This window comes from Orbicella faveolata, unplaced genomic scaffold (assembly GCF_042242905.1).
Source record: "Orbicella faveolata isolate gen_17 unplaced genomic scaffold, um_ofav_v1 contig_1, whole genome shotgun sequence".
Classification (NCBI taxonomy): Eukaryota; Metazoa; Cnidaria; class Anthozoa; order Scleractinia; family Merulinidae; genus Orbicella; species Orbicella faveolata.
Window position 1 is genome coordinate 22016097 of NW_028301536.1, and position 66404 is coordinate 22082500.

Here is a 66404-nt window from a genome sequence, read left to right on the forward strand (position 1 = left end):
TAAGCGCTGCCAAGGGTAAATAAAGTAAACCTACGATACTTACGGTAATTACACTACTTACAAGATATATATATGTATTAGCTTACCCCGCATACAATGAAGTACTTACACCACTTACACTAGGTTCAGTACTGGTACTTTCAACACTTACATATCTTACAATGCTAACCCTACCGTTTTTAATCAAAATGCGTTAATATAATGGCTTAACAACCAGTCGAATATTCCTTTGTAATTGGTATATGAAGGTTGTTGGACCGGGAAAAGAACAACCAGATAACGTGGTTCCTATCAACGATAGATGAGTTATTTGTCGATGCCCAATGAAAGAGGCGTTAGGAAACGTTTTTGGACATTAACCCGAAATAAGTAGCGTATCTCTTTTGTGATAAACGACTTACAAACCCGAATATTCTACTCCGCAAGAAGCGTCTTTCCTTCAAGTGACAGCACTTACCGTAACTTTCTCTCGAGGTCTTGAGAGTCGAAAAGAATTGTAGAGTTACGTTAGGGTTGGCGAGATTGTTAATACTGAACCGGCTTGAGAATATATAAATACATGTAGGCAAAGGAGTTGACGTGGCTTTGTCCGAAACGGAAACAATTAAAAGATGTGCTTTAGAGTTAACAAATGTTGTCAAAATACTGACAACTCTGACAACCAGAAGTGTTAGGAAGTTTTAAGGGGCGCCATTTAAATCAAAGCTGGAAATTTCTCCTTCTCATCAGCTCCGTCGCCTACTCTAAAGGTTTTCAGGGGGGTATTTTAATTTATGTTTGAACACTGTCTGAAAAATCTTGGAAAGTTCTCCTTTCGACCGCTAGTGGGGAAGAAAATACGAAGATCAGAGTTGAAGACTTTCTGTTGGGTTGGCCCGGCCCAAGTATAATCGAAATTATATTCTACAGCGGGCAGGGTCCGCATGGGGTATTGGATTTTCGTTTATCAGTAAGTTTAGGCTTGGCTACCGGTAACAATTTGAGCATTTCTAGAATAACGGTTAATCTTGAAAGCTCTGTTAAAACTAAATGATAATTGAGAAATTTGAGTGACGGATAGTCAGGCTAGGGTCCTTATGAGTCCTTCGCATCAGTCAAGACAAAAGCTGAAACCATGAAAGTAACCTGCACATTTGCAAGTAAAATTTCACCCCGCAGTATCCAGGAAGATTTAAACTATCTCAGCTGGGAGCTATTGAGAGGTTTTCACTGTCAGTCAAAACATGGCAGTTCTGGGCGAACACTTAAATTATAAAGGATTTTGCCTAATTGACCGCAATAATTTTAATGTAACCTGCCTTCCTCCGATAAAGCCATATATATTCTGGAAAAGATTACGAGGCGACGAAGTGTACCCTTCCCTCTCTGTTTCTAATTTTGTAATTCAGTTCCAGACCTCCTTGTGTAGTTGCTCATTCAAGATTGCGTACCGGCATGTGGTACGAAGCTCGTAAATTCCTAGTAATTTCTTTTTCAAATATAAATTTCATTTTACTAGCTTACCTTACTGTTATGCGGCACTGCGTACAATACGTTGATTTAGACACTTGCTTTAATTGCGGCACTTGCAATACTTCCGTTACTTTCAATGCTTTACCTAATTACAATTCATACCTATGATACTCACGTTAATTACACTACTTACAGTATATATTTTTTTAATTAGCTTACCCTACATACAATAAAATACTTGCTCTAGGTACAATACTGACAGTGCGGATTATGACACTTTCAATACTTACATAACTTACTATGCTGACCCTACGCACACAACGTCTTGTGATCAAAATACTTTAATAATCCTCTGACAACTATATTCCTTTTTAGAACGTGCCATAGACAATAAAACCAATATCAGAATACAGGAAAACCGTTGTATATTCGACGGTATTACACCCAACCTCGTGTGTATACCGAGAAAATAAAAGTGACTTGTAGGATATTCCATGGTATACCACTCGAAAACGTTGAATAACTAGTATGTATTTACTATGAAGGTTGTCAGAGAGGGAATAGAACAACCAGGTAACGTGATTCAGTTACATGTTCCTATCAACAATAGCCGAGGTATTTGCCGATGCCTAATGAAAGAGGTCTTAGGAAACTACTTTGGACGTAAGCCTGAAATAACCAGTATACCACTTCGTGATAAACGTCTTACAAACGCGAATATTCTACACTGCAAATAGCGTCTTACTTCAATGCAATTACATTATAGTACTTACTGCGACTTTCTCTCGAAGTCTTGAGAATCCAGAAGAATGGTGGAGTGCGATTGTTAATACTGAAAGCCGGCGTGAGACTGATTATATGGATAGGTAAGGGCATTGACGTGGCTTTATCCCAAACGGAAACAATTCAAAACCGTTCTTTAGAGTTTAAAAATGTTGTCAAAACACTGACATTTTAATCAAAGCTGGAAACCTCTCCTTCTCTCCGACTCCTACTCTAAAAGCTGACAAGAGAGCTTGCCACTTGATTTTCAGTTAACAGTAAAAGCTCGCGAGAATCAGGCTTGGCCACTAGTTATAATTTGATTTGAGCATTTCTCTGGTATCATTCAATTCGCAAAACTCTGTTAAAACTAAATGACACACAAACATAGGTTATGGCCCTAACGAGTCTCTCCCATTAGTCAAGACAAAATGTAATCTATTTGCAGTTAAAATTACCCCCCTCCCCCACGCAGTATCCAGGGAGATTTTAATTTTCTCAGCTGAGAGCTTTTGAAAATGTCTCATTATCAAACAAAACTTTAAGAGTTTTGCCTAATTAACCGCAATTATAACCTGCCCTTTCAGGGGCCTAGGGTGAGCGTGTATTTTTCATGTGGAGTAAGCACCGAAGAGAAAGTTACTAGAACGCCGAAGGCGGAAGCCGTTAGCCGGGTTTAGGGGCATGCCTCGCAGGAAATTTTTAAGTTTTAGGGAAACGGAAACGCCATTTCCTCTTATCCTACGTTTTGAGGGAAAGGTTTCATAAATCAAAACATAGAAAAAACTTTGAGTATTCAGTAATTGCAGCAGCCCATGGGCTCCTGGTAATTACGTCAGCCCTTGCGATAGTTGATAGTAGGTTTAAAAGGAGAGACTAGAGCGCGTCAAACTATTCAATTATTAAAGACGTTTTTTGCCAATAAATGTATAAATATATATCTGGGGTGCTTACCATTTACAAAAACCGTCCGGTTGGAAATTTCAGGCATAAACATTAAACAATTAAATGCGACGTTGCGGGAGAGGGAATCGCTACAAAGTATGTCCACATCAGCTAGAGAGACTTAAGGACGGTGTCTACTTTTGTTAGTACGCACACTTTCTGCGCATCACTCGCGCAAGCCATGGTTTAGCTCCACGCGCGCGCTGGGGCTGACATTGACGCAATCAACTACGCTATCGTGTACACGACTAAAATGAAAGCAAAATTTTCCTACTGTGACCAAATCAAGTTTAATGAACCTGTACTTAAACCAGGAACACCAGAATAACAGCATATCGCTAACCACAAACTGTTTACGTCTTCCAGCTGAAAATCTAGCTATTATCTGTCGGAAATTATACTGAAATCCAACTGTAAACATGCACCTGCAGATGGCGTAGTGCGCGCGCAAAACAATTGCGAGATACGCAAATGTCTCACTTACTGGGGAGGCGACAGGAAAAAATGTAACGGGCACCGTAAAAGTTTTCAAAAAAGATCAATAACTATAAAAAACGCGTGGTTACCCCTATGTTTTATGTTATGAAATGGAAGTGGAAAGTCTATTCAACACGTGATTAGTTTCTGGTTGTGAGCAAAAGGTATTAAGACTGTATTTTAGCTGAACCAGAGGAAGGCTGTCAGATACGTTAAAAGCGCTTTTGCAACGATTTTGTTATTAAAAACATATCAAAAATGTTTTTTTTTTGTCACCATTTGCCATGTAGTTTAAAGATCTTTTAAATGTGTTTGCTTTTCTGTATGTAAAGGCGAATTCTATGGAAATCTGTGAAGAAATATCCTCTTTCCTTCTCTTTTCAGGAAAATGCTGATGTCTGCATTTTTGTTGAGATTCAAGGCTGAGTATCTCGAAAAAATGCGTGGCTACCCCCATTTTTCTTTGTGGATTCCAATAGCCCTTGCAAAGATCTACTTTTTCCGTGTGGTCCTTACCTGACGCAAAAACCTTTGTATTTAGTAGGCACCGTCCTTAAAAGAGCAGAAAAATAGCATCACCTCAAATCACAGCCCATAATTTCTGAAGCTTCCCAAATGGAATGGCGCGAACCATTTGATTTTCCAACTGGAATTTCCGGTTTTCCCATGTAAATGGTAAGTACCCTGGATTTCGCGAAGTACGTACCCACGTGCGTTTAGAGTAGAGACGTATCCATCTTCTGATGGGAATCTGGGAACGAAGACCTGTACCCTCCCCTCTCTGGTTCCATTTTTGTAAACTCAGTTCCAGACCTCCTTGTATAGTTGCTCATTCAAGATGGCGTACCGACATGTGGTTAGAAATCCGAGACTGCAAGCTCGAATATTCCTTTGTAATTGGTATATGAAGGTTGTTAGACCGGGAAAAGAACAACCAGATAACGTGGTTCAGTTACATGTTCCTATGGAGTAAGTAGAAAGACGTTTTTATCCTTTAAACTCTATTACTGACAGGTGTCGGAGAGACAAGCTGATTTCTGCAAATTTCTGCTCATAGCTTGAAAATGATTTTCTACAGTAATTCTACATTTTCTAATTTCTACATTAACTTATTCTGTAAGGAAATAATGTAACTACAGCTTTGCTAAGTATGTTAATCGAGAAATTATAAGTATGTTTATGTTTTATCCATAGTAAATGCCGTATAAATGCAAATCAAGAGACCAAATTATTGTTTGTGCACTAAGTACAACTGCTGACCATTGTTTTTCCCCTATTTCTAACAAAACAATGCATTACAGGATCACAGGGGTGGTCTCTTATCATCATGTTGTACTGCTGGTGTTACTTATTATAGAGTATTCTTGGCACTGTAGGATGCACCCCGGGGATGCACCCTGTGATACCTGAAAGAAGAACAAAATGTAATACTTTTAAGTTGAAGACTGTCAGGCTGGTGACAAACAACTGTTTCACAATACGTTGTGAGAAAGGGAATTGTTATAACCAATCAAGTTTCTTAATCAATTTAGTCTGTTCATTTTATGGAGACAGTCCATAAATAGATTAAAACTTTCCATGCTGTGGTAAAAAATGTGCATTTTTCACCATGGGTTGATCTAATGGTAGTGGGTGCTAATCACTTTCTCCTTTGGATATTCTTTAATACTCTTGAGTGTTCAGACATATTTCTGACAGCTTTATAATCCATTTTTGTCTGCTTCTCGATGGTCTCAAATATGATATGTTCCACTCTGTTTTCAAGTGACGTTGGTTTACATGAGGCAAGTGTAGAGCTCATTTAAAATTATCTCACAATCTTGGGCTATTGTAATATGGTTAGATACTAAAGAATTGGGTCATGCATAGCATGCATATATCAAGTTATGGATGCATGTAGGAAGTTTGGAGAGCATGAAAGAAGGGTAAGAGTTGCTCAGGGCGATAGCCGTGAGCAACTCTAGCTTCTTGAGTTCTCTCCAAACTTCCCAAGTGTATCCTTAACTCGATATACTACACACAGCTAAAAGCATGAGCCAATTCTTTTATAACATGATGACAACAACTTGGGTGCTAAAACATGTCATATTTGTGATTGACTACAAAGTTCTAACAATGCAAGGTGAAGGAAGACAAAGGTCATTAGGATCCCAATGTGCCACAGTCAGTTGAGCAATGGTTAAACGAAAATGCTTAATAATGGTTTCTAAAATTGTCAATGAAAAATTTGCTTCTTTGAATTAATTATAATGAAAATGTAGGCAAGCAAAGTCAAAAATACTCAATGAAAATGTGAACAAACAAAGTCAAAATACTCAAGTGTGGGTAAACATCTTAACTTGTCAAAGGCTCAAAGTAGAGTTTGGATTGTTCACAATAATCTTCACATTGTTGAAACTTAAACTAAAGGAACTTGCACTAAACTCGACAGAAATTTTGCAGGGAAATTGAAACTGCACACGTCATCTTATATACGCATAGATACAAAGAGGTTTTATTCGTGATGGCTCAATAGGAATTAGATAGGACTAGCACACACTTTGTTACAAAGTTCTCTAGGACCTAGCTAAACTGTAGGATTTGAACAATGGGGATGTCGACCTATCAAACTGAATAGAAGGTATGTCAGTCTTCATTAGTGCCAAGCCAAAAAAGGAAAAAAAGCAGACCTAGGAATCTAAATTTTTGACTAATGAGAATAATATATTGTCTTACTGTACATTTGGTTAGACTGTCTCTTTTGATGTGACATATAGCAATAAAAACAATAGTCTGGCATATTTCATTTATTTGTATTGTTTGCATTCTTGTTTTTGTCCTTTTGATTACCCCAAAGAGGTAAAAGGTATTTACATAGCAATAGTATGCACTGTTGTTAACAAAATGTAGCGCTAAATATGATTCTTAGTTTTACATCTCTAGTATTGATTGAGGGCCATCAACCAAACCTTCTGCCCCCTGCCCCCCCACCCCCCCCCCCCACTATCACCTTCACCTAACTTCTTCATACCAAGTGGCGCATAAGGCCTTCCCCCACTCTATCAATCCCAAAATATCACTCAAAAGAAACATGAAGTGCTATTTTTGTCTGATGAATTAATACCATGGAAACTCTAGTAAGCTCCCCCTTCTCTGTTTACCTCTCTAATACCCCAGTAAAGCCTCTCCCTTTTCATTTGGCATTTTTTAAGTTAGCCCCCCTAACTTCAAAATCAAAATATTTTTTTGTTCTAGACTTTGCAACAATGTTTATTTCATTCAGATACCACATGCAAAAAGTTGAAAGCCACTATGCTTACATGCTGTATGGTTGTTTAAGTCAAATCAGTAAAATGCTTTGTCACAGCAATTAATTACTTTTGTTTCTTGAAACAGCTTACATGTACGTAAGACCTATGATTAAATACAACAAGCCCTGCAAAAGATCACATTTCATATGTTGTTACATTCCAGCATGTCGAAATTGGACATTAAAAACTACCTTACCAGCATCTACAAGCTTGACATTGCCAAGGTTAACACCAGAATAGCCCATGGTAAGCTGAAGTTACTGTCTAGTTTAATGTTTCAATTTAGCACTGGATGACTCGGCTATTTCTGTTTTCATTCTTTCTTGGGAATCACTGTGGCTCTGATGAATTATCAAACCCAGGTACTGGTGGGGTTGCCATAGAAATGTAAACTCATCTGACCAAGTAATATCATTGGTGTAAAGTTAATTTATTGATTGATTGATTGATTGATTTATTACACCAAAGTGTTCCCACATGATATTGACTTACCGTTATTTAGGATAAATCATAACATTTGACCTGTAAAGCTTGAAAGCTGTTTTAGAAAGAAGAGATTGAAATCACTGCAGACGCTTGGTGCCCCCTTCCCCCCCCCCCCCCCCCCTCAACAAGAAATGCAAATAAATGATGTAAAAAGTAGGAGAGGCCAAGGCATTTTTTTACAGTTTTCTTTCGTGTTCAATAATGACAATTGACTGAAATGTCAAGTACAGAACAGAATTTTCATTAGATTATTTTAAAACAATTTGTCAATTGTGGCATAAAGCAACCAGAAAGTTTTTTTTTTTCTTTGACCTGCTGTTTTGTCCTTCAGGTAAAACAAAGTATGTTATGAAGAAAGACAAGCTTATGAAGAAAAAATTCCCAGATTATAAAGTGGCATATGTAACACTGGTATGTACAGTACTGGTATACATGTACCTTGGTTACTCCTCTGCAAACAAATCTAACAGTCAGTTCTAAAAATACTCAGTTATAACTTGTGTTCCTTCAGTTTGTTATATGCAAGCTCTTTGAGAGTGTTTTGCTCGATATACTGCAAGCCGACAAACCTGAATGTTAGGCTGGTAATGGAGATTTGAAGTTTGACACTTGTCACTTCACACTTCACACTTTTCTCTTGGAGCTCTGCTGCAGTTTAACCTTTGTCTTTTCACGTAGAAATGTTGTCATTCCTTCTCCAGGCTGCCGGTACCTTCAAGTTTCCCGATTTATTTCCAAATCAAGACGTAAAAGCGCAGGAATCTGCCCAAAAACAGGCAGATACCCCTCCAGAAGAACCCGAGCCACTTCGCTGGTTTTGACGGCAAGAGGCACTTCAAGAACTCATTCATGAGGTATCTTATCAGTCCTTGGCCAGCCCTGAATGGCATTGATCCGAAGAGAACGGAACCGTGTGATCGTCTTGCATCCAAGCTGTGGCCCAGTCTCTGCTCTGCTATTTGGGATCGAAAGGAGCTGGACTAGATGAACATTGGTCGGTGGAGTTTGGGGCTGGTCACTGACTACGAAGAGTGTAGACAAGAAAAAAAAAAGAAGCATTTTTTGGACGGAAACATTCTCCTCACATGTATATAAAAAAAACTACAGGGTGTATTTTATCTTGGTAAAACAATTTGCGGTACGGCAGGGTTTCACTTTCAAATAAAAATTTGTTTGATGTGTTTTAATGCCCGTTGGAAAAACAACGTAAACTTGACGAGTAAGAAATATACGAATGTATTTTTCTGCTCCTTTATAAGAAGTTTTTAGTTTACAATGTAGGTCGTAACCTCATTAAAACGTCTCTCGCTTACTTTTCTATCAACTTACATGTATGACTCAAGATCATACGCCCACCGGGGTGCGTAAAAATTATTGGCTATTTTATAGAAGCTGCAACAATGCAAGTGAATATATGAAAGATCATATATATGAACTGCGGAGAAAGATATAAAGACATGATTGATCATCGCATCGCGGGCTTTAATTTCACAGCTGCTTAAGTTGTGTATTTAACTGCGATGATCATTGATGTCTTCATAAGTTGCAACAATGTTCTTTAATTTTTCTCTGTCATAAATGGGTGGTTTCCCTTTCTTGCACAATGATCTTCTCATAGTCTACGTTACATGGTGTGTATGTGAACAATATTAGTTTGGTTTTTAGAATAATTGCATTTTGATTGGAAGCGAACTAAAATGCGGTAAAAGAAATTGTTGTATGTCTTGCTTGAGTCACGGGTGGCTGCAAGCAGCGTAATATCGAGGCTTGATAAACGAAAGTCTACATGTATGGGTTTACAATGTACTGAGTAAAATTATATTGCCCGTTTCTAAACACTAGATATTAACGAGTCGTAAAGCAAAGTCTGAGTTTGAGATTTGAGCTGAAGAAAAGCAGTTTGGAATTATTTAATCAGCCATTGGAGTATAATCCTGCCTTGGAGAGCTTATTTTTGGTGTTCGGACGAGAACCAGTGCTCCTTTGTAGCTGTCAGTAGCGCGACTCTCTCGCTTTGTTTTTCCCGGAATAAAATTTTTCCTTTGGAGTTTTCTTTCATAGATTTCTATACAAGTGTGCCGCAAATACAAAAAAGGTTTTGAATAACTACCCAAATGGTGCTCTGGGTTACTTTAATGTTGCCTTTTGTACCTGCCCCCTACAACGCAAAGGTACTCTGATCGCGTGCAGTACTTATTCACATTTAGAATATTGTTTTGAAAACATGCAGCATAAGCTGTGGAGATCTCGTGTTTTGATTCAATCCATTATCGAGATTTATTGAGAAGAATTGGTTACTCCCAGAAGTAACTAATTCTTACAGTTCCCAGCACCTTTCCGTAACACATTGGGCCAGAAGGTCGTTAGCTTTTGTTAATTGACGTACCGTAAAGAAAAATGTGGGTTTTTTTTTTTTTTTTAAGTATATTCGATTCTTTCAAGGAGAATCAAAGACAATATTCAAAAACGGCGAGGAGACTAACAGCTATGCGGAAGTACAGCTGGAAAACAAACTCTACGAGTTGTACATCTTCATAATATGTGAACATAGAAAAACAAACTCACTTTCCTGTATAAACTTGTTACAAATTTTGACAAATTATATAGTTTACTAAGAAATGCAAGTTAGATCTCTCGTGTTGCTTTAACATAACATTTCATGTACCGTTTATTTCGTTTGTTGGTGTATCATTCAAGTGGTTTTAATGAATCTTTCCCCGGGGCGTACTGTTCTAAATTACGTCCACTGAATGTAATTAAGCTGTTCGACATTTGAGTTGCTGAGTGACGGCGCTATTAGTCGGGTCGTTATATCCTTCGGTGCCACTTGTCTGCTTTGACATCCTCATAATTTTTTCATTCCTTGATCATGTAAAGCTTTTCCGACTCAAGATACACTCGTTATGTGCAGCCACAGCTCTCTTATGAGTTTTCCGTCTTGTTTTCATAACCGACTAGGCAGCGACAGTGACTGAAACAAAGCTCTTTTGTCACGCGATTGACCATTGAAGAACATCGGAAATAAGTGGCATCCAACTGCGAAAAAAACAAAAACGCGCGTTTCTGTGTTCGCCTGGAGTCTTTCTAGTTGTTTCCTGAGGCATTTTTCATTTGGCGCCATAACAAGTAAAGAATCTCTGCGCTCTCTGAATGCGGACTAAGCTTGGGAAGTTGAATGTTGTCGTCACTGAGAAAATACTGTCTAGCTGAAAAATAAATTCCTGGGAAGGACGAATTGTAATGTAGACAACAACTTAGAGCAAAACTGTTTTGCATTGTGTTCTTAAACTAGTCGCGCTTGTTTGAACTCACGAAAAGAAAAAAAAAAAGAAAAAAAAAAACTGAAATATCCTAGACATAAACATCATAACGTTGGTGACTCTTTGTGGTTTCAGTTTAATTTCACACATATGCACTTGGCGTAAAAAAAAGACATGTCGCCGTCTTATTTTACACGTTTTAAACTTAATTAAGTGAGTAAATATTTGAAGGGAGCTAAGTGCGGCTCGTGGCTTTGTTTATAATTTGGTTTTCTTATATTGGTCCGCCACGGTGGTCTGTTCGACTCGTGAAAAAAAGCGTTCATACTAGCGAAGGGGACGAGTTCCCAAATTAAAATGAATGTAATGATACAAGATAGAGCATGATTGAGTGAAGTTGGTTGTTATGTGAAACACGGAGAGTGTGCTTTTCTAGAACTTTTCCTGCGTGCAAATATCAGATGGTTTAGCAGGTATCGACCACATATTGGGCGAGTGAATCGGTCGCGAAGCGTGCCGCACGGACGGTGAAACTTTCCACTACCTGTAGTGTATTCACAATTTTTAACCATTCGCTCGCGATGTGAAACCATTACAGTGTATATCGCAGACAATGACTGACAGATGTTGATCCCCCAGATCACTCAAGTTTGTAATGGGCCCTTACATCAACTTTCACTATCAATTACGGGCGAAAGCCAAGCGCTTAGCACCGCGAAACCTTAAACAATGATTCTCTCTTCGATTCCGTAATTTAAAGGTCTTGTTTACACCTCGTGATTAACGCGACCAATCACGGCAGTGAAGAACAAAATCGTTGAATACAAGGATTAACATATGTTTTAATTGTTGCGTTTGACTTGTAACACGTGTGTTACGCTCGAGCTTTGTTCGAATCATGTTCAAGTATAGTTGGGTTTTGTGGCTTCTGTATTTGTTATTGTTTTGAATGTGCAGAGGTCACGTGTGTGGTACTGTTTAAGCCTTTTTCTTAGAGCGCGTGGCACAAAAGCAAACTTGTTCCGCGGTTCCGCCAAGGAAATTATGTCGTTGAATTAGTAACGAAGAGAGACGTTGAACTAAGGATACTTGAGTGGACCATTTGCGCGTCCTGAAAGATTCGGAATCAAATAGGGCACATACATTATGTGGGGTTTTAGAATTATCATTCTGTCGTCTACTCTAATTTTGCGCTAAAGAGAAAGTGATCTAGTAAAAAAAATAATAATAAATTTCTGGTGGAGTTTTGCCTTTGGCTTCCTGCTGACTTTAGTATATCAGCGAGTTTCACGTTACACTGGAAGGAATGTTTCCTCTTCAGTCAAAAGCTTTGCTATGTATAATACTGGAGAGAGCAAAACCGACAAATTTCGTTTTTTTTTTCGAAATGAAGTTCTTGGTGTAACTTGATACACTGCATCTTATTGCGTTTGCGACGGTTGTTTTTAAACCTTAATACTTTAAAGAAGGGGCAACAATTTACCGCGTCGCCGTGGGAAAATATATATAAAAAAATCTTTTTACATGATCATTTTTTTTGTGCCTTTTTTTCCCCCTTCTTTGGTCCATCGTTTCAAAATGATACCTCTATTACAGAGAGAAAAAACAGTAATTATCGAAACTCAAAAGAATAAAGTAAAGACTGTAACGAAAGCTGACTCGATCTGGTTTGGAGAAAGAGACAAAAAGGTATTCAAATCTCTAAGCTACGCTAGGAAGGAATTTTTTCTTTAAAAAAAGGAAAAAAAATTATCTACCTCGGCCGTTAATTAGAACGTTTAGAACAATAGTTCTGAACACGCGCGTTTAACTTATTTTTTTTGTCAATGTCTTAACGAATGAAAGGAGAAAATTCGTAGAACACTGAATTCCTTTCTCGGAATAGGGGAAATAAGATAACGTCTGAGTGTGTCTGGAGTATTCTATCTTATTTTGCTTTTGCTTGCTTGCTTATATTATTATCCATTGTGCAGAAGAGCTTTTAAAGCTACATCATAGCACGTATCTATTGGCAAAGTAGAATCGCATCTTCAAAGAGGCAGTGCAAATTTACGAAAAAAAAAATTACCAGAGTTGCGAGCATTGTTTGTGCTCAGTAGAAAGGACATTGCCCCACCAAACTGTAGTTGGCAAACGAAGGTTTTACTTTTAAATTGAACTTTTTAAATTTTTATTTGAGGCTTTGAAATAGTTTTTTTTTTTCGATTGTTTCCATCCATTCTGTCATGGCTATCATCTCTCGCTTCCCTCCATTGTGTGTAAATCCTTAGTTTTAGCAATCGTCCTCTGGCCGGTGCTGTGCCTGTTAAATCCTTTTGTGCAGATCTTATGTTCTCTTGTTTCTTTAATCTAATCATTGGTCTCCAATTCTTGTGTTCATTCTTGTTGGGCTTTGTTGTTTGACCTCATATTGTGCCCCTTTAATCATTGACACCATAAACATCCTGGTCGCTGGCTTTTAACGAAGGTCTCCGTCTTACCCGCGACGCGTTAACTCTCATAGCTATTTCTCCTAAAAATTGTCAGTGAATTAGCACGAAAAGCCGACAAAACACGCCAGGTAAATAAGTGAATTATCCACTCACAGGGAAGTGAATTATTCACGTAAAGTGCGGTATTGTGTCAAGTGATGATGACACGTGCGAGTGAATACAATGAAAGTCAGAGCAAATTCTTTTCAAGGCAAGTTTACTTTACACATTTCCGAACAAAATAAAATCTGTTCACTAGAACACTTCCCTAAACAAACACACGGACATATGGCTATATTTTGTAATAAAACGTTCATGTTCAACTGTCGAATTCGTGAAAATTAACTTATAGTCAAACACAACTATTGAGAATTACGAACAAACATTTCTTTGGTTTTTCTTCTTTCTTTTTGGCAATGAATAAAACATGTTTGAGGAAGTGTAGATTTCTTTAGTATTTTTACTATTCGCTCCATGAAATGAAACAAAGGCTGGAAAGGAACGAAAACAAAAAAATAATAATTATAATAAGAGTATGACATTTGCGCGCACGGAGGGTATGTGATGTTAATATTTCGTACGCGCAGTATGAAATTCTTGGAAGTCAATATGTAAAACAACCTTGAAAGTGAAACACCATAATAATTTATATTGACTATAGGCAGAGGTTAGCTTAGTTGGGTAAATAGCAGTCTGCGTTTTATTTAAATCTGAAGGTAAATATCTTGGTAAAAAAGGAAACGAAAAAGTCTTAATTAAACGAAACACAATTCTCAGTTTTTGAATGTAAAACCGCAAAATGATAAATTTATTGCGTCGAAGGAAAGTGAATCGACTGAAGTTGCACTTGATTTCATGCTTCGTGTTTTAGTGTTGTTACTTTTATCAATATACTGCGTTTTTCAGCCATTAAGAGGGAAAGTTGACCTTTTTCTGTTTCAGATCTTTCTTACAAGGAAAGCTTTACGTTTTGAAGATGACGGCTGGCGGCGCAAGTTAATAATTTAGAGCGACGAACTCGTGCGCAGTAAAGTATTTCATCACTACATTTCACAAGCATTCAATTTCTTCAAGCCGACTTTTGATTTTCAATCATTCAAACAAACCGCGACTTAATTGACATCTGTCAATCTACAAATGCTTAATGTGTTTCTTCGAGGCCTCGTTCTTCTAAATTACTAGAGCTAACAATGCTACGACTCAATTTTTATTTTTATAATTGCCACATTTTGACGATCCTGTTTGATGTGTTTTTCTCACGAGATAAGCCGCAAAAAGACAAATTATTTAAGTGCATATCTTGTAATTTTTGCGGGGGTAAGTGATTATGTCAAGACGCAGTTTTGTGGGAGGCGACTTTTTGCCAACGCCTCATTAACTGAATTTCTAGAACTTGACGATTGCGGGAATCTTAATCCATTCGATATGGAATGATAGAATCGCGTTTAATTTATTTCTTGCTTTTACGGAGCAGAATGTCTCAGCTTGCCTAATATTTTATTCCTGTTTCATGATAGGACGAGCTATATCATACCCCCGCAAGTCCCGCCCGAGGAAGCATATTTAGTTTTGACTGTAAACCGACCTTGATCTACCAAGTGACAACACAGTGTCCAAATCTACACTTCCATACCAAATATCACAAAACGAAGTCGACTTTCATCGCCTGCTCTTTGCATTTTGTTTCGTGCATATTTTTAAATTATTCATATTCCACTGGATTGAATAGAATTAAAGGAAATCGCTAAATCTTTTGTGCCTCATACTTATTTTATACTCCTGTAAATATATGCATTTGAAGATTACGTATATTGTTATGTTTGAATTATTGTTTTCAAGAAATGTTGTCTTCCTATATTTGAAGGACTGAGAAGTTGTACAAAAAAAAAAGAAAGGAAAATACGTTGTCGAACAACGAGGTAATGGGATCTACGCGAATCAATCTTTTCTTTTCATTTCTTAATGATCAAACCGCAGGTCGTGTTTAATCGCGAGATCTTTCCGAGAGATTGATCTACGAACACTTTCGAAATTGTGTCTTTAACGCTTCACGCATTAGCTTAAGAACAAAGAGCATGTCCTTATCTCAGTTTCCTGTGCAAAGCTGTGGAAGCCGATTGTTAACATCTTTCAAAAGTGGATTTTCATTTTAAACCGTTCCTAAGTGAAATTCTTCATTTTCAAAGTCTTTTTGCTCCAATAACATCAATTGGCGCGGGTACTCAAAACAACTAAGATAGCTATAAATTTCTGTAGAATTCTGTGGGTTATGTGCAATTAATTCATTTAGCTATTGGTGCCCGGTCTCCTGATGTTCTGGGACTCTCGCTCTAGCCTCGCTTCTGAATTTTTTACACTTGAGTTTTGATCGCTTGAGTATAAATTGGTGGAAGCCTCTTTTAAATGTTCGGCGCTTTTGCCGGCTGTGTGGCCGCTTAACTGAACCAACAACAAAAAGATCCCCAATCTGACATAAATGAAAATGTAGCGAAATCGCTTTTTTTTATGGAGCCCAGCCATGTTTATTTGGTCAAATTTCAAGTCAATATGTTCCTACACTCAAAACGTATGTTATTGAGTTTTGTTTTCTCGCAGACGTTCCTAATTAAGTTTGCCTGTCTTCTCCGGCTAAATTGTGTAGTTTTCATAACGCACTTAATGTTTCGTGCCAGAGACCCATTTCTGGCGCTTCTTTTCATCTGTGTTCGAAAACCGCGCGCCATAATCTCGTCGCAAATGGGCGAGGATTATTGAATCGGCAACGAAATGGACTCAATTGGAATAAATCGGAAGGGAGGAATTCCCCATTCTCTTCACTAATGCGTGTGAGATTCTTCTCTTTCAAAAAACCGAAAAACACCTGCCACCTCATTAGCATGAAGGAAACTTTCCGAAGCAATTAATTTTCCCCAAACAGAGGCGCGAAACTCTTCTGATGTACTTCCTGAATCTGAAAAAATACTTCACACCGCTTGGTCTAGGAAGGAGTTAATGACGAGCAATGAACCAACACAACAGAGAGGCGCGCTGTCTACGCTGGCCTCGTACATGTTGACGGACGCGCTAAAAAAAAAAACAGTGGATCAATCTCGAGAGTGTGACGCATGCGTGATAGCTTGGACTAGCAGGTTGAAAATATAAAGTTCGGTGATACGAGGAGATAAGATCTCATATTTTTAACTGCTTGTCTAAATAGTCCATGGAAGCACATCCGTTTCTATATTGAAACTTGCGGCGATGGTGAAATGGATTATTTGCATGAGTGGCACAGGACATACAAACGTGTACACAATGAAATTGTATTAGCGAGCCAATGGTATTGTTTGCCGAAGCGTAATTAGAGCCAGTGATAATTGTGACAGTGGTTTTGTGTGTGGCACGTGTCTCTTTCGATCGGAACACTCGGAAATTGACAACCCACGAGACCAAAACAAATTCTATGCGTAGAGGCTGAGTTGAAAGGGCAGCGGGAAATTATGCACAAACTTCTCGCTGCGCGAAATACTCAAAAATTTCACTTTCTTGACAAAGAGACGAACAACAAAAAATTTAAACTGAAGAATCGAGGGTTTTATTGCGCCGTATTCTAAAACTAGCGGTACCATCCAATCTTGATATAGGGGTAGCTTATTGCTTCCGACGTTTAAGTGAAGTATTTTAACCTCTCTTTTGACGAATTTCCAATTTACATGAATGCTTAATTTTTGTTCCGCAGATCGAGTACTGCTTAGAAATGTAAATGACCGGTTTCCTTTTGAGCGACTCAGTCGTTTTCAATAAATAATTAATTCTTTGTGGCAATAGTTGCTTCAACCCACGAAGAATATTTTCCCAGAGAAAGATAGAACGAAAACTGTTCTTATTTTAATAGATATTTTTATTCACGTTTTGCTGACCCATCAACGATTTTAATTTCTTTCAGTGTCTTCTTATCTCGTTGAAGGAAAATTTTTCTGAGAAGAAAAATAATTTACAGGCAGAATATAAGAGAATAAGATCAATTTGATTTATTTTACATATATATAGATATATATATATGTCTCTCTTTCTCTCTGTTTCTTTTTTTTTTCTACAAAATTCGCTGTTTCTTTCAAAAGGAAATAATTTATTCGGCAATCCAACAAGAAGCTAAGATAAGCGGGAAGTGTTTGACAGCTCATCTTGTCTGTAGATGTTAAATTGCGCTTGAAGGCCGCGTATAAATAATTATATTTTGAATTTTCGTCTTGACCATTTTGGGCTGTCTATTCTGTTTATTGAAGAACCAAATTTCTCCCTGGCGGCTGTTAGATAAGTCCGCGTCGCAAACATGAAATTGTTCTCGGATCCTTTTGCGGAAAACGTCTTTTCCCCATTTTCGTTTGCGTCCAATTTGGCTTCATCGCGCTTGTTGCCACTAGCTTGTGGCTCATTCAGTGAGTTTTTACCAGTTGTTTATGCTCATCTGGCGAAGCGTCTTTCGTCGCAAAATTTCGATCATGTTTGAGCGCTTTCCCGTCAGAACGATGTTGGCACGTTCGACGCCGTCCGCACTCTTGGCTGACCACAGGCGAAAACCGTCTTGCCAAATTCATTTTTGTACTCCTCTTCGGTTTTCTAAAGGACAAAAGACAGACAACAAGGTGGAGTTAGAGCTTGTAAGAAAATTATTCAAAACGAATCCAGTCAAAATGACTGGACGCGCTCTTATAAAATAAATTTTCATATACTACATGGGCGTTACCCAAGTAAAGGACATCTTCTCCAACACGATCAGATATATGTGCTTATTCGCTGCTATTTTACGTTGCTTTCTTGTGAGGAATTAAAAAATATGCCGAACAAACAGTGCAGTAACAGACTAACAAACCCATCTGGTTCGGGGCGGAAAGCTCTCCTTGCTTGAACTTCCTGAGTAGAGATGTCGCTCGTTTGTCAAGAGAAAAAATAGTTTAAAATACTGAATACACTCTGTATCCCCCGAAGAATTCGCGGTAAGTATTCAGAATAAGCTTAGCATATTACAGGTGTAAATATAAAAGGTACAAGATTTTAAAACTCTATCCATGAAATTGACTGATACAGAAACAAGTGCTAGGTGATTCGGTGCGATGCCAAATAATTTTAACGATGCCGAATCGAGGCGAATTACATCAGACGACGGCTAAGTTAAACTAACACCGCATCAACTGCTGACGAAATCTACGGTATCTTAGGCACAAAATCGCGCCTGAAAAGAAGCCATAGTCTGAAAATATGCGCTAAAGAACCTGTTGTATCCATTTTAACAACAGATCGTCGGCAAGCGCGCTTTTCAGATGCGATGCGAGCGGCGCGTTTGGCCGAGTTGTAGTACGCGTACGTAGAGTTGATCATTGACTGGCCTCAGTGATGCACTGATTGTAGTACTTACAAAGTCAGACGCGGTTATCCAACTCTGGGTTTGTGGACCAGCTGCTTCATGTTCAGCTTCCATTTGATGTTTATTGGCCATCGCTAGAACGTGTTGCAGGTGCCGAATGTAGTCGATTGCGCTACGCAGCGTTTTAACTTTGGACAATTTCTTGTTTTTAGGGTCCGTAGGCACGTGTTTTCGCAGCCGCATGAAACCGTCGTTGACCAGTTTAACGCGCTTTCGCTCCCTCGCGTTCCGTCGCGCTACCACGGCCGGTTCTTTTTGCTTGGCACTAGTAGCTGCTCTTCGTCGGCGGGTTTGGCCCAGTACAGGTGACAACAGCGATAGTTTAGCTGGGGGCCGCAAAACATCCGAACCACCTTCCTCAGTTCTTTGATGCGGATAGCAAATAGTCGTGGTTGGGATTGTAAAAGCTGAACTTTTTGGCATATCCTTCACAGACATTGTTTATGCCGGCTTCTCGCCCAATACAATGCAGTGTTGAGTCGAGCTAGCGCCGTGCGCACTTCAATTTATACTCGGGGATATTCTGACCTTGTGCCAGGCTCGCGCCGTATGTTTGTTGTGCTAATTCAGTCAAGCGCCCTGACACGCGCCATGTCAAACGGATTACTTTAATACCATTGGCTGGTGGCGCAAGACAATGACCAATGGCAGCGCGCGAAAGACACTCGAATGGTTTTCCGCGCGCCAAAGGCCGATTATGTTGTTATCTTTAGCGCACAGAGAGTTGAATATCATTTCCTTGATTATCGACCGTGGCCATATTCAATACATTGAATTTACAGCGGGGTATTACCACCTTGTTTTAACACCTCAGTGAAAATATTACCGACATTTGGACATGACCTGTATTCTCCCAGAATCAATTCGGCGAGGCGCAATTTTCTCCGATAATGGGTCTTCTATTATGTTCGTTATTAATTAATGCTTTTCAGAAATGACAAAGATATGACAGGACAAATAAAAATTGCTAGTACAAGAAGAAAAAAACACAAAAACTTTTTTCAGAACATGATGTGAAAATTGGACAGTGCGTCATGTAAATTACAGTCACCGAAAGTTATTTTGCCCCAAGGCGCCTTTAACTTTTCTCAGTTTAGGCCGAAAATTATCTTGGAGGGTTTTAACTCGCTATATCGGCGCCAATATTCGACGATTTCGAATTTTTGCCATTATGTTTTTGATCCGATGTTTTTTATTAACGAGCAAAGGAAAACACTCATTGATGAGAAGCAGTTTTCATTTACAGACCTTAGCTGAGAGATCAATTTTGCTCTGTATGAGTTTTCCAATTGTTGGCGCCATCTGCTGCCAAAGAAGGCAAGACACGTGCCCTCAATAATTCATACTAACTGGGTTCTGTTGGTCAAGAGGCTGTACTGCGCACGCGCCGTGCATAGATGAGTTACACCTGGCATACTAAGCAACGATTCTGGTGAAGTTATTGAGATCAAGGTCGTTTCTATCAAGCTACGCTTGAAATTCAATTAACTGAAACCGTGCTGCACAGGGGAAGCTCTCAAGATCTCACTCTCGGTTAATGTTAACGGGCATTCTGAAACTACGTTTTCTTCTCTTTTTGTTGGCGGGCTATGTTATTGACAATGGCCATTTATCGAGGAAAAAAACAAAACAATCTCTCTTTTATCCAGAATAATAGAAAAATTCGCCATGCTTAGTCATCAATAGACCGATTAATTATTGGTTTTGTTTCGCGCCTGTTTCGCTCTCATCCAGACAAGTGAATGTTTGGGTTTTGGTCCTGTTTTGCGTTTAAAGCTTAACAGAAAAACTCCGCCCAGGACTTAAGTTTGAGGTAACGCAGAGCACCACGTGACTTAGCTTGAATTTTATACGCTGCTTGGAGATCAAAACAGCTTGAGAAGGAAATAAAGGAAACAGTGTGTGATAAGGGTGTTTGGTTTATGATTTAACGCTCGATGTCTCACATTCGGGAAATAACCTCTTTTCAGGTGTCGCCGCACGCTTCACGAGAAGAGTCCCGGACCGCTATACTGAGCGTTATGTTGGTGTAAATGCCCTTAAGATACCTGTTGAGCACGTTTGATCTTGTACGATATTGAACGAGTTATTTGAAGAACCGGTTTTTCAAACCCCTTAAACCCCTCTCTGGACAAGTCCATTAAGATGCTATCGTGAAGTTAATTAGACAAGTACACAAATAAGGCAAGACGCCTATTTTGTCCTGATCTAAATTTTGCCCCAAATAATGAAAAGCGTTTTCGATTGTACCCTGTTTATATAAAGGGAAAATTAAAGTTGCTTTTGAATAATTCAGGGTTAATTTCAAACATTTAATATAGGAACATAGACCTGCCAACGCTCAAGTGGAATAATTTTCATGTCGGGCCCATCAGTTTTACCACTTCTTTAATAACTGAGGCCATAAAAAAAGTCTTAAGGACCAGTTGGGCGGTTTGCTTCAATAAAGGCTTCATTTTGACAATTTACATAACACGACCACCAGTCGTTATTGACGTTTACCTGCGTCGCAAAGTGTGTCAATGATTGTCATTGTGTTCAAATATCGGTCTTGCGAGGGTACCTCGAGAGTTTTCCATCTTTGTTTGATTGATAACAACAAGATCTGCGCAAAACGAAAACAAAAATGGTTACGTTCCTAACTTATTCCATTTTGCCATATGCTCGGTGTAATTTGCATTAGTTGTTTGTGGGTGAGTGTCGGTTGTCTTTTTCGCCCACGCTTTTACGTTTTTTTTTCGTTTAATGGCGTTTTTTTCCCTTTTACCTGCCCTGGTGATATATTGGTCATTTGCCCTTTAGTCTCTTTACGTTGGCGCTTGTGTCAATAGAACTCACTTAATATTTTATGCAGTCGTAAAGTGTAAAAGGAAGACTTTCTATTTTTCAGCTGTCAATTAACAAGATGCATCCAGAAAAAATTAATGATATGGACATATAGTGAACTTATTGCGGCAAAAACAGCTTGTGTTTCCTCGATTTTCTAGTTTGATAGTTATTAACGTGTAACACAGTTCATGCAAAGTTGGTGATCATTTTGAAAACCTGAAGGGAAATGTGTTGTTTAACTAAAGGAAAAAACTACTTGCACAGCAAAATTAGAATTTTCTTAATAGCACAATGTGGCTCAAATATCATTATTTGCTTTTTCCCCACCTGCTTAGAACCCCTCAGAATCCTAAGAGTGATCTAGATGTATTTTCGCATTACTGTATCAATACATTTTCAAGCTGGCTAGTGATAAGAATATATAAAATTATCAGCTAGAAAAATACTGACTTGTTTTTTTTGCCACATTCTCAGAACTGAAAAAAAAAATGTTCGGCAATTAGTAAAAAAACTGAGCTTATGTTTCGAGCTTTACTTAAAAAAAAAATCGATTTACTTCCATGAATATCATTGATTGTCTTAAAAGGGGAAAATGCTATCAAATGGTAAGTGTTTACAAACCTTAGTGGACATCATTTTCCGCCTTCTCAACTAGCCGAGGTCGATGTCTGGCTGCATAACTCTTTCACCTTAAAGAAATTTTGCATCCAAATCCCCATTACCGTACTCATACTTTTCCTACAATTTAACTGAATCTGTTTCAAAATCGAAACATTTTTGCCGATACCTTCAGAGTGTACCGTATGGTGCATTATGCCAATCACTGTGTTTGTGGCACTAAAATGGTCTTGAAAAGATCTAAATGGAAGTATTAAATTGTACCTAGCACCAATCACTCACTCACTCATTTTTTTCGCTCCTGTCAGTGGAACATGAGGCTACAACCTCGCGCCACTATGTGATGAGAATTCTACCTGAATTGAGCCTGACGCTGAGGTCCAGTGTATGGGACATGCTTTACGGTATATAGTCGGAGGAATATAACTTGCGACACCTTTAACATTGCAGTTCTGAGGAAGGTGGACAGAAGCCACCGAGATTCATAACAGAAAAAAAAAAGATTTCAAAGACCTTAAAGATGTCTATCATCGATTGCAACACTGGAAGTAGCATGGTTTTATATATTTAGTACCTTTGTATCTTTTTACGTCCCATTTGATAGCTATAACCTTGTTCAGTTTTGATAAATACCTTTCTACTGATTTATCATACAGTGGGCACCGGGTTATAATTTTTATCAATTTACGAAAACAGGAAAAGGGCCATTTGTGGTAGAATTGAACAGAATAAAAGGTAAATGAGAACTATAACATAACTACTGTACACCTGGGATTTGGGGGATGGTGGACAAGGAGCTAGAAGGCGGAAGTCAAGTGAGATGTTGTAAAACTTATCGACTAGAAGCTTCATTCGGGTTCCAGCTTTTTGTTATGGATCAAGGCCCTGTTAACTGAAGACGGACCTTGTTTGTTTGGTTTATGAAACATTTTCACTGCGGTGTGAGAACTAGCTATCCAAGATTCCAGTCAAACATTCTGCAACATTTTTTATTTTTAAACAGCTCACAGAGACGCCAATGAACGATGATTTTAACAGTCTCAGATATTTTTCGACCGTTTTTTAATTCGCCTGGTGGCTAACAGCTAACAGCCAATCAAAAGTCCACACTACAAATATCATTCACCTGTCAGGTTTTCAGACTTACTCTCATTTCCGATCCGTTCAACTCATCAAGTCCTAAACTCTGACTCGCGCGAGAAGGTAACGTTGTTAGTCAACAACCACGAAACTCCTCCCGGATGAATTGATTTTACCGGCATTGTTGTAGTCTCGAGCTCCTTTTCAGGTAAGGCTGATTAGTTGCACCTTCACACAGACTTGACCATATACATGTGTCGACAGTCACTACGCAGACCTATCGCAGCTCCTATCGTTCTTGCATTGTTTTAGAAGCCATCAAATGCGGGTTACGCCTTCAGGGGCCCGTTTCTGGAAGATCCCGAATAGTTTTCGCGGAAAGCCGTAGCAAAATCTCAAACCTTATGATTACATAGCTGTTTTATTTGAATATTCTTAAGACGACCAGAAGTTCCCTTCAGACAAGAAGTTTCAGGCGTATACACGTTTCTGTTTTAGATACAGATGAACTAAAAATGGCTTTGCAGGCCCGAAAAGTTTCCGGGGCTTTCGAGAAACAGGCCCCTCGACTCATGAGGCCATGAATTACTGTATAAGTGAAAGAGGAGTTTTTTTCTCCATTTCACCGCTTAGTTTACAGTGGAACTAGGATCGGCCCAATTTTTAGCGAGAAATTTTTCTGAATCATTACGGATTGCGTGTTCTCTCCAATCATTCGTGCTGCAACCCTTAAGTTTATCTTTGACTAATCATAAAGACACCGATAAGAGAGCCTGTTGACTCCCTTCAGGCTGCTTAAAACTAAAGGAAAGAAGGCATATTGATCGATAAGATCGGAGCCTATCAGCCTATTTCTTCTTTTGACTCAGTGCAGATATAGAAAGCGTGGGTCACCTGTGATAACCGATATTAACAGGGCGAAGTAATTTGCAGTTAATGGTGCTTTTAGCCATGCGTTTGCGTTAATTTGATACCTTGACATTGGAACAGAAGAGTGAAGTAGGGACCTGTTTTAGCCAAGCAACACACAAATTCTAAAGGCAAATATCAGTGATGACCTTTGAGACATCATTAAGTTGATTATGTGAAAAACACCTAAGTTCATCTGATTCTCCCCCTTGTATGTTGCTCGGCTCGTGGTAGTGTGCGTAGTGTGCGTACACAGGTGCTCGACGGGTCTTCCGACCAACAATCATATTGAAATCTCTATTCTAGCAGCTTGCGTTCTGAAACAATGAATGATATTGTTTTCAGTGTCAAATTAACAGTTGCCTGAAGAATTACGTGGTCTCGCTGACTAGTTATTTAGCTTTCATTATAAAATGCTGCTCTTTCAGTATAAGTACGCGTTGATGACCGTGTAATCGCACGTGTAGGGACGCCGTCTCTTAGCATCGCAGGAGAAAAAGAAACGGCCTTTAAAACCTCGTCAAATTTACTTCCTGTATTCTTAACCCTTTTTCAATGGTTTTTGTTCAAGATTATATTTATAGGAATTCCAGAATGACTTATATTGTCTTCAGTGTTAAGGCTAACAATTGTTTTAAAAGAATTATGGATAATTTCGCCCACCTAACCAGTTGTTTATTCGTGATTATGACCTGTTCTTACTTTCCAACACGTTTCAGGTACACAGCAATTACTGCCACGCTCATTGTCCCATAATCGCTCATCGAGACTCGTGTAACCTGCGGTTTTCTTGTGTATTTAGAGTTTTTTTTTTTTCATTTTCATCACAAGCCGCGAGTAATTTTCTCGAGATACCTACTTCACTTGTTTCAAAATTAAAAGTCGTTATTGGCTGTTAATGTTAATGTAAACGTAATTCAAGAAGAAATTCTGAATAGTTCAGGCTTCAGGAGCCGTTAACCCAATAAGTGAACTCGAAACTTGTTTGAACGTAAAGTTGTTTTGTAGTGAAGTTCTCACCTTAATCCGTTAATTGGCGTGCGTTGTCCGGTCCGGTCCATGTATTCTCTGTTTACGAAATCAACTCATTCAGTTAAACACACAGGTGACGAGAGAAAAGACCTGAAATAATCAGCTAGGCCTACCAACTTGATGTTCCTTCAAATTCTCAGAACTGCTCCAAAGAAATAATTCAGAGTTAGTAATAAGAATTAGTATTTTTAGTTGGATATTAATTTCATTCTCAGCGAGGCATGATTTAGCAATGCTACCGATTCATAGTAACACCTCTGGTTCAAGGCCACTGAAAAGTTTCTACGACAAATAAAAGATCACACTCTTTTCATTAATCTCCTCCATCCCGTTTTTAATTGCAGCTCCTTGTTAAGTGAGCGACGCGTTAATTAATTCTTGGTTACAACTTTAAGCTTGGCGTCTTTCAAAAGTTGTGCTTTAAAGTTAACACCGTAACTGACCTAAATACATGGCCTCCAGCGGTGACATCAAGTGGTAGGCTTAAAATAACCTCCAATCCTTTGTTGCTATAGTCAGAGAGTTCTTCTTTTTTTTCTTTTTACCATAATACCATGTTGTTGCATTGCTTGTGGCTTTTGTTAATAGACACCTATTGTAAATAACAGTGTTTTCCGTGTTGCCAAAATCATAATTTGTACTTTTCTTGAAGATTTCACCTCGCACTTCTTAGTAATCAATATTTTAAAGGTTTCTACACTTCTCGATGATTAACAGGAGGAAGCAGTTAACGATGGTACACGTGTCATCGCCGGCTAAATCCGGCGCAGGTTAATTACGTTTCATCGCATTTAAAGCGCAGTTCGATCGAGTTAACATCACCACACTTTGGTGTTGTTTTCATCACATCTCGTTCAGACTGGCCCACAGTCTCGTACCGTTCTCACCATAAGCGTACATCAGTTTGATATTTCTGCTCCAAGGTTAGTATTTGGCATGTTTACACGGGCATGCAATAATAGCTGAAGTGTTTGAAACAGACTCTCTCAGGTCCTCCTGCGGCCTTTTCTTTTCGCCCTATCCCTCATCAGCAGGGTATCGACCACGCCCCAAATTAAACGTGAAATTTCCTCGTTATTATCTCGTCTTCCACCACTTCCTCTACAACCGTCACAACGCAACCAGCTTAAGCTGCTTTGGTTTGTTTTCACCTTGTGATCTGCATTGTTACTGAATTACGTCCCTTACTCTGTAAAGAAACGATTTCGAAACACATGAAACAAGAACTATTAGTATTGGAAACCGACGTTTCGGGGCATCTTGCGCCATTATCAAGGTTACATAATTAAAGATAAATAGCGGTTTGTGATGAGGCTAAGTTGAAGCGAATTTGCATAAGAGAGTGCCAAGCTAATTACATGAATACTTTAGCACGAAGAGAATCAGACTGTACATTCAGTGCTGGGTTAAGATCTTGAATACAAAGCATTTCATTAACAAGGCAGTCAAATTTGTCCGTGAATTTCTTGATTACACTTAAGCGTGCTAAGAAATTGGTCGGAACAGCACTGTTATGTTCTTTGGAATAATGTTTGTAAATAGATGACGCCTTTTGACGGTGTCCCTCAACTCGTGTGTGAAGGTGGCCCTTTGTGTACCCAACATAACCTGCATTATGTAACCTTGATAATGGCGCAAGATGCACCGAAACGTCGGTTTCTATCACATATTTCTTGTTTCATGTACTCTGTAAAGCTTGTATTTATTTTTAATTTCGTTGCGTTATCTGCGGTGGACTGCCGAGATATATCACGCATGTTGATAACTTATCTTGACCGATTTTTGGTTTTATTGGCACGAGCCTATATCCTTGTGTGTTGATTGAACGTTTGACTCTCCCGTTTCAGTGGGCAGCAAAAATTAGCCGATTCCTTTGATTTTTCATTCTAAATGAGGAGTGCTGGGATTTAAGAGTTTTGGTATATGTGCGGAAAAAAATATGCTTACGTTATGCAACCAGGAAGCTTATTGAAAAGTGAGATCTACTCACTCAGTTTAACATTCTAAAAGCCTCCGACCAAAAGGGGTTTAAACACAAGATTGTCAATTTAGTGATTTCTTGGTATTACCAAATAATTTTTAGCCATGTTTCTCCGATTAACTAAGACGTGTTATCTACCTTCAGTACGAAACTAAACGTCCAGTTTCCTGGGTCACTTCGAAGTCTTGGTCGTCTTCTGTTTTCTGTTGTTCAAGTGAAAAATGTTCCTGAAAGCGAACTGACACCTAGATCTTCACTGTAGAGAAATGTAACTAACTATCCCTTGTTTGCAAGCTCTACCTGCCTCAACAAGTGTGTATGGGTTGTAACCTGAATAAACAAGAGAGATGAGAAACGTTTGTCGCTAAAATGGCAAAGAGAAGTTAAAAAATGCCACAAATTTCCCAAATTGGTGTTTCGCATTTAGACGTTTCATTTAGGTTTTGAGTGCATAGTTGCAATTTTGATAACGTTTAGTTGGACATAAAGCATTTTGGTTGCAATTAAAGAATTTTTTAAAGGGGGCTTAATTAGGGAGAGTGGGTGAAGAGAGAGGGTAGGAATTTGCTTGCTATGAAAAGAAGATAAAAAGGTTAAGACCTAACCGGAAGTAATGGGAACAAGCAAACGTTATATTATGCTGGATATTTGAATAACCATGCAGCTGTGTCGTTATCTAGTTTGAATGACGAAGGAAGTAAGGAGGTATATCATGTGGGGTTAAAATTTATAAAGTCAAAGTAACTGGCGGAAGATTGATGAGTCTGTAACAAAGGGAGGAGGATTTTGCTTCAATTTTAACGTTCTTTTCTTTCGTTTCTACCAAAGCAGTTCTTTTGTAAGGTGTTTCTTAGTTAATTGCATTGCTAAACTTTCCTTGTTCCCCACGTGCCTTAACCGGGACTTTCGTCGGTCTTTGGCTTTGCCCTCTGCCCGAGGTCACCATGCAAAGAAGCGAGATCAAAACATTAGATTATTGCCTCCAAAACTAACCATTCCACCAGGTTGAACTGGACAAATATATTTGTCGTGTCCAACTGTAATCACGCTGATGAGTAAATAAATTTGACTTCAGTCAAACCTCTCGTAAGCGACCACCCGAAATTCCAAGCCTGGTCGAGAGCTTAGACCATATTGGGTCAAAATTTTGCCTCCTTAGCACATGTTAACTGCAAAGACTTTCCCCATATTTTAAATGTTTTTATTCATGCGAAAAGTCAATTTTGAGAAAAAATCCGGTACTTCCCACTGAGAAATTTCCGTCTCTTGTACTTCCCAGGAATGCGATGATGGTACAAGCCCTTATTATCCAATTTACTCTTTATTATCTGTCAAGTGGTCGCTAAAGGGAGGTTAAAATTAGAACAGAATTTTAAACTTTTAGCTCTAAGAGTGATCGCGGTCGCTTACGAGAGGTGGTCGCTTACAAGGGGTTCCAAATATAGTGATTTAACTGGGAAACGTTTGGTATTTTGGAAAACTGGTCGCTGAGGAGAGGTGGTCGCTTACGAGAGGTGGTCGCAACCGGAGGTTAGACTGTATACTGTATGACCTGGCACAAAGCTCGACTGTAAGATGAGTCCGCCGGGGTTCCAAATTTACTAACTCGTTATCACGTTAGGGGCGGAGTAGCGGGAATCAGAATACGCTAAGTATAGGTAATCATACGGTTTCGAGTTCTCACAAGTGCAAATGAACTCCAAATTGAAAGAGAAAAACCGTATGATTATTTATTAATAATATAAACATGAAAAAATTCGCGCGGAGGAAGTGCCGGAAGAACTTTCTTGAAGCCTTTTTTTCTCATTTGAGAAAACTTTTTTCAAAGTTTCAGCACAAAATTTTCGTCATCATGTTACGTGATATCATTTTCTTAGAAAAGTTCCTATTGTCTTTCAGTCAATCATAATCCAGAATTTCGATGTGTAATTTGCACTGGTGTTACACATTTTGCATTGATGTTACACTTTTTGCACTGGTGTTACACTTGAACTGCACTGCTCTTAGCCAATCAGACTCGAGTAATTTTTTTATGTGTATTATTATCCGGTTTATCTTCAAACTTTCCATGATCCGATCAACGTGTGTTGATATTAGTGCGTGTGGTTGAGTGATGCCGTGTTGCGGGAGTGTTGCAATTATTTCGATTCCTTTCCATCCTTGCCGATATTCGGAAGCGTTTTAGGAGGGTGGTAAAGGGGGGGTATAGATCACGTTTCACGGAAAATAAAGCAGCCCTTTCACAATTCACGAAAAATACAACATTGGCATTTCACGCTTCACGGAAAATAAAAGAGATCGTTTTGGGAAATCACGGTTCACGGCGACTATGGAAATCACGATTCACGAGGAAAAAAATGGCTATTTCGCATTTCACTGGAAATAAAAAGGGCCGATTACGGGTCACGAAAATACCCTTTACCACCCTCTTTTAGCAGATTCTACTGAATTATGTGCGGTTTCAAACCTCGGCTTGATCGCTATCTTTATAATCAACCGGTTATTAAGAGTCCCTGTCCATAAAAATGGAAAATAACTCGGCAAGGGTCGAAAATTCGATTTCCCTCATATTTTCATGGTAGATAGGCTAGGGCATGACAAAAACTACTGGATAGTTTTCTTGGCAAAATATCCTTTTATTTCAAAGAAATATGCAAATTACCAAATTCCGTTAAAATCGTCATTTAACGCACCATTTTTTTTACACAAGTTTGAGAGCCTCGCATGCAAAACCACATCATTCTTCCGTCTTTGAAACACTCAAATATTTTTGTGCAATGTTTAAATGTGTACTGGGTTGATTTTAGGGAATGTTGCGTTGTCTTTTTGGGTGCAAAATAATTAAATTTCGAAGACATGTATTTCATTCACTTAAAAGTACTTCGTGAATAAAATTAATTTTCACCATGTGCGAAACCTTCAAATGGATCAAGCTTCTGGTGGTTGAATCGCAGAAGGATGGTCTACAGACTCCTGCAAAAAATTTTTTTGGGCAAATGATTGTGAGCGACGCGAGAGCTTTTCAAAGTACGTCAAAAATGCAAATATTTGACCATCCGTCATCAAATTTCAATTTACGGGTTAGACGTATATTTTAGCATGCGCCACATGACTTGACGTCTGTTAAGTTGAAATAGACACAGAGCTGATAATTTCGAAATATTCTAACCTCATTTACTGTAAAAGGCAGGTCCAAAGCCGATTTGACGTGTTTCTCTCACTATTCGTCGCACGTAAACTAGAAGTTTGCTTTTGTTTACATAACGTCCGATGTACATCGCCAACTGTCAACTTATTTAACGGTCGAATACCATGAATCTGTGACCTTCTTTCGACACATATGATCACCGCTGCATCTAAGTCAAAAACGACTAAGTCAATTGTAGATAGTTGCTTGCTTTGCGCTACACCAAAACATTACGTTTGATCATCATGGTTTGATGGCTTGAATCCTTGCTTGCAGCGGTTCCTTGTTCGTCACGCAATGCTGTGATTCCATTTTAGGGGGTAGGGGTAGGACAATTTCTATCCTAATGCGTAAGGCTCCGTAAGGCTTTGAATCACTGGGAGCACACAATCGTGTTGAGTAGGAAGAGATTGAATTAAGAAATGAAAAGAATGAATAATTTACCATTGCCCCTGTTGTTATCTTTTACCCGACCACCGCTACCTACATGCCCTGCGTAATACTGCAACGCTCAACTCAAACCTAGGTCTTTTCGCGCCATGCAATTATTTTTGGTTTCCATGTAATACAGTGGGCTACCCTCGGGGAAATGGGTGGTGACCGCTTAATGGAGCTAGCCGCTTAAATAGAGGTTGGTGTACCTTGAATGTTTAATTTTTCACTTTCGGGCTATAAATTTCTTGGCGAACATGGAGTCAATTCAAGACAATCATGATAGACGTGTGTTTGAATTATCACTTGTCATGCACCTTCAATTTCAGACTCTTATCCGCCATCGCCCTTTCCAAAACAAAGTTCTTAAATTTTAGGGTGGCCGCTTAATAGGGGTAGAGACAATAATGAAACCCTTATCGGAATGACCAAATGGTGGCCGCGGAGGTAACCGGTCAATAGGTGTTTTATTTACAATATTTTGCTGACGATAATTTTGGGCGGTATTGACAACAGTCCACTTTTTTCTGTTACATACCAATGCCTCACCACTAAGCAAACAAAATACGCCAAATAAAATGGCATGGCCAGGGCTATTTACTCACGTAACTACTAATTAAATTTAGTCTGTTTTTCTCACGAATTAGACACGTTGTGATTTCCTATTTTTATTTCAGCTAGTTCTTGCTTCATTGATCTATTCTTGGTTTTCATGTGACGTAGTCATATTCCAAAATTAGAAATTATCCTTCCTTCTGAGGTTTTAGTTTCATCAGATAAAAGGCCCTGTAGGAACGTGACGTTTGGCAATGTTTTAGCTCGACAGAGTTCTTCTTTTTGTAACAGAGCACTCCAAGCTTTTGCGTTGCGTGACATGAAAATGGCGGCCAGAAAAGACTGTCGCGTAGGTCAAAAGACGAGTTATCGCTTTAGTTTTTGTTAAATAAACGGTGCTTGCACTAGAAGAAGCATTTATTTCAATGTGTCGGAGCACTAGAGTAAAAATGTTCGTTTCAATAGCAAAACTCAAGGACGGATGTTTTTGTTATTTTACGGTCGCCATGTTTGTGCCCCTCCGAAGGGCACAAACATGGCGTCTCCATACAAAGCTCTATAAATTTGGATGACACGCTTCTGCGAATAACGGGCGAATGAACAACAGCAGAAACCTCATTCTTGGCGAGGTTGTTTATATAGCAATCATCTATCATATCCTAGATTCTTGAATTTATTTATTGAATGGTTACGATTTTTAGTTTTGATCACATGACTGGTGAAAACCAAGAATAATTTGCTTATGGCGATTTTCTTAAAATTCTAGTGAGTACAGGCACTAGCTTTATCAGCTGTTGTCTGAAACGTCAGAACGTACAACAAACGTGATTTGGACCGACGCCACATACACTATAGAACACGATTTTATAAATATACACATATTATTATATATATGAACAAACAGATGAACAATGATTAAATTGTTTCACTTATCCTGAGAGTACTCTATACAAAATAGATCAAAATGTGCAGCGTATGCCGTGACAGCATTGCGTGACGAACAAATAACGGCTGTAAGATTGTGCTGCGCCGACACGCTTATCAGCAATGGTCAGCAATCGATCAAACCCAATATTTTGGCGAAGCGTAAAGCAAATGACTCAGCCGTCTTAGACTTAGATGCAGATTCATAGTATTCGACCAATAATAGGTTGACAGTAGGCGATGTACATCGGACGTTAACCTTGTGTAAACAAAAGCAAACTTCTGCTTTATGTGCGACGAATGGTGAGAGATCCACTAGAAACTCGTCAAATCGGCTTTGGACCTGCCTTTTACAACAAATAAGGTTAGAATATTTCGAAATTATCAGCTCTGTGTCTATTTCAACTTATTATAGGTCAAGTCGTGTGGCACATGCTAAAATATACGTCTAACCCGTAAATTGAAATTTGACGACGGATGGTCAAATATTTGCATTTTTGACGTACTTTGAAAAGCTCTCGCGTCGCTCACAATCATTTGCCCAAAGAAATTTTTGCAGGAGTCTGTAGACCATCCTTCTGCGATTCAACCACCAGAAGCTTGATCCATTTGAAGGTTTCGCACATGGTGAAAATTAATTTTATTCACGAAGTACTTTTAAGTGAATGAAATACATGTCTTCGAAATTTAATTATTTTGCACCCAAAAAGACAACGCAACATTCCCTAAAATCAACCCAGTACACATTTAAACATTGCACAAAAATATTTGAGTGTTTTAAAGATGGAAGAATGATGTGGTTTTGCTTGCGAGGCTATCAAACTTGCTTAATAAAATGGTGCGTCAAATGACGGTTTTAACGGAATTTGGTAATTTGCATATTTCTTTGAAATAAAAGGATATTTTGCCAAAAAAACCATCCAGTAGTTTTTGTCATGCCCTAGCCTATCTACCATAAGAATATGAGCGAAATCGAATTTTCGACCCTTGCCGCGAAATTAAGAATTTGTCTGATTTTTACAGGCAGGCACTCTTGAGGGTAAAACTAACTGTAGAAAGATGCGTTTGGAAAACAAAGAAATCCGTCATGATTATCTTGATAAATATCTTGGTATTGATAGATCGTTGACAAACCTTGCAATGTTCGACTTTTGGAACAATGAACTAAAAGCAATTTTTAAAATAGCGTCTCAGCCGACAGTGTGTTTTTAAGTATTTAAGGTACTTTCTATAAACTCACAAAATCAAATCACATGTTATTTATTTTAAATCGTACATTGTCAACTTAAAGGTTTCTTATTATTAACATTCATAGCTTTGACATTGTCAAATTTATTGTTTTTATTTTTGACTTGAAATGTCATTTGGAGTACTTTTTCCTTTTTAGAATTAGTGTGATTTAACAATGTTTGTAAACCTGTCCTATTTTCTTTGAGATGCAAGTAGCTATAGCCATTTGGATTTTGGACCATCACGGATTGTCGCTGGGTTAAAAAGCGTCTATTCCAACGTTATCAAGTATCCTGTGAGACACTTTTCGTACCTCAATGTTAAAACCACCGACGGAATTAGATATCTATTGTGCGATTTATTGTTTCAAGTAACAGAGACGCATTATTTTTTTGCGATGGCGACTTCACGGCCAAGGCAAATTTGCCATCAATTTGTTTGAACTATATTTCTATAAGCCACTATTCAAGTCTTAACAACTGTGAAGGCAGCTTTGATTAAAAGCTTTACTGTTTGTTTTGCTCTCATGATGTGATGATCACAATCTGACATGGTATTTGCTTTCTCCGGCACCTGCCTTTTCAATATCACTTAAAACTACTTGATCAGTATACTATTTCTCTATACGATGTTTGTAAATTTTCAAGCAAACAGGTAGTGAGAATTGAGTTAGTTATCAACTGTACTAGGAGTTACTGTCTTGATGTGCCGCCAGAATCTCAGAACTAACCTTTATGGCTTTGTGTAGCGATCAGTAAAGAGAAGTAGTATTTCTATCTTTGAACTGGAAGGCTTCAGCACCAGGCGGTAGCATAACGCGAAATAGACGCTATTTTTCGTGTATTTCTTCAAAAAGAACCGAGTTCCTAAGCTTCATTTGTACGTGCTTACTTTGCACTTCCTTGGCCGTTCCAATTCCTTATTTTGCCAGTTCCATTAATTCGCGGCGAGAGCTCTGTATCACACACCAACCTATAACCTCGATATTAAAACGTACGATTTTAAACTGACCTCAAAAACATCCGCAAAGAAAATCGATTTTGCAGTGTGACGGATGGCTGAGTGTCATGTTCGGATGTGCTTTGTTTACTTTTCTTCCCTTTAAAAGACAAGGTACTCTGTCATTCAACGAAGGCAAGACTATATTTCGTTGAATTTTGTTCCTTACCTGTTTTCAGTTATATCAAGCTTTTGTGAGATAACAATCACCAACAGACCGGCCAGAGCTACACAGAGCAAGCCAAAGTAAGTGCATTTACTATATAAGTGATTTCATAAATCAGCCAGTTCCAAAATACCCACATTTTTAGCTCTGACGCTCCGAGAAGTGTAAGTACCACGAGCACTAAGGAAGGGAAATCTTGACAATTATTTCTAAGAATCGCAGTCTGGAATTCAATGGGTGTGTTATTTCAGGCGGAGACTTCGTCGCTTCACAAATCCCAATCCAAGACAAGTAAACCATAAAACGATTTAAGGAGTGAAGTCTCTTTTTAGATACGTTTAGTTTTATGGTTACGAGTTGGTGAAGGTTGTCCAAATTTCTTGGGATGCATGTTTCTTGGGTTTTAGTTCCTTAAGTCCTGACTCCATTTTTTCGTCTTAACCGCCTAGACATCATAAAAGTTACTGGTTATGCCTATCTCATGGTAAGAGAGGTCATCTGTTGTATAAGAATTTAGAAATACGTTAGAAATACTTAAATACGTTCGTTTCGCGAATGAGCTAAATATTATCGACATGACTATTCAAGAGAATTTTAATTATCCTGAGTTGAGCTACGAAGCAACTACGTTGGTGAACTGCTTTATTAATATGTAGCTTAGTGGTGCAGGAATGAAATATCGTTTAAATAAACTTGTGTAATTGAATTTTATATATGTCTTTCAACTTGAATACGTGTTAGCCAAATGTTGCTTTATCAGATGTCGGCTTAATATAAACGTTTTTCGTTTTATTGAATTGTCGGATTGCCTCGTGGCTGCGGGAAAAGTATTGTGAACAGACCTTCTATAAATATGAAGGTGTGATCTATAATATCAGGTTCCCCATTCCACGGAATTTGTCATCATCTGCCAGACTAAAAATCTACATAATCTTTTGTAGTTTAATACTCCATCTTTTTTGAGCGGTTTGCAGATTTTTTTCTTCAGCTTCTTCTTACTTCGTTTTCTAGAATTTGCGTAGCACTGCTCGACTGAAAAAAGTGTCGAGTTTATGAAGGGGTTTCTAGTTGGATAGATTCACAGCCATCTCCCTTCGTGGTGCTTCGTTTAAGGTCTAACATTAAAAATGGAATTCCGGTGATAAAATTCGTTTTTCATGACTATTTGCTAATGAAGTCCTGAAATGACAAAAATTAGCCGTTGTTTCGCGAGAGCTCTTTAATCGAAACATTGTCTTACTTTAGAGCCGTTTTCACTAGACCCTTTTAGCTTGAGCGGTTTGTTTATCCATTACAGACCACGCCATATTCTCTATTTAAAGGATGTTTACATATCCATCGAAAAATTATTCATTTATATACACGCGACTATTTCAAAATTGAAAGCAAGAATTCTAATCATCACATGGTCTGAAATGGGGCAACAAACCACCCCAGCTAAAAAGGTCTAATGAGTGTCGTAAAACCAAAAGCAAAGTAATCACTCTAACCAGTCACAGGCCATGTAGCTGACGCAAAGCGCGGGAATATGAGTGCGAGCCAGTCATGATTGGTTTTGGTTTTACTTCTGGTTGGATGAATAAATGGCGCGAGTAATTTAAGCCAATCGCATAGCGTAGCAATGCAAAACCAATTACTTTCGACACTCAATAGAAAACCGCTCTAATTACACTATTAATGGCTTTTTCTCCTGTTTGTTACTCCTCGATGGCGACCATTAGGTCTTCAGTTCGTTGATGAAACGTTAGAATATTGATATAAAACTGGTTGACACGGAATTTAATTATTTCGCGTCATAAGGGGAACCCATTAAGTCTCTGACTTTAAAGAAAACAGTAGCTAATATAAATCTGCTTATCAGTTTAAACGTCAGTCGTACCGCCCATCGTTGAAATATAGATACAAATCTTTTGATTTATTCTCGCATTTTTATCCAAGGAAAAAAAAAAGAGAGAGAATAGTTTTTTCATTATATTAGTGTTTGAACTCTCCAGGAAGACTACCAAGGCTCAAAATTAATATCTGCGTTTGGACAACCACAGACACAAAGATCTAATTATCTTAATTTTTCGTAGAGCCATTTTTTCTCTCGCGTTTGGCAGTGCGTAATCGAGAAAGTGGTTAGTTTCTATAAAAACTGGTTTGCTGTGTTGGTGGGCAAATGAGACATTTCGGTCGTCGATTACCAACTTGACGTTGATAAGGGTAATACATAAATAACTGATCATGACTTTTTGGTTCGCTTTGACGGAATATCAGGCGAGTTTGGATGAACAATGATTCGTATATTGGCAAGATACAGTCTAGACAAACATCCATGGCGAGACCCAACAAGCCTGAACGTGTACTCAAGAGTGTAAGGTTAAGTCTGCATACAAGCCAAATAGCCCATCAGGTCCCAGCTTATCCCGGTTTCCGCGCGTATGATGAAGCGACTTGGAGTATTTCTACTCCGCCCTGGATGGAATGCTAGTCCATGCCATCGCAGGGTTACCCCGGCATTAAGTTCGCCGGTACCCATTTATACGCCCGGGTGGAGAGAGGCACCGTGAGAGTAAAGTTTCTTGCACAAGAACACAACACAGTGACCCCGGCCCGGGCTCAAACCCGGACGGCTCGCTCGATCCGGAGACGAGCGCACTAACCATGAGCCAACCGCGTCTCCTCAAAAGCGTAAGACTAGGTATTTACCATTACCCAAATTTGGCCTAGGGACCTTTAGATTGGACTACGAGTTCGAGATTGAGTACGAATAGGACTTTCGAAATAAAACCAGTGACGTTTCCAGAGCCCTTGCTCTTCATGTCGGTTTTAGGTAGAGAGGGTAGCTCATGGGATGAGATGGGTATGTGACGTGATAATGTGGAGCTTGTGAACTGGTAGCGAGGAGCTCCGGAGGCCCGAAGGCCCGCCAAGTGGAACACATACTCATACAAGAAAGAAAAAGAGACCCATGAATTGATTTTCTTATGATTCTCATGGCTAGCGGTATTGCTCGTTCTCACAAGATGGCGGCCATACTCCGGGTGTCTGGAAAACCCGAATAGCGAATAGCGAATAGTCGTGAATAGTGCGAATAGTCTCGAATAGTGCGAATAGTGGCGAACAGTCGCGAAAAGTGGTGAATAGTGATGAATAGTCGCCAATAGTCACCGCTTTAGATCTAATATCCAGCGTTAATTAATTATCCAAATAAGCAACAGAGTTTCAGTGAATTTATTACCTTTTCTTCTCCGGACTCAGGCTGGTAGGCTGTCCATCGCCGACATTAAGAAAACAGAAAACAGAAAACACAAGGGTATCCTAATAAAGACGTATTTACGCTTTTGCAGCGGTTAAAACAGAAGAAATTACGTTTAGAAACACCTTTTGTCCTGATTTGCGTCTGTGCTTTCTAGAGGAAAAATCCCATCCTAAGGTGCTACGAGGTTAACTGCGAGATACTGGGTACCCTATTTGTTACTATTTGCCACTATTTGCCACTATTCGCCACTATTCGCACTATTCGTACTATTCGCTTTCGCTATTCGGGATTATTCGCTGTTCGCTATTCGCGACTATTCGCTATTCGCTATTCGGGGTTTCCAGACACCCCTTTCTGAACACTGAGCGTATGCATATTATTTCACTCTGATGATGATCAAACAGATCGATAAAGTTAAGACTCAATTTAAACAGCTTTTTACCTTGAAGTTTTACATTTGTCTTCTTTATTTATTGTCTATAATATCACAATTTCTTGACTTTATCCACTGAATAGTTTTTGATTTTATTTTTTATTGCATGACAATGCACACACTCTATAGGTTACAGAGAAATGCTGCCTTGGTTTATAGCGGCCCTCTTTGATATTGGGCATCCATGTTATGGGCAATTGACAACTGTCAAAACAAGGTATCCGGTGACCAGTTTCGCGTGACCACATCGGGAGCTCAAAATTAGGGTGATGGACAAAACACTGACCCCCAGTCCATGGACTACCCTAATGGACTAACCAAATGGACTACCCTAAAATGGACTACCCCTTAAAAATACTATTTCAGAAGAGTGGCATGTTAAGAAGCTGCGATTATATACTTACACTGCACGGAGGATGCTTTTCTTTTCGTTCTGCATCGCCTTCAGTCGCCATTTTGAATAAATATACTGAATAACCGCTGCACACAAAAAGCGTAGACTCATATCAAATCAAATATCTTGCTCCCATGTGATTTACAAAACTCATCAAAGTCTTCATCTGAGGATTAATTCAAATATACGTACAATCAACAACGTCCAGTTGTAACTCAAGTTATAGCCTGCAGTACAGGCGGATTAGCGGGCTCTAGCGTGATACACGAGCGCGAAGTGCGAGGCGAGATTTTTCTCGCCTCGCGCTTTGCGCGCGCTCATGTATCGCGCTAGAGCCCGCTAATCCGCCTGTACTGCAGGCTACTCAAGTTATAAGATGGAAACAGATTTTGTTATTGAAGGTGTTACCTGAGCTGTCCATGCTGGCATGTGCTGCTGACACTTCGAGTGGCTTGAATCTACGCGTTTTCTGTTCAGCGGTTGTTTTATTCAGTATAGTTATTCAAAATGGCGGCTGAAGGCGATGCGGAACGAAAAGAAAAGCATCCTCCGTGCAGTCTAAGTATATAATAATAATAATGATAATAATAATATAATAATAAACGAATCTTTAGACAGGATTAACCCATCAGTACTATAAAGTACTGTTATCAAAGGGTTCCTGTAAGATTTAAAAATTTAAAAATTTAAAAAAGGTAAAAAGTTAAAAAGGCAAAACTACGTACATTGGAAAACATATAAAAACTCACGATTAAAAGTTACAAGTAAAAACGTTCGTTGGCCTTTTGCCTAAATAAAAGCCTAGAGTTCAGAGTTCTTATGTCCGCCGGTAAACTGTTAAAAATTGAAGCCCCTAAAAACGAAAAACTCCGACGGCCAAACTCCAAGTTCATTTTCGGCAGTTCGATCGAGGAAAATCTATTTCTTGTGTTGACATTGTGACTTGCCCTTGTAAAATAGTTCTTAAAAGGCGTACATACATTTCCAATTAGACAATCAAAAACATACAGACAGACTTTTCTTTTCAAATAATTGTCAACTGATGGAATACGAATGACAGTCTTGTTTTGCAGTCAGTGAGGAAATGCAGCTTAGTCCACGATGTTCGAGGTTGCGAATTAGTTGCCTGCGCGTATTTGAATAGCTTAGTGTGATTAGACTACAATAGGTAAAAACAGGCATAATCATAGCCCTGTAAATGCTTTCTGCAGCTGCACAAGTAATGGAAGAACGAATTTTCCGCAGTAGAGTGTCTCTCCCGGCCGCTTTCCTGTAGGTTTTGTCGAAATGGGTTTCAAAACTCAATGTAGGATCTAAATGGACACCCAAGTACTTGTAGGTTGTTGTGCTGTTTGTATGTAATCCATTTACCGTCAGATTGAGCTGTTTACCTTGGAGACGACTCAACCTTTGTGCAGTTCCGAAGATCATCGCCTCTGACTTCCCTTTTTTGAGATTTATGATCAGTTCATCCTTGCGAAACCAAGTTGCCAGATTGTTGATGTCATCATTTAGATTCCTTTCGATAACATCAAAATTGCTTGAAGAAGTAAAGATTACCGTGTCGTCGGCATACGTGATGATTCTGGATGATTGAAGAGGTTTGTGAACATCAGCAAAATATATATTGAACAGCAGCGGCCCAAGAATGCTTCCTTGTGGAACCCCAGTAAAACCGGGATTGGGCTCTGAAAGAACACCGTTGTATTGCACAGTCTGCTTTCGTAAAAACAGGTAATCTGTGAACCACTTCAGCTCATTGTCACAAATCCCATAAAAGGGCAGTTTGTTTAGTAGGCCTGAATGACTAATGGTATCAAAAGCTTTAGACAGATCAATAAAAACTGCTCCCGATACCTTGCCATTATCAGCTTCTTTCCTTATTATGTCTGTGAAGTATGTAACAGCCAGTTCAGTAGAGCGTTTAGAACGAAAACCAAATTGATTATCAGGAAGGAGGTTATTACTTTCTAGATAGGACACCAGGTGACTATACACCACTTTCTCTAAGATCTTTGATAGGATGGGAAGAAGTGATATTGGTCTGTAATTGCCTATCTCAGTTGAGGAGCCAGACTTAAAGAGTGGTAATACTTTGGCTTCTTTCCATTCAGCCGGAACAGTTCCAGATCTAAGTGATAAATTGATAATGTAGGTCAGCGGCTTTGCTATTACTGAAGCAGCATCTTTCAGCAAGCCAGGTGGAAAGTTACCTAAGCCAGTAGCTCTTTTCCTTTTGAGATTTCTCAGCTCTTTGTAGATTTGCGATTCGTGGACCTCCTTGAACAAAAAGTTTGTTTTATCGCAGCTTCTTAACATACCACTCATCTTAAATAGTGTTTTTTAGGGGTAATCCATTTTAGGGTAGTCCATTAGGGTAGTCCATGGACTGGGGGTCAGTGTTTTGTCCATCACCCAAAATTAGAGTTCATCGAGGTCACGCGTTTTTTCGAAGTTGACCGCTGACCTACTACTGGTTTTCGATTAGATCGCGGACGCATGTCAGGTCAACTTGCTGTTATCAGGGCCGGGTTGTTCGGAAGCCGTTTAACGCTAACCCAGGATTAAAAGTTAACCAAAGTATAATTTTTTCTTGTATACAAATGTTTTTCACTGCTTATATTTTGCCAATTTAGAGATTATTAAAACTCAAAACAGGAGGCAAAACAATATAAACAGAAAATCTCACCGCAAAGTTACAAAACTCAAATCAGAATTCTAACTTATCCTGGGTTAGCTTAATCGGGCTTTCAACAACCCGGCCCAGGAGCTTCGGTTTTAGGCCTGGCTAAATCTATATATTATTAAACTGATGGTACTCGTACTCAAATCTAAAATCCTTTAACTTCCTTCGCTAGGACGATGGGCTCACGCGCGAAATATCGATGATCAAAATAATGGGGACGTTTTGACTTACTTTACTATGTTGTGTTGCATTCAAACTTATGATATTCTGCGGGATGCTAATGTATGTCATGCTGGTATTTTCACCCGGGTCACACTCCATGACACTTTCATGAACTGGCTGCAAAACCGACGTTTTAGAGCCGAGAATAGCATTTTTTGTTGCGGTTTTTCTCTGAGAGAGAAGATAGACAGAGTTGAGATAGATTTGCACTGTCTTTTAACTCTGTCAATCAAACAGTGATTCATGTACCGGTCAAAACCGGCCTTGAGGGAGTTTGATTTCTGGACAGCTTGGAGGCGTCTCCTCTTTTGACGCCAGAAGATTTATTTAAAAAGCCAGAAGATTTTTTTTTTAAAGTTGTTTTTTGTGCATGCCCCACATAAATTTGACTGCAATCTCTCGAGAAACACTCCAGAGAAAGTCATGTGTAATAATAAATAAGAAGCAAATCCAAAATAAAAATTTGCTTTTGTATGCTAATATAAAAAGGCTAACAACTGAGAATACAACTTGCTTACAATATAAGCTGACACTAGAAATAAAATATAAAATGAAGTATAAAGTTAATTCATTTGCCACTTTTTGTGAAAATTTCAGGCTTCGATGGATGAAGTATAGGCTCAAAATGTTAACTTCTGTCTGCCCATGTAAATTAAGTTTGTGTTACGAGTTGTTACAGGCATTAGAGAAGACATCCGACGTGGCACACTCAAAACAAACTATTTTATGCAAGGCTCCTGTGCTAACTGCTAAATTAATTTATTAATTTACAGATGAGACTATTTACATTCCCGTTGTACCTCTTGGTATTGCTTTCTGCGATCACGTGGCAGGTGTGTTGTGAACAGAAAGTGGGTAAAATTCGTCATCTCTGCGGCGGTAGCTTTAGAGTAATATGGGAACAATGCTGTGGGCATCGATGTGGAGTACATGCGCACAAGTGAGCACTTGGTAAGAAATCTAGCGACACAAAATTAATATCTGTTTTCGTCCTATTCTGATGGGAGCTTGTTAGACTGGTTATCTGACTCAACTGGGATCGATGAGCAAGGAGCCTGGACCCACCTTTAGAATCGGTATCATCTAATGGCATTGGCCCTAGATTTCGTTCTTCTGGATCACTTGGCTCTCTTCGGCCAATCAAAGCGCAGCAAGACTAAGCAAATATGGCACGAAAAATGTTATTTGATTGGAATTAATTTTGAAATAATTTCCGTAAAATCAGAGCTTTGAAACATCAAACATATTGAGACATATTGAGACATTTTCCCCTGGTTTTTGATACGTCCTTTGTACCTTCCTTATGACCAAAATTATTTTTGCTATGCACAGTATGAAGCACCCGCATTGTTTATCATAGCGATGGTCATGTGTTATTTATGGCACCATATCGCAAATGTAAACCCTTATTTTCAGGCCATCGTAATTTGATTGAAAGATAACTCAAACAGCGATGATGAACATTGTACACCAACGTATTTTTCCTAAATTTGACGTTTCGTATGCTATACAAACTACCTTTTTAAAAACTGACCGTTACAATTTTTTGAACAATTATATTATCCTTTTTTAGATTCTGGACCTCTAATACTACGATATAAATAGTTCAAAAAAATTGTAACGGTCACTTTTGAAAATGTATTTTCAGCGTACGAAACGTCAAGTTTAGTAAAAATACGTTGATGTGCAATGTTTATCAAGGCTGTTTATTTTATTTTAAACCAAACAACAAAATGTTTCTTAAAAGTCTCCGACTGTCAAAGAATAGCTAATATTCATTGTTTAAGTCGAAAATATCTTAAGAACGTGAAATGAATTCGTAAAAGCTGTCGAAGGAACTCAAAATTTATATAATGAAGTATTAAAACCTAAAACTAACCTGAGGAAAGAAAAAACTTTCAATTTGGACAGAAAAGCCTCCCTACGAAACATAATAACCATGGAAACGACAAGCTACTAGTTCAAGATCTTGGCACACCTAAATTTCCCCGGAATATTTTTAAAAAGAAATTCCACATAAGCTTAATTTGATTCAGTATTGTTCACCTGAATACGACCGTTTTTGTAACAGCATTAGGCCCCCGCGCCTCTCAGCCATAAAAGCCAAACACATTGTTTTATTTTATTTAATCAACTCTCTTTTGATCTTCAGGAGAAACGATGTCGGCTCAAAAAGCCAGTAGTTTTCTTAAGTCTACGTCCAGTCATATGTTAAAGCGAAGATCACTGGATGATGCAGTGGAGGAATGCTGTAATGAAGGCTGCACCATAGAAGAAGTCAGCGAATATAAATGTTAAATAACTGTCAGGTGTACCATAGAGTGTTGCAGTAAAACTATTTTTATTACACCGCTTAATTACGATGTCAGACGTTCCTTTTTCTCACCAGTGGAGTCATACGCTCTTTTTTATTATACCTTTAATTTGTCACTAACCGAGAGAAACTTCGCAAACAAGAACATAACATTTAAAAAATAGATTACATGTACCGTGTTTCTATCGAGTTTTAGTATAAGTCTACTAGCGTTCCATCACGAATGCCGTTCTCTGACTGGCTACGCTACTCCCTATCCTGTGATAGATAAGGAGTAGCGTAGTGTGCGCTTGTTAACAAAAATGACGGCCGCTTCTTGGCGTTTTCGAAGTGTCTGTGACGAGGATTTAGATTAAGTTTTGAACAACTAGTAGATTTATACTTAAACAATTAGATTATTTGCTCTCGATTTCTATCGCGCGACAGTTGACGATGGCGCAGCCCTAGTCAACTACCACGCGATAGAAATCTCCAGCTCATGATCATAATTTAATTGTTTAATAGAAACGCGAGTGGTAGTTTGGGAGACGAGAAATGGTGCGGAACACGAGCCGACAGGCGAGTGTTTCACCAGGGGGGGGGGGGGGGGGACTGCCATGTAAAAAACACGGGGGTGCTCGTCGTACCTCTCAGGGTGTTAAGCCTCAAGCGGTCCACAGCGGGAACTTTTGTGGTATCTTTCAGGGTATTGAGCCGAAAAAAATATGACAAGAGATAATGTGTTATGTGAGAATTGGTACCTCCTAGGAGAGAAAAGAATTTCAAGCCACGCCCACAAAACAGGATCTTGGTAACTCTTAGGGGTTCTTTTCAAAATTTCCGATGAGCAGCCCCGTCTTTTTTGTACGCGTGCGCTACAGTGAAACCTGCATTAAGCGGACCCCATATTAAGTGGACACCCTCTATCAAGTCATTGTGGACACCAGCTTGAGTCCCTAAATTTTCTTCCCGCATTTACTGTAAAACAAACCTCGGACACCTCTGTTAAGCGGAGGCAGACACCAATGGTAAGCCATTTTGTTGTACAAAACCTGCAATAAGTGAGCACTTCAAGGACTTTTTACTTCTAAATGTTCAGCTCAGACTCCTTTAACATTATTCAGCGATGTCGTTTTACAGCTAAGTAGATTATTCTAGATTGATGCATTGACTGATTGGACATTGCGCTATGAGCAGTCTTTGATCTTACACCGTGTTACACTGTGTTAGAAAAGGGTTAATAATTAACTATTATTGCACAATACATTAGAACCAGCTGTTTAGAGCGGACACCCTGTATTAAGTATTATTTCTATCCGTGATAGTTGACGTGAGCTCGAGCTCATAAGCCAGTGTTTAATGATGATCGAGATTCATGATTCCGGTTCGTTTGATTGCACATGATGAGTTGTTGCCCAAAGAAGATTCATCGTTTCCTTTTGTTGCACCATGATCTGAGTGATCTTGGATCATAGATCCTGATCCGGATCATTCCAAAGGAACGCAGGTCAACCTTTTCCCGACACTATTTCCCTTTTTGTTTTGGTCACGCCGAGACAGCCCCAGGGACTAAGAAAGAGCTTATGGGAACCTTGAGATTGGACCGGCGCGGATGTTTTAACGAATTCTTAACAAAATGTAATTAGTAGAGAAAATAAGTGATGGTACGAAAAAAAGAGAGAAATATCCGAGTTTTCCAATGGAAGAAGAGCCGCTAACAAGCGCGTACCAATAACTTGATAATGTATTTCACGTGAAGTGCGCAGGTGCCATTTTCTCTGGGCGCGGTTACCAGCTGCTGTTCGAAAACAAGAGATCACCTCATTTTCTCTTGTCGAAGAGCAGCCCGGATTCAAGTGAGCGGTAGAAATCGAGCCTACATTTTCTCTGCCGTTTCTGTTGTTTTCCTAAGAAAAGGTTCTCTAAGGTTAAGGTACGTTCTGCCTCTGAAAAGGTATTTATATCTTTTATCTTTTATCTCATATTTTGCGTAGATCTTTATTAAGTGTAATAACAAATCGCTGTTTCATTTTGATGAGTCGACTGCTCCGACGTTGGAGCTAAACATTCAAGAGACTGGTGTCTAGTGGCATTGTAAATGGTACAGCGGTATACTTGTGTAACTTGAAATTAAACAATCAATGCAGTATTTATGCCCAAATAAATTTACATGCCACTAGTAACATGGCAGACAATGTTGCTGCTTTGGACACGCAAGAGTAACTAAATGCAGAACTTTAAATTCGAGCTAGTTCGGCGAGTTGGGGTGCAGAAAAACGGGATTTAATAGTGCAAATAACGGCGAGTAGAAAAATGACGATCGCTGCTTCCCAACTAAGACCCCAACTAATTGAACGCCTGGAACAGTCTACAGTAAGATTTTTTCAGTGCGCAGTGTGAGTTCTTTGCCGTAACCACAAACCCAAAACCCTTTCCTTTCCTTCTGATAGAAGAAAACGGTGGCCACGTAGCATAAAAGCCATCTCAGTGTAAAATTGATGTTTTGTTCCTTAAGTTCCTTCAGGCAGTGCCTTAAGCGATTAATTCTTTTCCTGTGTAACACTAAGCCCTCGCTTTTCTTGCGATTTAACTGCTTAATTATGCGCAAACAGAAAACAGGTTAATTGCCTGAAATTTATGACGTTATTTCGTTACGGACATGACTCAAACCACACAATAAAAACAACGGGCTCCACAAGGTTCCTTCAATGTACGTATGCCTCGTTGTTTTCCCCGAGTAGTTGGAGATTTCTCTATGCACTTCTGAAAAACGTGCTCTTCGAACAAATGGTGTTTTATCCATTTTGTCTCAAGTTTAAGTGTTGTCTTTTATCATTCTGATTTAATTTTATGGACCTTTTAACCAGCCTGATTGTAATCTAAAACGAAGGGATAATTGATTTTCAAGTTATGACAAGTCCATCGTGTTGAAGTTTCTCCTTACGCGGCTTAGAACTGATCATTGTTGTTATGGAGTTTAGCAGATCGCCTATAAAGTGGAAGTTGTGTTTATGCAGAAAAATAAACATAGATCTCAAAGCTGATCACACTTTGGAGTTTACACCTTTAAATTACAGTTTCACAAATTCTCTCTTTACTGAAAAAGAGATCGCTTTTCTTTCCTTTGACTTGGTTGATATCCCGATATCACGATCTCCCAGAACGACGCAACGTGTTGTCTGACAGATTATGAAGTTCGAGAGAAGACTTATTGATTCGGTCATCGCTAGACAATCGCCAAGTGTGCTCATTTTGTCGCAATGAAATTCAGAGGCAATAATTGATCAAGCACAGACAATGCCGGACAGAGATATTTCAAGATTTAAATGAAGCTTTACAGCATTGTCAAGAGTAATTTTGTGCGTTTTCGTTGCGCTACGCAATTTATCGCAGGTTCTTTCCCGAAGGGTCTTTGAATCAAACCGTTTCAGCAATTTTAAATATTTTCAAGGGCTACAAGTGCATTCAAAACCTTACCACAAATGGGATTTTACGGTCAAACCAAAACCCAATAAGATTCTTCTATTATACAAAAATAGCAGTTGACTCGAGGTCACTCGCCACGGCCGCAAAGCGTGCAATCACAATTAGCATAAATTATGACAAAGTAAAAGCGAATTTTTCATTAGCAATGAAAGAAAGACGTCTCTATTATGAACACGATTACTTTGTCTTCGTTGGCCATTTAAATTTAGTTTCAGAATATTGTGCAACCGTTTACCACCTACAGAAAAACCAAACTGTTTATGTCTTACATGTAACCAGTAGGAGCTATCTGCGAACCATTCTAAACGATTTAAATTTTGTTATCAAAAACATTAAGTTGAGTTAACCTTTGTGAAAAGAAAAACGTCTGAACTTTAGTCAAAACTTCATTTCCTCGAAACAAATTAAGGCAACATAATTCTTTTGTGTATTAAAAATTGAAACGTGCCTCACTGCTCCTCTACACTAAAAGGCTTTCAGTTCAGCCTTGCGATTCACGTGTTTAATCAGCTGAAAATATTCACTTTCAACTTTGTGACAGCTCTGCCACAGAATATGACTACGATGGCGTTGCTGTTTTGCCTGGGGTTAAACCAAAAACCAGCTGGATCCACAACCAATTGTATTTCAATTTGAAATTCTCTCGCAACCTTTTTCGACGGTGAAATTTTACGTAGATTACGCAACAGAACTGAATGATAAGCCGAAGGACTATTACAAAAGCATGTAGCTAACTGAACAACGGGAGTCCGCAAAAGTGATATTTTAAGTGTTTAAGGTTTTTTGTGTAGTCCACGACATAAATTAGCAACTACATTTAAGAGATTACTTATGTCTTTTTTGAATTTTAAAAGATTAGTGCGAGGGTTTAATTTTGGCCGCAGAGAAATCAGTACGAAGTATTTAACGAGCAACTTTAATTCACAAAGCCATCGTTTCGGCTTTTCCTGACGAAAATAAGTCAAATCTAGAAAACCTCAATCGGGTAACAACTTTTTCAATTCCTTTATTATTGAAAATGACAACTGTTGAGTCGCAACGCCTGTCTAAGTCAGTGAAAAGTTCGCTTATCATATTCCATTTTTAGTACACTTACCTCACCTTTCGCTGAATATTGACGCGGATGATATGAGAACAAAATGAAGTAAGTAAATTTAGATTTGTAAACAAAGTTCCTGACTGACCATCAAAGTTTGCCATGTTTGTTTACTCGCTCGTTTAATTGTGCTCAAAGTCTAGTTAATTCTTTCGCTTTTGCTGTGTACGCTTCTACGTGTGTCCATCAGATATCCCTGCCGTCAACACAATATGTTAAAACCACAACTCACCAAACAGAAAGAAACAGTCATCCGTGAACAAATACGCTTTTTGTGAGGCAAGAACTTTCAAATTGTAGCACGATGTGTTGATGACTGTTTGCGGCTCTTAATAACCAATCGTCTTTAGGAATATAAAATAAGGAACGTGTAGCCTTTGTTCGGCTTCAATGCTCTGATTTGTTACATTGAGCGATCACTGTTCTTCGCTTTATACACAGAGTCTTTTTCTTTCTTCATCACGCAATGAACCACACGTACTATTGTGTTGAAAAGGCTTAACTTCCGTGTAAAGCGAGGATCAAAGCTTTGACTGCTTTATAAGACTTTTCTGTCGCTTCGCAGCCTCTTGAAAGCGTGTTTACCTAAGGATTAGCCAGTGGATCTTTTATGCTCTTTAGCTTATCGGTCCGAACAATGTGCTCCGTTCGCAAGCCTTCTCACACTCAGTGCAGTGACGAAAGCCTGCTCTCTTCGTCCACGAGTTATTTCACCTGTTCAGTTGAAAACCTCAGTAAATTGCAATTTGGGGTTTTCAATGAGTTTTCATTAACATCGTGACAATTGTGAAAACACTTGAATGTCGAAGCCCGCAGTGTGAAGTGTCGCCGGTGACTTTAAATGGACTTTTTCAAGTGTGAAATGCCTTTTTTGTTTTCTATCAAGAGTTTCTTCAGCTGTAGTTTGATTATTTGAGAGCATCACTGTGCTGCGCTGGCAGGGAGGGTCAAAATTTTGTATTCTTCAGTCAAAGAATTATTTTTTCTTCACTACATTTCTTTGAATCTCTGCATGAGCTTACAAATTAAGGTCCCAAACGGATTTATGGCGCATAAACCGGTGTCACTTCGTGAGCTTGCAAAAAACTCGAGCCTACTTTGTTGGGAACAATTATCAGGAAAACGCAAAGAAAAGCTTCATTTTCTTTTCCGTGTCATGCGAGTTCATGGAGCTGTTCTTTTTAGCGTGTTGCCTCTTTTGTCGAGTTTATAATGCGTTTATATTTTGTTAAGTCAGACCAATCGGCTTGCGAAAGGTAGATTTGCCAGAAGGAGTAAACAATATATGTCCATCTGCTCGCTTTCCCGTGACGAAGAGAATCGATGTTTCATGCGAAGACGCCGGAAATTATGGAAATGATTCAGACTTCCTTTGACGGATCTTAGCAGGCATTTTCTGTGTCTAAGTACGGGACCAAAATTCCTCCTTGATTTTTATACGAAGTAAATTAATATTCCAGATTTGTTTGCATATGGCATGGCTCTCATAGTCAACTGTTTTATAAAGCAGAATAAAATGCGAAGCCAGTCCCGAGTACCGGGCTTTGATAAAGAAAAGGATTCGAAAAGATCGATAGAACAGAGCCATCACGAAAGTATAAATTTACCCTAAGTCGTCAGAAGCGATGGACGTTAATTTTGTTAAGATAGACATTAAATCAACTAAGCGAATCGCAACTTGTAACTGTGGAGTAATATTAGCTAGGGCTTATGAAAATAATCGTTTGAGCATAAACAGGCTTCTCCAAAAGAAGTTTCTCGGTTAGGTAACAGTGATTTATCCATTTCCAGGTGTGGACATTTTAAACCCGCCGGTTGGCAACCGTTCACCTGCGCCGTAAACAGGATGACTCTGGCTAAAGCTGATAAACTTACAATTAGGCAACCGAAGAAAAGCATAATTATTCTTATTAAAATTACGATGCAAGAATGCCCAAAGCGTTTTCCTCGCATCAAGTTTGCTAGGAGTAAAATAATCGAGACCATTTAAAAGGTCAAGTTGTTTTTAATGACAATTTTCTGACCGCTGAAGTCAGCGCTTATATACTTAACAAGGTACTGAGATGAATTCTTTTCTTGATCTTGCTCAGGTCATTTAAGCAAAGAATTGTTAAACCAGAATTCTGTTGTCTGCAGGCGTCAAGGAAAGAAAATCAGCTGCTTCCTTGTTTTGTTCTGTTTTATTTGGCTATTATTACTTCTTAAAAAAAAAGTGGAAGTCACACTTGTGCTCCTTTCTCATTCATCATCATTAAAAATTGATTTGTCGTTTCATTGTTTACACACGATCAAAACACAGCTTATTTCGATCGAGTTGCGACTGTCCGCCTTGCTTCCATCGTCTTTCTTCTATTATCCTGCACCAAAGCTCATGAATATTCTAGAATATTTACCAAATTTTGCGTTAATTGAAATGAACTGTCTCCGTTTGGTTTTCGTTGAAGAGCGAAAAAGATCTCTGGTCAAAAAGTCCAATCGGTGTTAATGAAGATTATATGAGTAGCGAGGTGATAGAACTTTTTGCCAAGCCCGTTTGTTCCACAGCAAACCGTCGTAAATTTCGCTTTTTCTCAAACACCTCATTAGTATGCAAATATATAACAAAAGACTGCTTTGTAAATGATTATCTATTAAAACGAGCCCACGTAGATGAATTTCTTTTTACGTCGAGGAATTATCCGGGCGTTTACGCACCGTTTTATGCCGTAAGACTCTCTTTGGCCCTATTTGGACTCCAGACTGCGGTTTGAAGACTTAGGATTTCTGCGTTTAGCCTAATGTATTTAAGAAGAAAAATGTTCCTTTTGTACAGTTTCAACTGACTTCTATAACGAGCTACTCAACGAGACAAAAACACTTTCGCAAGGGTAATAACAACTGGATTGATTCCCATTTCTCGTTGTTTTTCCTCGTGCTAAGCAATTAAGAGTCAAATAGACGCAGCATCGATTTTGTCTCTGGCATAATAGCAATTTTAAACTGTTACAAAGCGTTTATGATAATCAATTGAAGATTTGAGTGCTGATTAGCTAAGCTTGTGTGTTACTTTTGTTGCTCGCAGGTTGCTTAAGCGATACACTTTTCCATGTGCTTCAACAAATGATGTCGAATTAGTGTCAGGTTAAGTTTCAATCATGTTTCAGTCTTATCCAAATATAGCCTGGGAGAGAAGTCCTCTTTGACCCCTTTCTACATTGTCTCGTTTCGCCTTGTAGCGTGAAGTGCTTAGCGTAAAAACAACATAGCGAAAGGTGTCGAATGGAAATTAGAGTAAATTTCTTTTGTGCGAAGTATTGTCTTCGGGCAATCGAGGACAAGCTTTGTATGTTTATGAAAAGAATTCTCTTCGACTTGATCAGACGTTCAATTCTAGAACTCCCTGAGGGGGACGAAAATAGGGTGTGATGTACCCCTTTCGTGCCCTAGGGATAAATGGTTCCTTCTCTTCGTTTCTGGTGCTGCTTTTATACAGCGCACTAGCAGAGTGTAGCTAGCCAGCTAAGCTGCAACAATATGGCGTGTATTTTGAGGATTTTCTGTGGTTGTTTGCAAGATAAAATGCATTGTCCTCGCGTTGTATTCATCGCCGCGAGAGTGAGCTGAATTTCCAAGTGAAACAAAAGTTCAATACAATAAGCAGGTGCTAACAATTAATTTCAGCCAACCTCAATGCTATGTGTTTAAAATGAGACGATTAAAAAGTGTTCTGGGACGTGTGAGCCTCAGCAACAGCCGTGCCGGTCAATCGAAGTCCAACGTGCTTTGAACAAATGCCATGAGCATGTGTTAAACAAGGCCTCGGTGAGCAGACTCCCTTACTGACGTCACTTTGGAGCCAATGGGAATGGCCTGATTACTCAGGGGCCAAGGAAAATGCTTTCACCTCTACCATGTAAGAGCCTGATGTATTGTTTAATCCAGTTGACCATTTCAAAGGTGTGTTTACTAAATATAGAATGCTGCCATTACAAGCTATAGTGAACTGCAACACCACGATAACCCATTGTTCTCTGCGTCTCATTCAAGCCCAGAAAGCACGTATTCTTTATTACCTACGAATCTCATTTCCAACAGGCGATCCTGTTTAATTCCCCGAGAAGTCTGCTTTTCAGTCATCGTTAGTTCAAGCTTTCGTGGTGTATCTCTTCTGGACTGAGTGTTTGTCTTCTATGGACTTCCAAGTCGGCCAAACTGTGTTTGTCAGCAGCTTCGCTCACTGTAATTTCGAATCTGTCTTTCAGTATCACCTCGGGGGTCTAGCAGTAAATAGGTGGCTGGATTCAGTCCGCGTGTTGTAGATTTTCTTTCAAAGACCCCCGCCCTGTCTGAATGAGGGGGTCATGTAGTTTCCGATATTAAACTCACATTGTAAAGCAGAACAGTCACATCGGACACAAGATTAAACCTGCGTCATAAGCTTGCCCCCTGTTTAAATTGCTGTGCTTACAGCATACCTAAGCTCAATTAAGTTCATCGAGAGAGCTTCCAAATCTATAGAAAAATGACGTCCCCGTATGTCTGTGTATTCCCAGGCTGGTCTCAAGGTGTTAAACCGTACAAGCAATTAGCATAACATTGAGCAACCATACATTCCCATGTTTTAATCTCCCACGTTAACTTTGCTTGTTTTCCACTCCTGTTACCCTATTTAACGAGTGTAATTCTAGTATGGCAGCACACGCGGTTCTTTTTCCTTTATTTTTCGAGATCGAAAGTTGTGATAATCCAATTAATTGTTTGTCAAAACAAACGCGGCACCTGATTGGCTGGCTCAGCAGGTGGAGTCTTATTAAACTGCGCTCAAAAACTCGTTTTAGTTTAACTTTTGCTCTCGTGAACAACATTGATACATTTCGTCAACAAGGCTCGACCACCGTCTTATCTCTCGCCGATCGTTGCCTACAGGTTTTACAACTGCCTGCTTCGCAAAAGACCCTTCCGCTTCGAGATTTTCTCCAGAGATTTGGGATTTTTTTCTAATTAATTCAGAATGGAGTATCCAGATTTTGCCTTTTCAATGCCAACCTGCTATCAGCTGGGAATTCCGAGTGAGAATCCTCCACTCAGTCAACTGCCTCCGTATTATGGACCGCCGATGACTATGCCGATTCCTCACCCGTTGTATGACTATAACCTTGAACCAGCCTTCATTCGCAAGAGAAACGAAAGGGAGCGAATTCGAGTACGTCACGTCAACGAAGGTTATGCGCGCCTTCGAGAACACCTCCCCGACGAACCTACAGATAAGCGGATGTCAAAGGTAGAGACATTACGGGCCGCAATCAGGTACATTAAACACTTAGAGAGCTTGTTGGATGTCGGCAAAGATAGCAAACAGGATAAGAACACCGAGGGAACCTCAAAAAAACAAGAATCTACAGAGGACGAGAGGTAAAAAGAACAGTTGATGTCCTTCCGTGAGATTACATCACAAGAGGTATCTTGAACCTTTACGCAAGACAATTTTAATGCACAATAATGTCTTCCTGTTTTCTGTGACCCACAGAAATTGAAATTAGCGCATATGACTTTAAATTAAACAGAAGATTTGCTCTTTTAATTCAGGCAGGAGATAGTGGGATCGTTTCTCAGTCGTCTTCCTTGCCATTGAACTTTCGCTTGGAAAATAACAGGGCTAGGCCGTATTTTCTGTTCTCAGTTTTCTTGCTTGGAGGAACTAGATGCGAAAAAGTAAACTTGCAGTTGTGATACTGAAAGTGTTTGATGAACACAAAAATTTTTAATGACCGTAAATATCCCTGTATAACATAGCGAATTTACATAATTTAGTGCAAAAGTGTATTTAGCGGACAAAAGTCTCTCTGAAATGCATTCTTTAGTCCGTTTTGCTTTGCCTTCGAAACGCTCAATTTAAAAGTTATTTTAACAACAGTGCCATTAAGTACAGTTGTCGGCCCTACGCCTTGTTCAAGTTTATTGGCTTCAATCTATGCGCGATCGACGGCCTTTAATAGTTTATTATTCAAATGATAAAGTTATGTAACAGTCGAAAGCTGACGCGTATGAGGTAGCAATGATTGTTCCATCAAATACTAATGAAAAAATATTCAACCGCTTGCGTCTTTTAAAGTTCATGGCGGCAGATAATTAAACAGCACGAGCAAAACGAATAAATGTCTTTTACAACACAAAGACTCTTGCCGTTTTATTAATAATGAGCCTAACGAGTTTTCACCTTTACGGGTTTGCCAGCCGCTTGGTCGCCTTGATACAAACTTTTGTCTTTGTTAAAAGACTCGTACAATTCAGTAATTTACCAAAATGGTCCAGTAGGCTTACTGCGCATGTCATGCAGCTCTCTTTGTGGCTTGATCGACTACAGCTGTACTAACAAATCAAACTTGGTTTGTTCAACTTTGAGGCAGTATCATGAAAACGTTGATTTTTTTTATCAGCACTCGGTTTTCATGCTGAATGTTTAGTGGGAAACAACGCAGTTTCTCTGCTTTCTATAACATTGCAAAGGACGTGTTAAGAAGCCCAGTTCACCACTTATAGAGACAATTGTCTAGTTTTGTATGTAGGCCGCTTTGTTCCTATTAATTAAGCGTGAACAAAGTGCGTTCTTTTGCTTCGATAACATCACTCGGTACACGACACAAAAGATACATAAGGCTTAAAGAATCAATTCTGCTTGTGGTGTTTTCGTCTCGCTCGCCAGCTGATAAACTGCCTACAGCAAGAGTTTTGTTTTGGAGGATTTTCCTTCTCTTATGCTAATGTTTAAAGCCCAAATGTAGCCAATTTAAAACAACACGCATAATAACTGTTGCTTAGTGTTGGATTAAGACGTATTTCCTGTTCGTTTCAGCTTGGATGAGTAACCCAGCAAATGAATTATGTGACTTCTTGAAGTAGATTTATGAATTCTGATAGCGTTTAAACACCATATCAGTCCGTCGGTAAGCAAGTTATTTTCTGGATGTTTTTCCAGATTCAAGATAATAACTCAGCAATACTTTGTTATACGTCAGTTCCCTGCTGTGGTAAAAATTTCCGCTTGATCCTCGTCCTTAAAATTTGCTAAGTGTTTCGTAGTAATTGCTTAAAGCAATGCTCTTCTTTAATTTCCGACGAGTTGTTATGCAAATCAAATCAATTAACCAAAGCGGAGAGCAGAACAGAAATTATCGTTAAATAATATTTTCAACAATACCGTTTCGGTGAAAAAACACGGAAACCCCATTTGCCTTTTGGTTTGACAAAATACGATGAATTAAAAAAATAGAACTCGCGGCTTAAAAGCGCGTTAAAAGCGCAATTACATTGCCACCAAAGTGCTCTACGAACTGAAAAGAAATTTGCTCGTCATTTTTCCTGTTTATTTCAAACAACACAACAACGTGCAAATATTGTACTGAGCTGAATCCAGTAAACGTCTGGAGAAATCTATAGCTTTGAAAACTGCTTCTTTTACGCTTACTGTCTTTAACGTAAAGCGAACTTGTAAAACGGAACAAAGATTGAACAACTAGGTGTCAGTTTATATTAATCGGCTTAAAGAGAACACGTGCAAATAATGAACCTCTGGGAGCAAGGACTAAGTGTATTTTTGGGTATATGAGCTCCAAAATGCTTCATTATTAACCTCGTTTGAGTATATTTGAAAGGCGACTGTTAGTGATCAAATATTACCCTTCGTTGACTTCGGATGGTATGCTTTCTCCTCACTAAACTTTTTAGATTTGTTTTCTCTATTTCAGTTTAGTCAAGCTCAAAACGTGTCCCATCATTTAGCCGTTCTTTTGTCATTTAAAAGGAAACAATAGGCCTCATTGTGTAAACTCACTTGACAGTTTAACTAGGTTGTTGTTCATGTGAAATTATTCCGTTTTCACGACATTTCAAAGGTGCACAGTGTGTGCCTAGCAACACAAACCTGCCTTTTGCTGACAACACCGAAAACTTTTCACACACAGTATGGAGAGTAAACAGTGCCCAAAAGACTGCCAGCCAAGAAGGGTATTTTATTCATCCTCCATGGAAATGAACTTAAGGCATCAGTCCTAGACTTAATTTTCTTGGGTTTAGCTTACCTGTTTCTCGACACAATAATTTCTCTATCGGATTGGATTTCGCAATAACCAATATACTATCACAATGATCTATTTTCCACATTATCAAACAGTACAAGCAATGCGTGGGTGAAGTTTGTTCAAGAATTCAAAATCATGCTTTTTTGGCGCTTTGTCCTTCCTGATGTGAGAGACAAAGGTTTGAATAAATTCGACAAACAGAGCTTAGCTGTTACGCTGTCGAAAATCTATCTGTTTATATCTCATGCGCTCTTGTGGGACAATGCTAAAGACAGTTTTTTGTCCTCGTGTACCTCATCCAGACGGTTGGTTTCGTCTTGCTCCTTCTCTGTTACGCGATCCGCATTAGGGCTGCTTCCCACGTGCATTTTAAAGCGCACCGCGTCACGCGAGTGATTCTGACTGCAAGCACACTCGCTTCAACAGCCTCTTTTGAACAGACGAGAGTGTTTGCCGTGCACAGAATCGTTACAAAACAGTGCTCTATCTCTCGGTATCTTTCTTTTGTGAAGGGGCCATTTAATTGTTGAACAAAAATGGGCTTAGGAAGTGTTTAAGGCTGGTGAAAGAAAGATTAAGCTTACGCCTCTGTCTTTTGTGGTCAGTCGGGTTGAAAATACCTCAACTGGTACTTTGTGGTTACTATTTGCAACCACGAGGTCGCAAAATAATGGCGATACCTCATGGGATACCTTGAGAAATATCCTAGAACATCTTGTTGCTTGGCGGTAGTTGTCGATGGACGCGATATTCACTTAATTTTTTTAAGTTTATGATTTCAAAAAGACAATGCCAACTCATGTGCATGGAAACTAATTCGTGAAGTTATTTGCTAATATGACAAGTCAGCCAGTCACAGTTCATGATTTGCACAATCAATAAGACCGGTTACGACGTTTACATGGCTCACTACCTAAACAAACAGGTCCGAAGACAAAGGCCCACAATCAAAATAGTAGATTCGTATCGTACCAACACAACTCCGTCGCTTAGCAGTGCGGCTTAAACAAAAACCCGTAAGAATAGCTCCACTTGTTATATTCAAGGAAGAGCACACAGCTGCAAAGACCATGTTTAAAAAACAAAAACAGAATGTTTTCCATGCCATAACATTCCAAATAATAGAGAACTCTTTATTCAGTTTAAAATCAGGATGGTGAAAAGACTCCTAAGGAAATTGTTCATGTGTTACCTGACACTTCAACGAGCAAAGAATCTTCGTTCCAATTTACCTCACTGAAATTCGTCCCTCGTTGTAAAAGCACCAAGAGTAGATTTGATGCAACGCTTCTGCCACAAGATTGTCACTGAAATAGCGTTGTTTACACATTTCTTTTGCATTGTATCGATGTTGCTTCACAATTTGAGAAAATTAATACCTCGCAGTATGTTGTTTTTGACCGAGGACATTTGCGCCGTGCAATTTGCGAGACACACTAAGATAATTTTGGGAGGATTCTAATGACATCACGTACAGGAGTATGAAACAATGCATGGGACTGTTTGCATGAACTTTTTTTTTTCTAGCGAGGTAACCTTCGGTCTCAGTTGTATCACAGCATTATGTTCGGAAGACATAACAAAAATTCACAGACAGGAAAGAACTTGATGTTCTATCACAGATTGTTGAGGTATGGTCCACCTGCAAAGCTATATCGCGCTAACGCGATTATCTGTGTTTAACCCGAAAAACGTGCACGAAATATGTATGACCCACTAGCTGTGCAGGCTAATTCACTTCCTCAGACCGCCTTACAGTTTTGTGCCTTCGAAACCGCAGATCGCTCTTGTTTTCTCCTAACATCATCACAACCGATCTTTTAACAGTACGTAACAATTTTTTTTACAAAATGTTAGCTCAGTAATCGTATTTCTCTTCACAAAGACCACAAGATCTTAAGAACAGAACAAATTGTTTCTAACTTCCTTCAGTAGCCTTCGATCAAAAAGTTTTGACGTCCGGTGGGCTGTTCCGGAGGGATGTTTATTACGAAACGTAAACGTAGACATTTTGAGCCTGGGGTGTGTTGTCTGTTCTTGTGCGGCCTGTCAATTCTAACATGGATTTACGGACAAAACGAGCTTGTGAAATTTATTTCATTTCATTTTTTATTTATTTCATTGTGAAATTTACGTTACCTTCACTAAATTTACGTTACCTTCACTAGACTGCCGCTACAAAAACACGGAAAAACCAAAAACCACGAGCTAAATTTATGATTTCCCACAACCGCGCGATGATTTCTTAACTGTAAATTACCCGCCAGATAAATGTGAATATACCTGCAGACCGGCACTCAAAATTGGCTTAAACCACCAACCCACCAAAGTACAATAGACCTTCATTCACGGGACTATCAATGTAAGAGAGTCTCCTGACTGTTTCCTGATGTTTTTAAAGCACTGTGCGACTGAGGGTTTTTTAATTTTCTCACCGGATATGGGTATGCTGTGAACATTTTCAACTAAATTTGCAAAACAACATGGAGCAAATCACTCTGAACGGTACTTGATGTACGCGTCCACAGACGTGACTGACAGGGGATTCTGGGGAATGACGATGTTGCATGGAAGGTAAACTATATGAACAAATTAAATACCGTTACAGTTAGACATTTGTCATGCTCTTTCATAAAAAAATGAAAAACAAGTACATGGTTGTTTATAAAAATTTTAGTCCCCGGTATGAGGTCTGAACATGTTTTTCTATTCAAATTTTGGCGGGTCTCTGAGGAGGTTATTATATAAACATTGCATTCAGCAACACTGTTGAATCCCAGTCTCCCGGCATTAACTGCTGTAAATGAGCCATGGCCGCTTAAACCAGATATATTCAGGTTCGTTAAGCACGTTGCTTGGCAGGCTTAATTAGAGAAGGGGTGGGGGGAAGGAAAAAATTGGGTTTAAAAGTCCAGGTGATTGAGAAACGGAAGGCTTCTCTTTCGAAAGTTTCCAGTGTTATTAATTAACCTTATCAGCTCAAAACAAGTTGATGATTCATTAACAAGTAATTTCTGAACAGCTGTACAAAAAGAATTCTGTCTTTTTATGGGCATGTTTAAAACACGAAATGGTGAAATGACGAAGTGTCACTACAGTTATCCTAAATAGCGCTCCGGGCAGCCGACTGACTCGAAAGCGGCTAGCTCTCCATAATTGTATGGGTTAACCATATCCCACATTGTTAAAGTGCCATTTCGTCATTTCGCCATTTCGTGTTTCAACCACGCCGCTCTTTATTAAGGGAAGAGTGGTGACAAGTCATGTCAGGTTTGAGTGCGAACACAGTTGATTACAAAGAAGATCTTTACTTCCAATACCTCAAGAAACCTTATTTAGGGATCTTGCAGGCGATCTCTTTGTAGTGACCAGACTGTGTTGGGTTTCAAAATCTAAAAGAGTTCAATTCCAATTTGATAATAACTAACAACTAATTTGTGAAAGTTTGGGAGAACTCAAGGAAAAACCTGTGGAAACACCCACCTGCGAGTTTACCAGCTGCAGCTCGTGTTCCTAGAGCATTTTTCGTTCTTCCAAACTTCCACTCGTGTTTCTATGACTTGATACAGACACGGAATATATTTTCCATTTCTTCAGTTAGTTAGACTCTGAACGCTCTCGCAACTTCGCTCTGCAAACAAATCGCTTGAATTCAAAGCGGTTCCAGTCTTTCTAATGAACTTAAAATACCGGAAGGAATAATCTGTTGACTGTCAATTTGTTTCTATTATGTCTTTATATTGATAGACTTTTTATATTGTAGTAGTCATAAGTTTATGCTGAGACCCCATTGGTTCCAGCTAGCCTAGTGCTGAAAGGTCCGCCTAGCACAAATACAGATGACTTGACTTGGCTTCACATTTTGTGTTCTTGTGTTCCATGATCGGCTGGTAATTTAGGTCGCTCACATATTTCCAGGTCTTTCTGACATCGTGAATTCGCGAACGGGACTTTGAGCGCGATGCTCAACGAGTTTGCTGTTACTCAGTGAAATTATGAAAGGTCTCTGCAAAGTCTCTTGGCCGAGACGAAACGCCGCGCCAGGCGTGCCGAGAACTATTTTTCACAAGTATTCGTCTCTTTTATTTTCTGATGTCTACATTAGCAAACGGAGCAAAGTAAGGCCTCCTAATTAAGCCCAACTGGTTCACAGCTCTCAACGCTTTACTCCAGTTTCTGTAGCATGAAGGAGCTAAGAGTATTGCCGTTACTCCCCCCTGGATGGGATGCTAGTTCATCGCAGGTTACTCCTAAGCATTCAGTCAGATGCGATGCTTCAACCATTCACCATTACCCATTTATGCACCTATATAGAAAGGTGCTGACTGAGAAAGGTGAGTGTCTTGCCTCTGACACAACCAAGAGAAAATCACTGACAACGCAATGACTTCGGCCAGGCTTGAACTCGGACGACTCCGATCGATCCGGCACACGAACCATTAGGCCAGGTTGACAGAACCTCACACTTTACGAAAGGGAACTACATCACACCTCCCTTAGCTTAGACACACTCCTCCGTTGAAATGAAGTTCTTAGAAAGTCTTTTGAACGGGTGATAACGTTCCAGTATACAATGCTTAAATTCCTGTATTTATCCCTATCAGTCTCGCAATCATACTCAGCGAGAAGTAAGAAGAATTGTAATCCGTGATTGGTGTTCTTGAAAAGTGCATAATCGGGTAGTGTCTCTCTCTCTCTGTTAGTTCATGCTCTATTAATAACATACACAAGAATATATGTATCCCAGCGAAAGGTAAGAAAAACGTACTTACTACATGCACTGATGGACAAGTATTTCCATTGTTCTGTTGCTACTCCTTTAGACGAATTCGATCTAGAGTCCATGCCTGGCTAGTTCCCAGTCTTTCTATGCGTCTGATACAAACTATCGTAGAATTCCAAAAGTAACGGCCCCCCCGAAAATAACGGCTCCCTGAAAGTAACGTTAATTTTTTACTTTCCAATTGAATTCCGAAAGTAACGGTCCCCCCGAAAGTAACGACCCACCTGAAAGTAGCGGCCTTGTGAAGATTACTACTCGACTGCAATAAAAAACTGAATTATATTTGACGTCATATTTGATATAACGTTTCAAGCAGTATTAGTTACATTGCGATATAATGCGACCATACCTTTCTTCCGACAGTACCAACATTGGGGTCTTTATTTGTTTATACAGCCTGCTTTGTTTATGTGAGTATAGTTGGTTAGTAATCTACATAAAGGAAAATAGAGGGAATTTTTTACTGTGTTACGCTTCCGCTTTGTCTGAAACGACTGTGAATTACCATACAAACGTTTTTTAACCATCCGAAAGTAACGGCTACCCGAAAGTAATGGCGCCTTTTGTCTGCTAAATATAATCCGAAAGTAGCGGGGGCTTTACTTTCGAAATTCTACGGTAACAACAAGATAACATAATATCTTGATGAAAAACTTTATCTTAGTTCCAAGTCGGACTCAGCGCATTCCTCGTTCTGTACCTTTATTCTTATTGAACAGCGTTCAATCATGTTCAGCCGACGAGCAATAACAAGGGATCTAACAAGGCTATTTGTCTGATCATAGTGTTACTGCATCGACCTCAAATTGTGTGATTGTAGGAGTCCAAGACTTGTAAATTTCTTCAGTCATTTGCCATTGTAAATATTCAAGGTTTTTAAAACCGTTGATTATGTCTGCGTATCACATTAATAAAATGATCAGAGGGGAAAATATTTTCCCTTAATTTGCTTAAGTTAAAACTACAATGACGCCATGGATAAAACAGCAATAAAGAGACCAAATAAAACCACGAAAAAGCGAATCTAAACAGCGCAAAACAATTTTTAAACTATAGTTCATTGAACCAGGGGGCACCCACGACCGTTTTCTCACAAATGCTTTAAAACGCTGTTTTATGCCATCTGGTGTGCTTTTGAAGCTCCGTACGTTAGGAATTTTAGGCTGCGCTCTAAAATTGTTATCTTTCGGTTATTCTAGGGGAACCCGAGTTCTCGAATTTATTTTTTATTTATTTATTTATTTATTTATTTATTTATTTTGTCCATAATTTTACAGGAAACATTAGGTCTTAATTCCTTACCGAAAATCATCGCTAAAATCATAGCTCAATCCGAAAACAACAAGTGTTAATTTTCTCATATTGCAAATGTTCGAGGTGACAGTTCTCTTAAGCAAACCAGAGGACAGTTAAGGCCTTCCGAACAGATAACTTACCTAAACGATCCCTTGGTTGCCCCTTAATTTGAACCCGCGCCATAGGCCGGCACAACCCGCCTGCTTACGTCTTACCTGCTTTTGCTTTTGCAGCTATAGCCGTGAATGGTAGATGATCAGTTCAACAATACAACTACGAGCCGGAGTTTTCTTTTTTGCTAAAAATGTTAGCCAGAAGCAGCAAAATAACTATATATTGTTCATAGGAAACGAGGGCGTATAGTCTAACCCGGAGGGGGTACTCTCATATAAAAGGACGGCTGTGCTCGTCGGAAATTTTGAAAGTAATCCCTAAGAGGTACCGAGATCCTGCTATGTGGGAGAGGCATGAAATCTTTTTCGCTCCTAAGAAGTACCAATTCTGAAACAACGCATTATCTCTTGCCATCGTTTTTTCGGCTCAAAAGTTACCGCGAAAGCTCTTGCGGTGGACACTGATTTTGAGGCTGAACACCCTTTGAGGTACCAAAACTGCTTTTTAACCCTTAAAAGGTAAGACGAGCACCCCCGTCCTTTTTATATGGGAGTCTTCCCCCCCCCCCCCCGGGAAGCCCAATCTTTGTAGTAAAAGCTATGGAGGATAGGCATCCCTGATCATCCCTCACTGAAACCAGCCAAGAATAAACCGGCCCGCGATCCTGGTTTCTCTACGAATATATAGTGACCGAGCGGTGAAAATGATGAAGGAGGGCTTTGGTGCTATTGTTTATAATTCTTTGCCGTCGTTTTGCTATTTTAGCTATCTCTATGGGCCACTGATTGAACTTTCCGTTCTATGTTTGGTCGTTGACGTTAGTCATCCAAAAGTGATTGACATCCAACTTCTCCTTATATCAACGAGACAAGTGTAAGGATTAAAACATATCAGCAGCTAATGATTTGCAGCGATATTCTCGGGGGTAGAAGTTGGCGGGTTATTCAGTGATCAGCGAGGAGAATTAACATGAAGAAAACTTAACAGAGGGTAAAAAATGTGATGCTATAGCTCTTTTTTCTCTTGAATGGCTTGCCAACTTTTCCGCGCTCCTTTTAAGCTCAGAAAAATTCTTCCGTATTTATTTTTCACTCAGTATCGCAAGCGATTTTCAGCTTCTCTGCCGGGATTTTTTAGTACGGACAGTTACCATGGTAACAATGTGAGGATTATCGTTAAAAGTCTTAAAATTTAATGGAGTTGCAGTGATTGCTCGGTTGCTAAAGCACTGTTCAAGCCTGAAAGGTTTCAATTTTTGTTTTTCGCTTTTTGAAGCTGCTTGACAACTGCAATTTTGTCAAAACGAAATCTTTGGATCCGGATCTTCCTTGAACTCTTCGAAATTTTTCGGACGTCTTCGTGAATCTTCGGAAATCCTTGGAAACTGGTCTGAAAAATTTCCTGACACTTTCCATAGGGCTTTGGAAAATCTTCGGGGATCTTCGACCTTTTTCGGGAATAGACGGAAATCGCAAGTATCGGACCGATGTTCGTAAGAACTGTCGATCCCTTTGTAAATCTTTGAACTATAATTGAAAGCCTTCACCGGTCAATCAGACACGGGGAGGGGCTTACTTTCTTATATGGGCTATATAGGTATGTGCGGCCCCAAAGGGTATGGTTTGTCATCTGTTTTGGTCACGTCATAAATAGGGTATCGATTTTAGCTGATTTTGGCCATTTTGGTCATAAACAGGGTATGGTTTTTGCACTCTAGCCTTGATATGGGTATGTTTCTAAGAAGAAGCTACTTCTTCATCATTATCGAAAAGAAAATCAACAAAAGCCCTTCACAAATTATGTTTACGGTAATTTAACATTGGCCTGAACTAGGGAACTAATTATAACGCAGGTCTGAAATAGGGTTTTGATTTAAGGGTCAGGTCATAAATAGGGTTTCGAATTTTTGGTCAGGTCATAAGTAGGATAGGGAATATCGCAGATTTTGGTCATAAATAGGGTAAGGGTTTTGAAATTTTTCTGGGAGTACCCCCGCCCCTCCGATTAGACAATATGTTTTAGTCGAATGTTTCATCGAAAAATTTCAGGCCTGATTTATTTAATCCGGAACATTCAGATAATAAGGTAAGAATTAACGAAAAATTTTGCGCTGACCATCTTATTTGTTAATTTCGGGAAATTAGTTCTGCAGAATATAGCAAACTATGCAATTGTTCGCCATGTTTGCCAAGGAAAGATCAAATCATAAAATGACGTACAAAAACCATTAACATATTCCTCGTTATATCTAATAGCAAAGAAACTCGTTTTTCAAGTTGGGAAACTGTTGCCTTGATGTACCATCAAACACTCAAAGCTATCACAAGGAGAGAACTATCCGGAGCTTTGAGAGCTTCCCATAAACGTATCTTTTTGAAGCGTTCCACTCAAGATTTAATCATCAAGTGTTTTTGAAGAATATCCCGGAAACAAAAGATCGCAAATTGAACAGGGAAGGATGTTTGTACAGGAAATTAAATCGACTATGACTGCCTTTAATCAAGAAATTCAAAATATTATTGGTTGGATATAATTAACAAAGGAAATTTGCCCTGTGAGGTAATTGACAACTCTTGCCCGTGGAAGGACTTTGTTAATTGAGGCTTATCCCACTTAGAGAAAATGAAGTGGAAATTAAATATTACTGGCTATTAAATTCGTTATTCATCTCTTATTTCTCGCGGAGAAGTTATTTTTTTCCCTGTAGACCTTTCATGGTCAAGATTTAGATTAGTCCAGTTTGATTTTTGGTCTCTTTTCGTCATTCTTCAGAACACTGTATATTCCCACATCCAACATAATAAACCATCAGGGGTACTGCGTTAGACAAGGTGGAAAACATTCAGATTTATTAGTAATTTTTTATATGTTAATTCCTCATGCACAATCATTTTATTTCTTCTAAGTAACAATTTTTCTCCACCACCGATCGATACTAAGTTAACAGCTAAACTTGAACGGAGTTTTACAAAAGTACACGGCCATGTTATATCTTTTTGTTTTAATGTTCAGTTCCCTCGCGGTGCTTCGCTTGGAATGAAACTGGTGTATATCGATTAATATACAGGATTTGTGTGGAAGTAAATTTGTCACGGTTTGAAAAATTCAGTTAAGGACGTTTGGCTTTCATGACTAGAAAACAAGATATTTTAGCACTCAGTTCAGTGCTAAGTACACTGAGATGGAGATATTAGATTGTCTAAAAAAAATTGACAAGCTGCTATAGATTCTCAATTTAACCGAGCGCTATATTAAACGCAATCCAACCTCGCACATTGTTCCCAATGAGAACTTTCCATCGTGTAAGGCCTGTACCCATTCATCTTATTTCCAAACGAGATAATTACGGTCCATTAATGTCTGTCATATTTCAAATCACAAATCTAGTTTTGTACTCAGTTCAATGCATTCAACTCAAAAGGGATCCATTACCATCAAGATATACTACTTGAATTCACAGAAGTGCCGCGATACAGCGGTTAAGACGCAAAATATATCTTTCTTAATAGTCTATTTTTGTATCGCTAACAATAACCGCACTAAAACATCTGAGCAGAATTCCATAGCTTTTGTTTCAGTATAGCCTTTGTTCTCACTTCAAAAGGCAATTTATTTAAACTATTCACAGCAAAACAACAATCGTGCTCAAACCACCGTAGCGAATAAAAAGGTACCAGGTTGAAGCGACAAAAGTCCGTCTCGCTCCCGTTATCGACAGCAGTAAAAGAATAGGAGTGCAAAGGTTAAAATTATTTTTACAAATTGAAATTATCGCGTTTTATTTACAGTTGCTTGGGAATTTCTTGGCCGGCTC

The 66404-nt window shown here is 39.0% G+C and overlaps 3 protein-coding genes and 1 pseudogene across 4 annotated transcripts; 3 read left to right on the plus strand and 1 right to left on the minus strand.

Annotated features, from left to right (window-relative positions):
• Nucleotides 1–4431: 4431 nt before the first annotated feature.
• LOC110066481 (large ribosomal subunit protein uL23m-like) lies at nucleotides 4432–10036 on the plus strand. The gene is made up of 4 exons (XM_089295715.1): nucleotides 4432–4605; nucleotides 7090–7172; nucleotides 7744–7823; nucleotides 8114–10036. Exons 1-4 carry the CDS (start codon nucleotides 4475–4477, stop codon nucleotides 8231–8233), a joined length of 414 nt encoding a protein of 137 aa, XP_089151841.1. The 5' UTR covers nucleotides 4432–4474; the 3' UTR covers nucleotides 8234–10036.
• A 6963-nt stretch (nucleotides 10037–16999) lies between these two features.
• On the minus strand, nucleotides 17000–19121 carry LOC110066468 (uncharacterized). The gene is made up of 2 exons (XM_020773696.2): nucleotides 18536–19121; nucleotides 17000–17739 (listed from the first exon to the last, which is right to left on the minus strand). The coding sequence occupies exons 1-2, from the start codon at nucleotides 18980–18982 to the stop codon at nucleotides 17641–17643; spliced, it is 546 nt and encodes a 181-aa protein (XP_020629355.1). The 5' UTR covers nucleotides 18983–19121; the 3' UTR covers nucleotides 17000–17640.
• A 14969-nt stretch (nucleotides 19122–34090) lies between these two features.
• LOC110066469 (insulin-like peptide 01) lies at nucleotides 34091–43822 on the plus strand (annotated as a pseudogene). Its single transcript, XR_016209043.1, has 3 exons — nucleotides 34091–34566; nucleotides 42239–42416; nucleotides 43618–43822. The product of XR_016209043.1 is annotated as an insulin-like peptide 01 (transcript).
• A 9322-nt stretch (nucleotides 43823–53144) lies between these two features.
• On the plus strand, nucleotides 53145–54493 carry LOC110066456 (achaete-scute homolog 5-like). Its single transcript, XM_089295725.1, has one exon. It carries the CDS (start codon nucleotides 53331–53333, stop codon nucleotides 53733–53735), a length of 405 nt encoding a protein of 134 aa, XP_089151851.1. The 5' UTR covers nucleotides 53145–53330; the 3' UTR covers nucleotides 53736–54493.
• The last annotated feature ends 11911 nt before the right edge of the window (nucleotides 54494–66404 follow it).

Bases quoted from the DNA above. Each gene is read 5' to 3' on its own strand.
- LOC110066481 (XM_089295715.1), top strand. From the start codon at position 4,475: ATGGCGTACCGACATGTGGTTAGAAATCCGAGACTGCAAGCTCGAATA. The intron at 4,606-7,089 runs GTAAGTAGAAAG...GTTACATTCCAG, and splicing joins CAGTTACATGTTCCTATGGA to CATGTCGAAATTGGACATTA. The intron at 7,173-7,743 runs GTAAGCTGAAGT...TTTGTCCTTCAG, and splicing joins TAACACCAGAATAGCCCATG to GTAAAACAAAGTATGTTATG.
- LOC110066468 (XM_020773696.2), bottom strand. From the start codon at position 18,982: ATGTCTGTGAAGGATATGCCAAAAAGTTCAGCTTTTACAATCCCAACC. The intron at 17,740-18,535 runs GTAAGTACTACA...TTTGTCCTTTAG, and splicing joins GGATAACCGCGTCTGACTTT to AAAACCGAAGAGGAGTACAA.
- LOC110066456 (XM_089295725.1), top strand. From the start codon at position 53,331: ATGGAGTATCCAGATTTTGCCTTTTCAATGCCAACCTGCTATCAGCTG.